This window comes from Girardinichthys multiradiatus, chromosome 3 (assembly GCF_021462225.1).
Source record: "Girardinichthys multiradiatus isolate DD_20200921_A chromosome 3, DD_fGirMul_XY1, whole genome shotgun sequence".
Taxonomy (NCBI): Eukaryota; Metazoa; Chordata; class Actinopteri; order Cyprinodontiformes; family Goodeidae; genus Girardinichthys; species Girardinichthys multiradiatus.
The window spans coordinates 25,650,471-25,722,559 of record NC_061796.1 but is presented as its reverse complement, the minus strand read 5'-3'; the positions used below and the strand labels follow the sequence as shown (position 1 = coordinate 25,722,559).

Below are 72,089 nucleotides of genomic sequence, written 5' to 3'. Positions count from 1 at the left end.
AAGACCCCGAGATACTTAAACCCCTCCACTTGAGGCAGGAACTCCCCTCCAACCTGAAGAGGACAAGCCACCCTTTTCGAGTACCATGGCTTCGGACTTGGAGGAGCTGATCTTCATCCCAGCCGCTTCACACTCGGCTGCGAACCGCCACAGCGCATGCTGTAGGTCTTGGCTAGAGGGGGCCAGCAGGACCACGTCATCCGCAAAAAGAAGAGACGAAATCCACTGGTCCCCAAACCAGACCCCCTCCGGCCCTTGGCTGCGTCTAGAAATCCTGTCCATAACTTTTATGGACAGGACCGGTGACAAAGGGCAGCCCTGCCAGAGTCCAACATGCACCGGGAACAGGTCCGACTTAGTCAATGGTCAATGCGGACCAAACTCCTGCTCCGCTCGTACAGGGACCGGATGGCCCCTAATAAAGGGCCCCCGATTCCATACTCCTGGAGCACCCCCCACAGGGCATCATGAGGGACACAGTCGAATGCCTTCTCCAGGTCCACAAAACACATGTGAACCGGTTGGGCAAACTCCCATGAACCCTCGAGCACCCTGTGGAGGGTATAGAGCTGGTCCAGTGTTCCACGGCCGGGACGAAAACCACACTGCTCCTCCTGAAGCTGAGGTTCGACTATCGGTCGGACTCTCCTCTCTAATACCCTGGCGTAGGCCTTACCAGGGAGGCTGAGGAGTGTGATCCCGCTGTAGTTGGAACACACCCTCCGGTCCCCCTTCTTATGAAGGGGGACCACCACCCCAGTCTGCCAGTCCAGAGGCACTGTACCCGACCGCCACGCAATGTTGAAGAGGCGTGTCAACCATGATAGCCCTACAACATCCAGAGACTTGAGGTACTCAGGGCGGATCTCATCCACCCCCGAAGCCTTGCCACTGCGGAGCTTTTTAACAACCTCGGTGACTTCAGCCTGGGTGATGAAAGAGTCCAACCCCGAGTCCCCAGTCTCTGTTTCCACCACGGAATGCGTGATGGCAGGATTGAGGAGATCCGCAAAGTACTCCTTCCACCGCCCGATAATGTCCTCAGTCGAGGTCAGCAGTCTCCCGCCCCCACTATAAACAGTGTTGGCGAAGCACTGCTTCCCCCTCCTGAGGCGCCGGACGGTTTTCCAGAATCGCTTCGAGGCCAACCGGTAGTCCTTCTCCATGGCCTCACCGAACTCCTCCCAGGCCCAAGTTTTTGCCTCTGCCACAGCCCGGACCGCAGCACGCTTGGCCTCACGGTACCCGTCAGCCGCCTCAGGAGTCCCACAAGCCAACCACAGCCGATAGGACTGCTTCTAAATCTAAAAATCTATCAACACAGTCACTGTTATTAAGATTTAACGGTGGACAAGCCCCTTGTTGGAAGACTAGAAAAGTACATGTAGTAGTATAAACGTACATCTATTTCTTATTAAACATTGTTTGCAGACTCTTAACATAGAATAAAACCTGTTTTGAAACAGCTGCATATGAAGTAATCCAGATGAACACCTATTAGTTATTTCATTCAAGGCATTGAACAGTTACAGGTGTTAAAATCTGAAGGTTTAAAATATACAAAATAAATAATTAAAATCCATGATACTGTTTTGTACATTTTAAGAACTTTTTATTGTGATATGAGGAGAAGTGACCAGAGGTTTTGCCCCCTAATAGAATTGTACCTCTCAATCCCATTGGGGGAGTGTCATGATCCTTGAATGTTTAGGTTTTGGTTTTCATTCGTATTTCGGTTTTGGTCATTCCTTAATTGTCAAAAAAAGAAAGGTAGGCAGAACTCAAAGTTCTAAGACAAAAAACGTCAGGGCTTTTTTAAGTTTAACACTTCAGATTAACCACTTAAGTTTTGCTTTTTAGTTTGCCAAACTTTGATTTCTATCTTTTTGTAACTATATCAACAGATATTTTAAATTTTACGCTGTAAGATCTTTGAATCCCGCAGCAGGCAGCAGGCTGCACACACCAGTGGCACCCAGGAAGCATTCTGTAGTTATGGGCCTTGCTCAGGGACCTAGAGTGATAGTCTGAGTTTCAAACCAATGACCATTGTGGCCTCTCCAGAGTGCAAATGCCCTGCTCTCTAACCACTAGTCCACCATTATGAATCCTTACTACCGGTAACTTAACAATGAGTCGTAGTAACTTGAATGAATAGAAAGCTTTTTTGTCATTGCACAGAAAGTACAACACAATTTTGTTTGGTGGCATTTCTTGAGCAGTATTTTTATTGTTATTTAACATTACAACAACCCTTAACCTCTAACTCAAAAACCAACTCCAAATGTTGGTTTTTCTCGCATTTCAGAACAAAAGTACAAAAATTAGCAGAACTTTCACCATGTTGCAAAGACCTACAACTTAGAGATATAAGTACTAACAACTCACTAAATAATGTTAAAGATTATGACTACCTTGGTTTGAAAATTTGGTTCAGGTTTTCATAACTGAAAATAGTGTTTCATCCCAAAAAAAGGAAGTTGTAAAAGACTGCAGTGTTGTCATATAGGTTTATTCAATTAGGTTTAGTTTTTTACTTTACTCTTGTGTTCTGTTCTCTGTGGATTTTAGTTTATATTCTAAATCAGTGCTAGTTGTTTCTCCTCTTGATTTGTAGATTTGTTGAATTCTTTTGTGTCTATTTTAGTTCCCTGTGCTTATTATTTATCTTCCTTCAGTTCCCTTACTTGGCAATCTCCTCTCCCAGCTGTTCCACATTCCCCTGATTAGCTCTGATTAGCTGTTTATTATTTATCTAAATCTCAGATCAAAATAATGAATAGATGTAAATGATAACATCATTATAACTAATATTTTGTTAGATTATTTTTGCATTTTTGTCTTAAATAAAGGCAGTTAGATTTTGTAAAACGTTCATGTTTTAAGCATTAATAGTTTTATACTGAGAGATCATAGTATTAACACAAAAATGTGTGAGAAAAATTGAGAGACAACGAGCTCTAGATTTTCAGACAGTACTTCCAAGGCCTTGTGGAATAGGTACATATTGGTATCCATCTGTTTCCCTCTCAGACTGAAAGAAGTGAAGGGTTCTTGGTATTCCATTGTTGCAGATAGACTTGTGTGCATGACTGCCAAAATGATTACAAAGTCCAGCCTTCAGAGATAACACTGTGCATGGGCAAAACTGATTGAGCCAGAAAGGGATTGATAACAATGGATTTCCTCACAAATATGAAAAAGTCTGAAACCCAGACCAAAGATGCATGCATGAAACATGCAGGATCTGTTCTGAACTGATTTGATCCAGTTAGTTGTTTTGATTAGCAAGAAAACTTCCAGAAAATAGCAATAGAGTGGCAAGTTCTTCTCTTTGAACCTTGGCTGTGTTGAGAGGAGTGTGATGTCTGTCTTTCATGTCACTGCATTGCTCCAGTAATGGAAAGGTGATCCATCCAAAATGCATGCTACCTCTTGGCCATTTGACCACTGCACAAAGTCACCAGCCATTTCTCCCCACAACCACAATGGAAAATGGATTGATGGAAGTAACTCCCAACACAAATTTGCTTTTTGTACAACAGTATTTTTACAGCAAGAAAAAAGCCAAAGGCCCATAAACGTACACACCCAGACACGAGTAACCAACACCACTGGATTGGACACAAAAGCATATTATACTGAACCATGCTGTTAACATTGTCGTAATTACTTTTTAATAAAAAAAAATAAAAAAAAGAAGTACATTTCCAATTAGTTTGATCTTTGCCTGCACAAAGTTACAACAATTAATATATATTTACCAATTAGAGACATGGTGCTACTCCATCCTGTCTTCTCCATTCCCCATCCCTCTTCTCCATTACTGTCATCTTCCTTTCTACCTCCTCTCTGCTCCATACTATATTTATGGATTTTTGAGTTCTTCTCCTTAGAACAGGTTCTAGATCAGGGGTCTACAACTCCAGTCCCCAGAGAACTACTGTCCTGCAGCTTTTAGATGCAACACACCTAAATCAAATGAATGACTCATTACCAGCCCTCTGCCAAACGTGATGGTATGCTGAAGAGCTAATTCAATCATTGCTGTGTTGGAGCTGGGATGTATTGGGCAGGGCAGTAGTTCTCGAGGATTGTAGTTGGAGACCCTTATTCTAGATTTTATTCCCGCTGGCTAAAAGTGGCATTAATTAAAAAATTTATATATTAAATAAATAACTATATTTATTTATGTATTTTAAAGGCCTAAAATTACTACACATTTAAATTATTAAATGGAAAATCAAATTAAAATGTTAATCTATCATATGGTTAAATAATAAATACATATTTAATTCTTTTCATAAATGTTTTCATAAATTTGTTCATAATGACTTACTGGTTTACAGTAAATTATGAAGTCATTTAAACTGCTTCTGTGTCTCTCTAAATGAACTGTAACATCTGATTGGTTAACTTGCACAGTAGCTCAGCTGCCAATTAATAAATTCATGATGTGCTGCACAAGGTTTTCATGGTTTTGCAGTTTTTGTTAGATTTTATTTTTATTTAGTTTTGACTAGACATTATCAATTCTATTTTAGTTTTAATTAGTTTTTAGCATTTGTTTGATAGTTTAGTTTTCATATTGTTTTCTGAAATCAAATGTTTTCTTTCCTCTCCTCCTTTTTCTAACTCTTCTGCTCTTTCCCTCCTCTTAGCTTTACTCTTCTATTAATCTATTTTCCTTCTCTCTCTCCTCATCTTAAAATTTTTTTCTGCTCTTTCACTCTTTTTTGCTAACAGTCTTTCTAGTTCCCCCTCTCTCCTCTTCTGTCAGATGTTCACAATTCTAAAACAGACATAATATAATCACAATCCTCTCCACAAACATTAGAACATATAACATACTCAAAAATGACAATTTAACAAAAAAAATTTTTTTTTTTTTTCAGATACCCTTTAGTGGGTGGTTATTTTTAAACGAGACATTGGGATAACCCTAATATAATCCTAGAAATATGAACTTTTCCTTAATTATTTAACTATTTTCCTCAGTTGCTAAAATACCAAAATTGCTATATATGGCAAAAAAAACCAAAAAACTATTTTTACTTGGACAGAAGAAATGCACATTTAACCAGGTGATTATCTCGCCCTCCTCATCATTCTCAGTTCATGCAGTTCTAGTCTCATTCACTTTCCGTAAACTAGATTCATACTAATGCATGAGACACACAAACCAAAACTTAGCACATTATCTCTATAAATTCTGTAAATTTTAGTTAGTTTTGAGAACACTCATTAGAGTTTCAGAGTTAGTTTCCCTTGTTTTGCAATGTCTCATTTTTATTTTTAGTTTAGTAACGAAAATGTTTCCATTAACAATAACCTTGGTGCTGCAGGACCATGAAATTAAATACTATTAAACTATTTACCAATAACTTCACCATAGGTTTAGAAGCTGGATGGTGGTGCTATTGGTCCACCATCCAGCGTCTCGGGGGGGTACACCACCAACACTGTTTACAGTGGGGAGGGTGTGCTGTTGACCTCAGCACGGGACGTTGTTGGTCGGTGGGCAGAGTACTTTGAAGACCTCCTCAATCCCACCGGCATGTCTTCCGCTGAGGAAGCAGAGCCTGGGGACCTTGGGGCAGTCTTTACAATCTCTGGTGCTGAGGTCACCGAGGTGATTAAAAAGCTCCTCGGTGGTAAGGCCCCAGGGAAGGACCCCGGGGACGGACCCTCCTCCTGGAGAGGAGAGTCCGTCGGATAGTCGACCATTGGATTCAGGAAGAACAGTGTGGTTTTCGTCCTGGCCGTGGAACACTGAACTAGTTCTACCCCCTTAGCAGGGTCCTGGAGGGTGCATGTGAGTTCGCCCAACCAATCTACATGTGCTTTGTGGACTTGGAGTAGGCGTTCGACCGTGTCCCTCAGGGAATCCTGTGGGGGGCACTCCGGGAGTATGGGGTACCAGGCCCTTTGATACGGGCTGTTAGGTCCCTGTGCGACTGGTGTCAGAGCTTGGTCCACATTGCCGGCAGTAAGTCAAATTTGTTTCCGATGAGGGATGGACTCCGCCAAGGTTGCCTTTTGTCACAGATTCTGTTCATAACTTTTATGGACAGAATTTCTAGGCGCAGCCAAGGTGTTGAGGGGATCCGTTTTGATGGCCGTAGGATTGTGTCTCTGCTTTTTGCAGATAATGTGGTCCTATTAGCACCATCAGCTCGCGATCTACAGCTCTCACTGGAGCAGTTCGCAGCCGAGTGTGAAGCGGCTGGTATGGGAATTGGTGCCTCCAAGTCCGAGGCCATGGTCTTGAGCCGAAAAGGGTAGAGTGCCTTCTCCGGGTCGGAGCTGCTGCCCCCACGACCCGACCCCAGATAAGCGGAAGACAATGGATGGATAAAAATAAAAAATAAATTTATATTCTAAATTAAGATAAATTAATTTATTTGACACATTTTCACCTGTATAATATTAGCCCCTTTTTAATTTAGCAAATTGTGGCATTTATGGCCTTCCATAACTCACATAACTCAGGCCTAATTCTGGTGTGACATTTTTAGATTGGAACTCCAAATGCCACACAGAATACCGTCCCTTTACAGAAGTATTGTTTCTTGACCTTGAGCCTCTGTTTAGATCAGTATCCTTTTATTGAGGGGTCACTAACCTCCAGCTGCTGGTAAAAACAGCAAAATATGCAGCCTGAAATTGTCCTCCCTTACTGAGTCAAGAACCTGCTCCCTCACTTTGGTATTAAGAGAAAGAAGCTTCTCCTCGCAGTTACTGTGAATGTTACCTGGGCAACAGACCACTAGCCTACAGTTCACTCTCTCACTGTCACCTGCAGACTACAGCACCAGTTAGGTAAAGTTAGTCTGGCGATGAGCATTAATGGCTGACCTATTTCTTTTCTTGCTCTAGATTGATGTTACTACTCGGCACGCCCTCACAGCTACACACCAACTTTAAGCATTTCGAACAATTTACTTTTTACTGTAGCAGGGGTGTTCTTGACCACTACTCCAAGGACGATTAGGAAAAAAAAATGTATAAAAATGGTTTTATGCAACTTAAATAGTATGACATTGACAGGTTTTATAGGATTTAAGATATATGTAGTTCCAAGGTGTTGCTAATCAAGTGCACATAATTACTTTACCTTCAAAATTATGACTACTTCTAAAAAAGCAGTAATTTTTGACAGCTTGCTGTTCTTGAGAATTCAGGTGTGAGTTAACACGTGAAAACAATGTAAAGATTCAAAGCACTATATTTAAAAAAAAACAAAAAAAAACAAATCAGCACAAACACATCATACCAGCTGTTAAACATGACGGCGGAAGGCTGGGCACCTTGTAGCCATTAGGTCCACCAAGAGTGTCTTTGTGTACCAAAGTAAGACTATCTGTCTGGCAGCTAAAGCTGGACGAAAATAGTGTCACAGATTAATACAATGGTACAAAACACAGCAGCAAATCTTCTTCAGAATAGCTGAAATCTAAAAGAATCACGATGTTGCAATGGCCCAAATTAAAGTCCAGACCTGAACCTGATTGAAATGCTGCAGTGGCACCTTAGCTGTACAAAAAACTGTACAAAAACAAATGAATACCGCTGAAGGTGGCCTTATGAGCTTGTGAATCATGATATGGTGTACTTAGTAATGGTCACATAAGTCATAAATGATTCTGAATATCTTTTAGGTCTATGTTGCATGGAACGTCTTGATCTTTTACCATTCTCACCCAATTTCTGCACCAAAGGAAGAAAAGCTCTTCAGTGACTGGCAGGCTCTGCCCTCCCACCCAACTAATGGGCTCTCAGTTGTTTTTGTCCTGCTGAGAGTTTCTCTGTGGGGTTGCTCATGTCACTCTAATACTGACAAGTCCATTTGCTCAATGCTCCTCCTCCTCTTTCTCCTGACCCGCCATGATGAACAGTGGTTGTCACGGCAGTTAGGTTGCACTGACAACCCTTGGTCTCATGAGACCTATGCGGACACATTCTTGGCCTTTAGATGTTGTTTGACTGATGAAGCTTGCAGTGCATGTCATTAATACACAAGATAAATTGTTGCAATGCCTAAAAACGATCAGCCAATTTGCTGGTAAAAAAAACTGCTTAAACATGGTGAGGGGGCATTACAAAGGATAATGTCCTGTTTAGCTTAAATAATTTAGGGTAATAATGATTTCAGAACTCTACGATTTAACTGAAAATAGCAAGGTTAAACACAGTGTGTTTTAAAAGCCTTTACTTATGGCTTAAAAATATTTGCTTTGTAAAAATATAGATATGCTACAGTGGTCTTAGTAGAAAAAACAGTCTCCTTGCCATTCTGCATGTTAAAGTATATTTTGCTTTTTTTATTCTGGCTTGTAGCATCTAAATGCATGTGAGTTAGCTGTAATTACATACCTAGATATTATAAAGTAAGTTTTTTCTTTGCTGCAATGAAGTCAAAGTAGAACTTCTTTTGTTTCATCTGGATTTTTTTTTTGGTTTGTTTTTATGTACACGGAGGGCTAAAGAAATGGACTCAGAAATCAGATAAAGCATCAGATAGTTTTACCTTCTACTCATGACAATGAAAGACAACATCTGTGCAGCTACCTAAATATATATCAGTCAGGGAGAATTAGAAGTGTCAGTTTAGTACTAAGCACACATAGCATAAGCTGAGGTACATTGTTCAGCTATCTTTTGTTACTTTTGTTATAAATGATATAATCAGTTGAGGAAACAGATTTACAGATTTAAATATAATGCTTAAGACAAGATAATGGTGTTTAATACATGGACAAACAAATTATAATTAGAAATTGTCATATAGTTGTTTTTGAACCCAACCCCAGCAGCCCCACTGGGCAAGTCGGTACTCCTTGGCCAGTGTTTGAAAAAGGATCCAAAGAGTCCCCTCACCGTGGCAAATGAGGTGCGTGACTCATCAGACCATACGCAGGATTACCTAGTAATGATCTGGCAAATGGTTTTGAAATTGTAATTATCAGCCCCTCAGATGGGTCTACCAACAGGGAGGGGGAGGGGTGGGTGACAACAAAGAGACTAAAAGTAAGGCAAGAAAAATAAATGGAAGACAAGACAGACTTCACACACTTAGTAAGAAAGCAACAACATGGGAGCCTTCCAAGAACAACAAACATACTCACAAATGAAAAGTTGTTTATGTCACATGATTTGCAGGGAACTTGTTGCTAAAAATCTCTAAATGATCATAAAAAACAGTGCTAATAGTTTCTCTGTGTTTATGAGAAACAGGTCTAATAGTGAGCTCACCACCTGTTCTTATGTTTCAAACTGTGGAAGCCAGCAAACACTCAAAATCAAGAAATAAAATCAACCATGAAGTTTATCTTGATATTTTGCTACCATCTGGAGGAGGCAGCGAGGAAGGTCACATGAACTGAAGCAAAGCTGTGTACAGAGGAGTGGTCCTTCAAACAAAATGAGAGCAAAAACAAGACTCTTTAATCCCTCTGAAAGTGGTTGAACACGCTATTTGATCATGAGGTGTTCTTAGTTTGTCACACACAGCCTCTGTACTTTGGGTTTATCTTTTTAAATAAAGGATGATAGGGTAAAAGCTTTTAAGAAATTTATTCTAATAGACGCAACATGGTCAAATAGCTCGTCCCACCGGAAGGTTTCTTTTTGATTTTATCAGCGTCTTATATTCCTGTAAATAACCAGTCTGCTCCAGGTTATGGAGATTTGGAGGCATTCATTAATGTACTGCCACTGTCACCTAGCATGCTGTGTTGCAAAGCCAGACTTTGGTTGCATGTGTGCAAAGGTTACTGTTCCAGAAGCCTTTTGGTTCATTCTGGTGAAACTGTACAAACTTTACTTTTTCTTTTTACAGAAAAAAAAAATCTTTCATCCTGCTTCTCCAGAGTTTTTCTAATTCTCATGTCATGAACTTTAATATTTAACATGCTAAGTCAGGCCTGTAGAATCTATGATGAAGCTCTTGGGTGTTTTGCAATATCTCTGATCATTGCATGGATCGACTGACCTTGAGGTGGATTTCCTAACATGTCCACTCCTGGGAAGATTGGCAGTTGTCCTAAAAGCTTTCCACTTGCTTTTATTTTCTGTTGTTGTAGGTTTAATAAGTGTTTAGAAATGGCCTTGAAACCCTTCCATGATATATGCGGAACAAGAAATTGCTTCCCTGAGGTCATTGCTGATGTCTTCTCCCTTTTGCTTTGTGGGGGGTGAGCAACTTAGTTATCCAAACAACGCATTATCTAGAAATAATGGCAAACTGGAATCTGTTGTGAGTTTTTGATATATACACTGCTCAAAAAAATAAAGGGAACACTTAAACAACATAATATATCTCCAAGTAAATAAACTTCTGTGAAATCAAACTGTCCACTTAGGAAGCAACACTGATTGACAATCAATTTCACATGATGTTGTTCAAATGGAATAGACAAGAGGGGGAAATCTTTGGTGATTAGCACGACACTCATTAAAGGAGTGGTTCTGCAGGTGGGGACCACAGACCACTTCTCAGTACCTATGCTTTCTGGCTGATGTTTTGGTCACTTTTGAATGTTGGTGGTGCTTTCACACTTGTGGTAGCATGAGACGGACTCTACAACCCACACAAGTGGCTCAGGTAGTGCAGCTCATCCAGGATGGCACATCAATGCAAGCTGTGGCAAGAAGGTTTGCTGTGTCTGTCAGCGTAGTGTCCAGAGCCTGGAGGCGCTATTAGGAGATAGGCCAGTACACCAGGAGATGTGGAGGAGGCCGTAGGAGGACAACAACCCAGCAGCAGGACCGCTACCTCCGCCTTTGTGCAAGGAGGAACAGGAGGAGCACTGCCAGAGCCCTGCAAAATTACCTCCAACAGGCCACAAATGTGCATGTGTCTGCACAAACTGTTAGAAATCGACTCCATGAGGATGGTATGAGGGCCCGACGTCCACAAATGTGGGTTGTGCTCACAGCCCAACACCATGCAGGACGCTTGGCATTTGCCAGAGAACACCAGGATTGGCAAATTCGCTACTGGCGCCCTGTGCTCTTCACAGATGAAAGCAGATTCACACTGAGCACATGTGACAGACGTGACAGAGTCTGGAGACACCGTGGAGAGCGATCTGCTGCCTGCAACATCCTTCAGCATGGCCGGTTTGGCAGTGGGTCAGTAATGGTGTGGGGTGACATTTCTTTGGAGGGCCGCCAGAGGTAGCCTGACTGCCATTAGGTACAGAGATGAGATCCTCAGACCCCTTGTGAGACCATATGCTGGTGAGGTTGGCCCTGGGTTCCTCCTAATGCAGGACAATACTAGACCTCATGTGGCTGGAGTGTGTCAGCAGTTCCTGCAAGATGAAGACATTGAAGCTATGGACCGGCCCGCCCGTTCCCCAGACCTGAATCCGATTGAGCACATCTGGCAACATCATGTCTCGCTCCATCCACCAACGTCACGTTGCACCACAGACTGTCCAGGAGTTGGTGGATGCTTTAGTCCAGGTCTGGGAGGAGATCCCTCAGGAGACCATCCACCGTCTCATCAGGAGCATGACCAGGCGTTGTAGGGAGGTCATACAGACACGTGGAGGCCACACACAATACTGAGCCTCATTTTGACTTGTTTTAAGGGCATTACATCAAAGTTGGATCAGCCTGTAGTGTGTTTTTCCACTTTAATTTTGTGTGTGACTCCAAATCCAGGCCTCCATTGGTTAATAAATTTGATTTCCATTGATGATTTTTGTGTGATTTTGTTGTCAGCACATTCAACTTTGTACAGAACAAAGTATTCAATGAGAATATTTCATTCATTCAGATCTAGGATATGTTATTTGAGTGTTCCCTGTATTTTTTTGAGCAATGTATATATATTTGTATGCTCAAAGATCTAATGGTTTTAATTTTGTCATGGTTCATAAAACAAAAAAGCTGACAGCATATAATAAATATACTTTATTATATTAGATGCTTTTGTGATGTGCATACTGGTTTACTATAATTGTTGACCAATGCTTTCACTGTAGCAACTTTTCAAAGAATTTCCCTGAGAAGGTTTTTTTTTTTGTATTCAAAGCTGTTTTCTTTTCTTTTGATAAATATAATCTAATTTCGGGCTGCATATTGTTGCTTTTGTTATGACCGTTGCCTTGCAGCAAGAAGGTCCTGGGTTTAAATCTTGTGTAGGGGTCTTTCAGCAGGGAGTTTGCATGTTCTCCCTGTGGATTCCTGGGTCCTCTCTGGGTACCTGATTTCCTACCACAGTCCATAGACATAAATGTTAGGTTAACTGGTCACTTTAAATTCTCCACAGGTCTGAGTATGCAGAAATACTCAGACCTGTGAGTATTTCTTTCATCTGGATTGCACTTATGGATTCTAATAATAAGCATAAGAATCCAGAGTGTTACCTTGTAATAGACAGGTGATCTGTCCAGGCTGTATTCCACCCCCTGCCTATTGATTGCCGGAAATAAGCACCTGCTCTCACAATACTGTACAGATAAAGTAAGTTTAGAAAGTGTATGGATGGATAATCTTTTTCCCCAAGTGAAAACTCGCATCTCTGGGAAAAGAAAATTTGAAAAAATATGGTAATATATATCCAGTAAAGCTAGCTAATTTTAAATGGCAAAACTTATTCAGTTACACACAGTACAAGTTCTGACCTTTATTTTGAAGAGGACATCTGTCCAGGAATCCTCTTAGCAGCTTAACCTTTCTAAAGTAAAGTCTGCGAGTGCCATGTAAGTCAGAGGTTTTTAAATTTCAGCGTGAATCAGCACAGCAGATACTATGATTCCACAATGGCAAAGGCAAACCAAAGAGATTCCGAGGAGGATGAGGAAGATTACAACGAGACTGCACCCTCTTATTTAAGCAGTTTACTTTCAGGTGAGTTCGTGGCAGGTTTTTATGCCATCTAGTGTTGTTACGTAGCATGGACAAACAGTGAAATAAATGAAGAAAGTGCTAGTACAATAACTCCTTCTGTTTATTACAACAGATCCTCCACCTGTAGGACACACACACATTTATCACACACACATATATATAGTTTTAATATTGAATGATGAATATTGTGTAATATATTGCATTTGAGCAAGAACTGTCGGAAGTTGTTGACAAGGAGGTGACGTCAGAGTAGGCGCTACTTGTAGTCTTTTAAATTGGAACGGAAGCTATAAAACAGAAGATATTAAACCGTAATTAAACCTCGCCTATCGAGTAACAACTGAATTTGTGAGCTAATTAGTACTTCGTTCGAGTAGAAATGTATCCCGATGTTGCTTAATGTGACCGTTTCTCTTTGGTTCTCGTGAATGAGGCCGTCTGAACGTCATTTTAGCCTAGCCTAGCTTAGCCTTGAAGCATCAGTGTTAAAGGGATGTTTTACAACAAGGAAGCTGTTTGGAGCAGTTACAGAACGCTGCCTGTGTGACCGCAGGACCCACACTCCTGTGTGTCTGTGCTAAACTGCTGCTGGCTGAACAGGTTTTCTACGAAACTGGAGCTGCATCCGAAGGGTTCACAACATGTTGAACATCCCGAGCCAGTCGTTCCCAGCACCCAGCTCCCAGCAGAGGGTCTCCCCGTCAGGACAGTCCGGGAGGAACAAGGTAACACTGGAACCACAAGGAACCCAGCCGTTATACAACCAACAGATCCGAGACTGCTATGTAACCAGCATCAATGTCACTGTGGGTGCAGAACCTAGAAAAAAAACAAAAAAAAACAATGTATTGTTTTAATTTTTTGTAACACCAACAACCAGCAAATGTATACATTTAGAGCTAGTGATATTTTGCCTTAAATCGTTAAAGTATTCCGCCTCATTTCTTTGGAAGCAGCCCCCCTGTTTACATCCCTCTGTGTGACAGGTGGCCCTGAAGCCCGGCCATAGTCTGATGGACTGGGTCCGGTTTGCCAAAAGTGGAAAAGACCTGACAGGGCTCAGAGGGCGGCTTATTGAAGTGACCCAAGATGAGTTGCAGAAGCATAACAAAAGGGATGACTGTTGGACCTGCATACGAGGTGAGTTCTAAGGAGCTGTTTGCAGCTAACTCTGGAATAAAAAAGCTCTGTCAGACACTGGTTGAACACAGTGGGATTCAGAGGCACAGTGCTGACTCCTGTCCTGGTTGTGCCTCCCATGTTTGAAATGTCTCTTACCATTATGTTTCCATAACACAGCTAAAACCTTCCTGCATAACAAATTCAGAGGATCAGATGTACTTTTTGTAGTTGCCAGAGAGAAGCAGGAAGCAACACCAGTTCAGAGTCGTGCATAATTAATATTGCACTTGACTTAAATAAAATTTGACCTGATACAAACTAAAAAACTCTTTTTGCTCAAAAACTGCACTACTCAAAAAAAGTATTCAAAATAGTTTCTGTTCCAAAAGAGCTGCCTGACGGATTCTGGACTTTGTTTCTGCAGTTTCTAAAGCTGGAGAAAAACAGGTTGATTACTGCTGCTCCACCAACCCTATTCAATGGCTTTTAGATGTCTTGTCTTGGCCCTGACAAGAACCACTGTTCTATTCAGTACTGAACTGAAAAAAGATACGGATTGTTTTCCTGAGAAATCATTAACTTGGTGATATTCCTGCTGCTCTATAATTTGGTCTGTTTTGTGCGCAACATCAGGGCCTTACCTCCAGCTCAGCAGTGGTTGACAAGAAGACCTTTTTACTTAATGAAAATGTAAAATTGCATCCAGTAACAGGACATGCATGCCTAAGCTTTGCCAGGAATTATTTGTGTATATTTGTACACTGTGAGTGTTACACCCTTCATCCCAACGCACACGCAATATGGAACGCATCATAAATTATACATGTACTTAATTTATGTGACTTGTTGTTTCACAAAATGTGTTTCATTTCTTCACATTTGGTCCCATCACTTTGAGGAGGATTTTTCGCTGTAGCTTTGACTGATTCATCTACAAAAGTAACTTGTTTAAAAGGATAACTTCCTGAACAGGCCGGTGGACTGTTTTATCTGTACGTCAACAAACAAAGTACTCCATATTTAAATATCCTACCCTGGTAGTACCCAGACAGCATGATGCTATTCTTACCTATGAACTGTTGTAAAAGAAAATGCTCTTTGTTGCCCAATACCTGCAGAGGGCGTTGCAGCATAACGTAGATGAAAACGTTTCTCTGCATGTATTTTCAGGCATGGTTTACAATGTGACCCCCTACATGGACTACCACCCAGGTGGAGAAGAGGAGCTGATGAAGGCAGCCGGAATAGATGGCACTGACTTCTTTGACCAGGTATCCGTGGTCATAATGAAAGTAAAGCTCAGTCATTTTCTGTTTTCCACTGTGGAGGTTCATTCAGTTAGTTTTCAGTGTTAGTATTCATTTATCTCTATCTTCTTTCACATCAGCACATTTGATTATGATTTTACTTTCATTTTAACATTACTTTAAAACTGTTTGTTTCTAATATGGGTGCACACATTTGGTAAATATGTTATGTATGTTTAGATCATTAACTCTCTATTATCTCTCAATTCTAAATGATTGAAAACATTTAGCTTTGTTCTTTTTTTGGAGTTTTAACAGTTGTGTTGTAGTTATAATGTATTGGCTTGAATTAGTTCCCTGGATGTATTTATTGTTTGTTTTAGTGTCCCCTCCCCCCTTCTTGTTTCTTCTAGACTAACCTTTGTGTGTTCATTGTTAGGAGAGTTTTTCTGTTTGTTGCCTTTAATTACGTTTGTCTTAGTTGACATTTCATTTTGGGCTCTTTTTCTAGATTCTTGAGCTATTTCATTTTCTGTGAACAGTTGTTAATTATTTTTTGGGAAGAATTAAAAAGCTAATATATATTTATTTCATATTTGCTGCGTGGTCCCTGACATCCACAATTGTTCAAGCAGTTTATTATTCTATTTCTATGTCAAGATACATATTTTAGATCTATGTCAGAGATTACCCTGATGAAGGCCACCATATGAAGCATGTTGGTCTGTTGGTTAAGTTAGTTTTTCAGTACTTCCTCTGCTGTTGGAGATTTTACCTCAACAGGTCATTGTCCCTCTCCATGCACCTTGGAAGTAGGTGAAGTTGGGCCAGGTATCTTTGGATATATATACAGGTCCTTCTCAAAATATTAGCATATTGTGATAAAGTTCATTATTTTCCATAATGTCATGATGAAAATTTAACATTCATATATTTTAGATTCATTGCACATTAACTGAAATATTTCAGGTCTTTTATTGTCTTAATACGGATGATTTTGGCATACAGCTCATGAAAACCCAAAATTCCTATCTCACAAAATTAGCATATTTCATCCGACCAATAAAAGAAAAGTGTTTTTAATACAAAAAACGTCAACCTTCAAATAATCATGTACAGTTATGCACTCAATACTTGGTCGGGAATCCTTTGGCAGAAATGACTGCTTCAATGCGGCGTGGCATGGAGGCAATCAGCCTGTGGCACTGCTGAGGTCTTATGGAGGCCCAGGATGCTTCGATAGCGGCCTTTAGCTCATCCAGAGTGTTGGGTCTTGAGTCTCTCAACGTTCTCTTCACAATATCCCACAGATTCTCTATGGGGTTCAGGTCAGGAGAGTTGGCAGGCCAATTGAGCACAGTGATACCATGGTCAGTAAACCATTTACCAGTGGTTTTGGCACTGTGAGCAGGTGCCAGGTCGTGCTGAAAAATGAAATCTTCATCTCCATAAAGCTTTTCAGCAGATGGAAGCATGAAGTGCTCCAAAATCTCCTGATAGCTAGCTGCATTGACCCTGCCCTTGATAAAACACAGTGGACCAACACCAGCAGCTGACACAGCACCCCAGACCATCACTGACTGTGGGTACTTGACACTGGACTTCTGGCATTTTGGTCAGGCGCTTCTGCCGCTGTTTCTGGTTCAAAAGTGGCTTGACCTGGGGAATGCGGCACCTGTAGCCCATTTCCTGCACACGCCTGTGCACGGTGGCTCTGGATGTTTCTACTCCAGACTCAGTCCACTGCTTCCGCAGGTCCCCCAAGGTCTGGAATCGGCCCTTCTCCACAATCTTCCTCAGGGTCCGGTCACCTCTTCTCGTTGTGCAGCGTTTTCTGCCACACTTTTTCCTTCCCACAGACTTCCCACTGAGGTGCCTTGATACAGCACTCTGGGAACAGCCTATTCGTTCAGAAATGTCTTTCTGTGTCTTACCCTCTTGCTTGAGGGTGTCAATAGTGGCCTTCTGGACAGCAGTCAGGTCGGCAGTCTTACCCATGATTGGGCTTTTGAGTGATGAACCAGGCTGGGAGTTTTAAAGGCCTCAGGAATCTTTTACAGGTGTTTAGAGTTAACTCGTTGATTCAGATGATTAGGTTCATAGCTCGTTTAGAGACCCTTTTAATTATATGCTAATTTTGTGAGATATGAATTTTGGGTTTTCATGAGTTGTATGCCAAAATCATCCGTATTAAGACAATAAAAGACCTGAAATATTTCAGTTAGTGTGCAATGAATCTAAAATATATGAATGTTAAATTTTCATCATTACATTATGGAAAATAATTAACTTTATCACAATATGCTAATATTTTGAGAAGGACTTGTATACGAGTCATTCTTTACCCTGTCTGGTGACAGGCATGTATTTTGTAATGCATTACATAAAATGCAGCTAAATCAATCTTTTAACCCACAGACTTTGTATTCAAACCGTTCAAATAATAGAAATACCAGAACTAGTTTCTGGATGATGTAAAGACTTCTGACCCTGGTCCCTAACATAGCATATGGAGTCCTTGTTTATTGACGTCATGCTACAGTACAGCTTATTCATTGCTGTTCCCCGAACTGTAAGCATCAAAGAAAACCTGAATAACGTGGGATTTCCAAATCATGTCTGTCTAGATTGTTTCAGATACACATCATCAAATCTACACAAAGTCCAAACTTTAGCATTGTGCTTATGGACACGTTTTTCGTCTGATGTTATGCTTTAAGCATTTTCTCAGCTTGGTGTGGCGGTGTATCTTGCAGGTCCATCGCTGGGTAAACTATGAGTCCATGTTAAAAGAGTGCCTCGTTGGACGAATGGCTACTAAAGCTGCCACACCTGGTAAAGGTAAAAAACACAAGTTTGTATTTCTACTCATATTAGGACTTTATATTGACTTCCATTTTTTTAGTAACTGTACTTATCCCTAACCCTAGGCCTGGGAGAAAAGTTAGACCTGTTACAACGAATAAGCCTTTAATGTAAATGTGACTTTAGATGAGTTAGAGATACAACCTTTTATTCATCCAGATAGTCTCCTGTCCACAACCAAAATCAAATAGATTAACAACTAACAACAAATCATTTAAAGCCCTTAAAAATAAATACGACTCTGACTGAACAGAAAAATAAAATAATTAAACATAAGATCTCTTTCTTCAAAGACTTAGTTAATGACTTGACTTGAGATAATCAGATGATTTATGTCTGTCTCACAGAAACCTGGCTGCAGCAAGAGGATTATTTTAGTACAACCAAAGCAAGAGCTGTGTCCCTATACAACCTCAGTTCTAGTTCCACGTTGGGACGTTATGTAAACGTAAATAAAAACAGAATGCAAGGATTTGTAAATCCTGTTCAATCTACATCCAATTGAATACAAAGACCAGATATTTAATTTCCACACAGATAAACTTTGTTTTTTCACTCATTTTGAATCTAATGCTTGGAACAAATTCCAATAAAAGCTCGTTCCACTCAATCGGATAAAGAGCCCCATACAACCCTACAACAACAACTTACATTTAAAAAGATTTAATAAACCTTAAATCCTGTCGTTCATCTGATTCATATGTTATTTCTGTTTCTTCTTCTCAGCCATCATCCCACCTCCATCACTAACAGGCCTCGCTCCACCCGCTGCAGGGCCTCCTCCACCAAACAAGGACTCTCGGCCTCGGTATAAAAAACAGTATATGTGTAAAGTCATGCAGTTAAAGAGTCGTGACCGTCTGCTGTTGTTTTAGGTATGACTGGTTTCAAACTGATGCGACTGTTCATCTGGTTGTTTATGCCAAAAGAAAGGTAATGAATCTTTTCCTCACACCATCACATGTAGATGCAGAGGAACTCCAAATATTGACTGAGTACTTATAGTATTGGTGTAAGCTGGGCATTAGAAGCCAGCTGCACAGCTAATATTATTAGCTAATATCAATAGCTGATTAATCATGCCCGTGAATGCCATGTTCTTTCTCTCAGATCCCCAGCTCAGGATGTGTGACTGTGGACCTCAAAGCGGGAATTCTTCGGATGGAAGTTCTGCTTGGGAAACTATCCTACATGATGCACTTATGTGAGAAGATTTACTGCTACTTCTTATTTTTGCTTTTGCAGCTACAGGATTAAAACCCATTTATCACGCTCTCCTGTCTTGTCTTCTAATTACATTAAAATAATTGAATGTATTCTTGAATATAGTTTAAGAGCTTGTTAGTGAAGTTTAAAGTCTGGTATATATATAAACTGAAACCACAAGCTGATTGATTAAACTAATATATCATATTAGTTTTTGTTCTTTGGTAATTTCCACTTTTTATTTAGAAGGTTCAGTTAGTAAAAGGCAAACTTGCAAAAGAAAAAAGTACTCCAATATAAAACATTGGTCTTAGAGATGACTTGTTGCAGATTGAATGAATGGAAACTTTTGTGCATTCCATCCATCCATCCATCCATCCATCCATCCATCCATCCATCCATCCATCCATCCATCCATCCATCCATCCATCCATCCATCCATCCATCCATCCATTCATGCATTCATTCATTCATTCATTCATTCATTGTTTTTACCTGCTCTGGGTGGTGACTATCTTTAGCCTAAAAGGATTTAAAAAGTGTTTCCTGTCTGATCTGCCTCACAGTGATTTCAATTAACTATCAGTACTTTTCCACATACAGGGGTTGGACAATGAAACTGAAACACTTGGTTTTAAACCACAATAATTTATTAGTATGGTGTAAGGCCTCCTTTTGCAGCCAATACAGCATCAATTCATCTTGGGAATGACATATACAAGTCCTGCACAGTGGTCAGAGGGATTTTAAGCCATTCTTCTTGCAGGATAGTGGCCAGGTCACTACGTGATACTGGTGGAGGAAAACGTTTCCTGACTCGCTCCATCCCCATGCTTCACTCTGGGCATGCAACAGTCTGGGTGGTACGCTTCTTTGGGGCTTCTCCACACCGTAATTCTCCCGGATGTGGGGAAAACAGTAAAGGTGGACTCATCAGAGAACAATACATGTTTCACATTGTCCACAGCCCAAGATTTGCGCTCCTTGCACCATTGAAACCGACGTTTGGCATTGGCATGAGTGACCAAAGGTTTGACTATAGCAGCCTGGCCGTGTATATTCACCCTGTGGAGCTCCTGACAAACAGTTCTGGTGGAAACAGGAGAGTTGAGGTGAACATTTAATTCTGCCGTGATTTGGGCAGCCGTGGTTTTATGTTTTTTGGATACCATCCGGGTTAGCACCCGAACATCCCTTTCAGACAGCTTCCTCTTGCGTCCACAGTTAATCCTGTTGGATGTGGTTCGTCCTTCTTGGTGGTATGCTGACATTACCCTGGATACCGTGGCTCTTGATACATCACATAGACTTGCTGTCTTGGTCACAGATGCGCCAGCAAGACGTGCACCAACAATTTGTCCTCTTTTGAACTCTGGAATGTCACCCATAATGTTGTGTGCATTTCAATATTTTGAGCAAAACTGTGCTCTTACCCTGCTAATTGAACCTTCACACTCTGCTCTTACTGGTACAATGTGCAATCAATGAAGACTGGCTACCAGGCTGGTCCAATTTAGCCATGAAACCTCCCACACTAAAATGACAGGTGTTTCAGTTTCATTGTCCAACCCCTGTATGATGGACATTCATGGCCAAATGATTAACAGTGACACAAATGTTGTGGTTTCAGTATTGTTTGCATCTTCAATATTTTTAGGTTTTTGTGACTTGTTTTTGTAGCATACTGAACAAGAATGACTAACAACTCTTCCCCCATTTTTCCCCTGTAAATATTAGTTCTCCCATTTTGTGTGTGTGTGTGTTTTATCATTGTTAGGTTTGTTAATATTCAGAGAGAACACCAACCATTAACAGCAGAGCCTACATCTGCATACTCAGTCTGGTTTATTTACAACAGGAGGCTGAATCAGGCTTTTATGGGTCAAGTCTGGACTCTAGTCAGGTGTTTAAACTGATATTGGCTTTAATGAGTTGAGCAAGATGAACAATAATAAAACTATTCATCACACGTAGGAAAACAGGTAGAGTCAGGGGGATATATTTTTTGCTTCATATTTATTGTTACATGTGTCATTATATATATTCAGTTGGCAGCGATAATCCATATAGAAAATATTAAAGGCTTTAACTGAGTCAGTGGAACCAAGTTTTCTGCTAATATTTTTATTTGAATGAAAAATGTTCATTGTGTACTATTAGTAAAGAGTTTAATTTGTTAAATGAGTTTATGCACTTTCAGGTCTTGCGGATGAAGTTGAGGAAAACGTTTCTGGTAAGAAAGTGTTTTAACACCTGATGGTCTTGATTCTGCTCATCAGTTTGGTTATCTTTTTCAGAGCTTTTGGTTGAGGAGAAAATCAAATATTTAAATATATATTTTTTTATGATTCCAAGGCTGAATAACTAACTGTCTTAGCTAGGTTACCTCAGATTATTCATCCAGGTTTGTGTAGTTAAGTCAGCTCTGTGTGAGGCCTTTCACACACTCTACATACAACAGAACGTAAATGACCAGTTCCTTTTGACTGAACCATGCAGAAGATTTTGGGTGTTTTCCTAGTTTGTTTCAGAATCAGAATCAGAAAAGCTTTATTGCCAAGTACGTTTTTGGATATACAAGGAATTTGTTTTGGCGTAGTCGGTGCAATACAATACAGATTAAACAGTATAAACATATCTACAATATCATATAAATATATGTGCACAGTTTTAAGTGAGTGAGAGTAAATATAGAGCAGTATAGGATGCAAGAGCGGTACAACAGTGCAGGTGATCATTGTGCAAGTATGGCAGTGCAAGTAAAGCAGGAGTCCAAGCTGAGCGTTAATGTAACGCATAGAGTTACAGGTTACAGGTGTCCTGTCAGCAAAAAAAAGGGCGGGGGGAGGGAGAGTGTCAGGGTGGTTTCCGGGCTTTGTTAACAAGGCTGGTGGCAGATGGGAAAAAACTGTTCTTGTGGCGTGAGGTTTTGGTCCGGATGGACTGCAGCCTCCTGCCAGAGGGGAGAGTCTCAAAGAGTCTGTGACCGGGGTGGGAGGGATCAGCCAGAATCTTCCCTGCCCGCTTCAGGGTCCTGGAGGTGTACAGTTCCTGGAGCGACAGTAGACTGCAGCCAATCACCTTCTCAGCAGACCGAATGACACGCTGCAGCCTGCCCTTATCCTTGGCTGTAGCAGCGGCGTACCAGATGGTGTTTAAAATATATATGTTGCCTAAATGTGACTGAATGGCTTGTTCCTAATCTTAAACTGCTTATCACCAACAGTTCACACTGCTTCCTCCGTGGGGAAGATCCAGCTCACCATACACAAACAAACTAAAGGAAAATGGACAAGTCTTGGTCAGCCGCTGGAATTTCATAACACATTTCTATGCAAAAAAGACAGAGGTGAGCTTTAGGATTACCACAGGACGGAGCTTTGAACCCTGATATCCTCTGTTTTATGTTACTTTAATGCCAGGATGAACAGTGAACCCAGCAGGGATCCTAATAATCTTTGCCTTGCATTAGACACATTTCTAATCCAAAATTAGTCAGCTGAGGACCTGAAGATCACATTTGTGTTCTCACTCTTTCTGTTAGGGCTCTTCTATCGTGATTGTACACTGGTGTCTAAAACGGAGGTGAATCATAACACCCATGTTTTTAGACTGCAGTTTCCACGAGGGACTGTCATGCATGTGCCTGTTGGAAAACACGTCTACCTCAAAGCCCTCATTGAAGGTAACTCACAACACAATCTGAGTGTTGTCCATGTTTAAACCTCAGAATGTGGAATATTCCACCAAGCTTTTTGGTTTGAGTCAGCTAACTGTAGCAGGAATGATGTGAGACTGTTTCTTACTCTGCACATCTTCTGCTTCGCTGAGACAAGCTGAGAATCATCCTATAAATGAGGATACATTTAAGACACTGTCCTATTCAGATGTTCTCTACTGAGCACAGTGCTTGTTCAACATTGGTAGCAAAAATTTCAGATTTTTTAAAATTCAGTTCAATTCTGTTTTATTTCTGTAACAGCAGTTAACAAACATCAAGGCAATTTACGAGACAAAGAGGTCCAATTCCTCCCCATTCATTCAGTTTATTCCAGTTACATTCCAGACAACTTTCGTTTTTGTTCGTGCAGAACATCTAAAAAGGCTTCAGCCACACAAAATATTTGTATCGAAACGTTTAGCAACGTCTGAATTATAATTAGCCAAGTAAACATTTGGATAATTCTCTTCTAGCTCAGAAATTCATTATTTTTAATTTTCAATAGAAAAAACAATTAATGAAATAACAAAAATAAGGTACAGGTTTAGTTAAAATATTTGTGAGTTTGTTAAATGTTTTTCTATCCAGGTACTGAGATAGTGAGGCCATACACTCCAGTGGATCAGAATCTGGTTGCAGTTTCCCCATCGTCTTCACACAAGTCAGACCTCCACCTCATGATTAAAGTCTACCCTGACGGAGTTTTCAGCCCATATCTCAACAGCTTGCAGATCGGTAGGTCCCAGCCAGATCCAGCAATAAGGCCATGTGTGTTGGTGTGTGTCTGACCTCTAGTTAAGTATTTTTACATGTGAGGACATCTCAGGCCTGCCTTGAAAGCAAACATTAAATCAACACTTTGAACACTTTCTCTTCAGAGACAGACTTATTTAGAAAATCACATCTTCGTACGTTATTAAACGGATGCTTTGACAAGGAAAGTCTGTAAGCCATCTTATATTCATCACTGCATGTTTTTATGCTGCTGAAAGTGTGTGTACATTTGCGTTCAGTCTCATGTGCCATTCCTCATGCAGCTCTACCTCTGGTCTCGATGTGTTTGAGGAACTGTTCTGACCTTGAAGTAAATCAGTTTCTGTTTACAAGCAGACCTACTGTGTTCTGTTCCCAGATTGCTTCAGTACTCAGCGTTAGCTCAGTCTAATAAAAATCGGATGTTTTCACTGTTACCTAATTCTCTGATACGGATCTGTTTGTCCTTTAGGTTCTGTTTTAGACTTTGTTTTAAATACATTTGCAAACTATGTTTTCACTCTTCTCATTTTATCATCAACAAGCGACCATCATTGGGAAGCGTTCCTGTTCTTGGAACAGAATGTTATTGTCAAATTTTATATTTTGATGCTGTTTGATATCTTCTTTCTGTCATGTCACAGTTTGACTTTGAGTTGTATTTTTAATGTGATTTCTAATATTCAAGGTGAAAATATTTCCATCAGTGGTCCAGATGGTACTTTCAGTCTCCGCCCTCTTCGTGATGTCACACACCTCTACCTGTTGGCAGCAGGGACAGGATTCACGCCAATGGCCCGTCTCATCAGCCTGGCTCTAAGAGAAATTGACACCATCAGGTGGGAACTATCAGTTAACTTTTTTTGTTCAAAGTACAAGGTTTGTTTATTAACTATAGTGTTAATGCATGAAAACGCAAGGGCTATCTAACAGCAAATGGACCGACGTGAGGTTTTGCTCGAAAGCATAGCGACATCCAGGGTTTTCCAGCCTTGGTAAAGTCAGTCTAGTATTTAACTAAAGAAATGATTTTCTGATGATGCAGGGAGTTGTTCTCAGCAGGAGCACATTAATTCAAACCCCCTGTTTAAAACTAGCAGCCTGGACAAACAGCCACCATGTCCCTGTAGAAAATAGATTGCTTTCTAAAAGCTGTTCTGCTTCCTCTGACTTCATGTTGAACTCTTTATTGATGCTGAGAGAAGCTAACTGAGTCTTTGTTCCTTCAGCTCTATGATATGGTGGGTTTACAAAAAGATCAGACTCTAGAGCTTCTGATCAGCCAGTCACCCATCAGAACCGGTCAAGTTTAAAATCGGCATATTACAAACAAAACTGATTTTCTTTGCTGCATCTTCAGAATAGAATTTCCTGCTTATACTTTAATTATTAGACCTTTTTATTTATTAACCTTTTATTACAGAAATAATTATTGTTGTGTATTTAATTTATAAGTGATCCCTTAAATCTATGTGTTCACAGCAGAACAAAGTTGCTTTTTTTCAACAAACGGGAAGAGGACATTCTGTGGCACTGCCGACTGGATGATCTGGCAGCTAATGACGAACGGTAAAGCAGTGATGCGTTGCTGTAAAATGTTCTCCTGGATGGGTACTTATGATTGTGGAAAGTGGAAGAAATTCTCTAAAAAGAGAGAAGAAGTAAAGGTTTCACTGGATGCGAAAATACACACTCGGTTTTGACATCAGGTTAATGTAGTGTCCAAACAAAGTGATTGAAAGCTGCCCCACCATGTTGGCAGTTTATTATACATTTTGATGTCAGGAATCAAATGTCTAACAGACTTCTCTTCAAAGTGTGAAAAATGCACCCAGTTGACTTATTCTGCTATTTGGTAACTGGCACTAGCTTTCCACCTACACATAAGTGTGTGTGTGTGTGTGTGTGTGTGAGAGAGGAGGGAGAATCTGACTACTAAGTACACAGTATTTGAAACTTGATTCTCCTTGTAACTGAGCTAGAAAGCAGCTATTTTCCCGTGTTTTTCATCAGCAGCTCCAGGTCTTTGTACAGTCACAGTGTGCTCTGTCAGGTTTCAGGTGGAGTACGTCCTGTCTGAGCCTCCTGGCAGCTGGACTGGCAGGAAGGGTCGGGTGGATGAGACCATGCTGAGAGAGTTCCTCATCAGGCCAGATGGTTCCAGATGTTACGTTTGTGTGTGTGGTCCTTCTGCCTTCACTGAACAAACAACGGGGTACGGAATAATTTAAAACATTTTATTATTGTTATTAGGGTTGCTCAGTGTGATCCAAATAGGAGCATAATTATTAAAGTCACAGTCAAAGCTTAGGCTTTTTTCCTTGTGTTCCTGTGGTACCAAAGTGAAAACAGTTCATATGTTTTCAGGTGTTTGCAGGTCACTGCTGTCACAGCTCCACCAACACAAACCGCTCTTAAAAACATTCCTATTATGAAATAGGCCTCTTCAGGACACCAGTTACATAAAGTGTCTGTTTCTTATCACAGTAACTGCATTTATCATAACTTCAAATCTAGTGATTTTAATTGATGCTCTCATGGAACCGTGGAGAAAAAGTAAAAATAAGTTCCTACAATACAGCCAGTTTTAGGGGTTTTCAAACATTATTAATCAGAATTTATCACTACAATAATTAAAATTCTTATCATAAGAATATGTTCACAATAATGATAAACAATGCGATAACAGCTCACCCCTTTTATCAAATAATTTTTGTCACATTCGTCCCCAGGGATGAGTATACAGGTGTGCTAAATAATATGCTAAATACATGTATTAACATTGAGCTGGACTATATTTGCACTGAGTGGTTCTACCTTCTTGTTCATTTATCAGACTGTTAAAGCAGCTTGGCTTCAGTGAAGAGGAATGCCACGCCTTCCAGGGCTGACGAGCTCCACCACCCATAGGAGAAGGTGTGACTGAGATGGAAGAACAACAACTGTTTTCATTTAACAAGTCATGTTTGTGAGACAATTCACAGAAAGCATATATTTCTATGCACCAAGGAAATAAGGATGCTGACTGCATCTAGCACTCCACCACAGGCAGTGAGAGCTTCTAAAGGCAATAATTCAGCTATGGTGCAGTGGGAACCTGGGAACCTGTCAGTGATGGAGCACACTTAAATGAATGGGACTTTGTGAAGGTTACTGCAATAAAAGTATGATTTACAGTAAGAAAAATACTCCTGTTTATTTCTTCACAGCTGATGATTTTCACCAGATCTTCACGTGACAAATATTAGTCCTTTGGTCGTTTTGTGCAATCAGTATTCTGTCTTTAAACCGCAGAGTTGTTAATTATGGTAAGTTTTAGTTTTAAGAAACTAAATTTATGTTCTTTTAATGTAAGAGGTCTTTGAGACAACACGAAAAGAAAAGCAGCATTTTTATTTTGCAGGAGTTGTAATACAGATACTGTTTTTCTGCAGAGACTCATTCATCCAAAGATGATGAAAGGTTTTGAAAGTCACAATGGGGAGATTTTTTCCCATGGATCAAATCATTCTGCTGGCACTGCAATGTTGCTAAATAGATTTGATGGAGATATTCTGGAGTCTGTAGTGTCAAATGAAGGGCATTGGATTATACTAGTTGTGAAGTTGGATAATTTACTATTTATTGGTAATGTTTACGGACCAAATAATACAACTCAGGCAAAAATGTTTTTTACGATTTCTCTCTAAAACTTAATGTTTTGAAAGCGAAATATAGTAAATCTATTATCATCATAGGTGGGGATTTTAATGATGTTTCAGATGATATTGTGGACCGACACCCTCCAAGATTTACATCAACATCATGTTTCAAACCTACTGTATTCTTGAGTACAAAATATGAACCCTCATGTTTTACAATATACATGGACAAATTCTAGCAGGAGCTCCCAATCACGAATAGATCTTTGGTTTATGTCAACACAGGGAATACAATACGTCACAGAGATTTCTCATTCTCATGCTCCATTAATGGATCATAAAGTCTTAAACTAAAAGGACTTTAGGAGCAATCCAGTATTAGAGGCTATTAAAAACTTAATAATCTGATGGAAGACTGGAAATTTAAGAAAAGTGCCTCTTTACTGGTTAATGTTTTTTAATGAAAAGGAGATGGATCTTTTTTTAATTCAAAACTCAGGGAAACGGCAATGAATCGTAAAGAAATAAAAAAAAAACAGGATTCTAACAAAGTGAACATTATGCTAATTAAATTTGGAGCCCCTAATATCTAAGCAGAATTTATCTGAAATTGAACAGAAAATTCTGAACAATCTAAAAGAACTTGACAAAATTTATGTGAATTTAGCTAAAGGAGCGTTCATAAGATCTAAAGCTAAATGGCTAGAAAAGGGGGAGAAAAACTAGTTTTTTTGCTTTGGAAACAAGGAACAGAAAAAGGAATAATATTGCAGCTCTTAACATAAATAGTATAATAAGCTCAGATCCTAATACTATCTCCGATTTTATTACCTTGTTTTACAGCAATTTATATTCCTAAATCTTTAGTCAAGCAGAGTGTGAGTCATTTATGGATCACATTAAAAAGCACACACCTCTGATATCAGAACCCTTTAAAGGCACCTGTGAGGCGGAACGTTTATGTTTGGAAATCACAGAAGCTTTGCGTTCAAAGAACCTAGGAAAGTCACCTGGAAGTGACGGACTTTCTATTGAGTTTTATCTTTGTTTTTGGGAATTAATTGGGGACCATCTCTGTTAAATGTTGAAGGATTGTATACAAAAGCAAGAAATGACAACGACCATAAGGCAGGGTCTAATTACTTTAATACCTAAAGCAGACAAGGACCCTTTAAAAATAGAAAATTGGAGGCTAGTCTCAAAATTCTGGAACAGGTTTATGCAAAGTGACTGAAAAAGAATTTAGGAGAGATGATAAGTAAAAACCAAAGTGGATTTATGCCCAAACGTCATAGTAGCTCTAATGTTAGATTGGTTTTGGATGTGATTAATTACTCAAATTTTATAGATTCCAGTGCATTGATGATTTTCTTGATTTTACAAGGCTTTTGATTCAATTGAGTACTCGTTTATTATACAAACACTACAAATTCTTGGTATTGGAGAGTCACTTATGAAGATTATTAAAATGCTTTATAATGATATAAGCAGCTCGATTATTTTGTAAGCTAGAATGTATTGGAGGTTTCCCATGTTAAGAGGTGTACGACAGGGCTGCCTTATTTGTTGTTTTCTATTTTTGATCGTTACTGAACTGTAATTTTATATTCATGGTTTAACAATTTTTGATAAGGAAGTTAAGATTTCTCAACTGGCAGATGACACTGTCTTGTTTCTTAAGAGACAAACCACAAATATTAGATGCGCTAGAAGCAACTCAGACATTTTCAGAAGCCTCAGGTCTTGAACTAAATGTTGACAAAAGCGAAATTTTATGCCTATATTAAACTGATGAACGCCAAATGTTTAATATTCCAGTCAAGCAAAGGGTTAAATATTTAGGAATTCATATAGCAAAATATCTCTTAGACAAACCAATTAACCTTAGGCCTCTTTTTGAGAGTTATGCTCTAAATGAACTGAATATATCTAAGGAACTAAAAGGTTTATGGAAATAGTTTTGGTATCACAATAAAGGTAACAGTGCCTTAGAGAATATTTCAGAGGTCTAACAATAATAAAGTTACTGAGTGAGAGTAAATTAATATAGCACAGCAGAAAGTTTTTAAAAATTCACCTTCGCTTAAAAGAAGCTTTATAATCTGAGTATTATTTTGAAGTATGTAGTTGCAATCCAAAACATCTAGCAAACCACATTACAGGATCTGTACATTATCTGTACTAACATTAATGCAAAAGAAATGCATGAAAGCTTTAGAGAGGTATTAGTTCATAAAAGTCCAGGCAAATATTCGAAATTAGCAATTTTTACACATTTGTTCTACATATGTGCATTTCAAATTTATGGTTTTTTCTTTGTTTTTTCTCAGGTTCTATTTTTTCCGCACTTATATCTCACCATAGATTAGCAATTAAACTAATATTTGTTTTGGGGGAGCTTTCATCTGGTGGCGTTGCCTTCTTTCCCAATCCCTCGGTCTTGGGAAGTGGAAAGGAGTAATTGTTCCACTCAAACAATGCCAGTACAGCTCTTTAACAGCCGTCTTCCCCTTGAATGTCTTTGGTTTTCAAATGCAGGGTACACACGAAGGTGTGAGCTTTTATGGTCAAGTTTTCCCTGTGGATAGTGACGACTCACTGTTGCCTTAACTCCTTATCATCAGGAAAATGGAAAAATTAAGTACTCTATTGTACCTACTAGCTACCGGGCTCAATGGCGCACAACAGAACTCAGTTGTTGTACCAGTAGCTCGCAGGTGTTTTAACTTTTGTCTTTTCATGGTGTAGCTCTAGCAGCTACCAGCCAAAATAATAGGGAGCGGAGGGCAACTGGAAGTGATTGACGTGTGTTCAATTTAAACAGAAGTACGTCACCACTACTCCTGGTATATATATACACTATTTGTACTGCAGTAGAACGGAGCCGTGCATGGTTCTGAACTGCACACCTGGGAAGTGGATCATTCGTGAAGCTAATATTTAAACAGATTCCAATAGCTTATGTGCTAGTATATTATATGTTGCTTATGTTGCGGGAAGTTTACTACCGTACTTTACTGCTGCTTTACTAACCTTTTTAAAGGGAACATATGCAAAAAAAACTTTAGCCCTTAAATACATTTTGTTGTGTACTTTCTTGATTTCTGGTATTTTTAGATATATCTCCTAACAGATTGACTAAAGGCTTTTTTCTCTCTACTTTGAACTGCTCTGCTGTGTACTTTTTACACTATTAGACATGCTCAACCATTCCTGACTGACCACAATAACTACGTATCTTCTAGTAATAATCTTTAATGTCAGTGAGTTGTGTTAATTCAGACAAGAGAAAATGTTTGTTCAGTTAAGATAACATTACACATAACATTAACACCCATTTACTTTACCTGATTCTTATGTCCAGTCTGCGGGCGGGAGGCGGTGTACACTCTGGACAGGTCGTCAATCCATCGCAGGGCAACACAGACACACAGGATAAAGAACCACGCTCACACCCATTTCTACCTAAGGGCAATTGAGGGGGACCAAATAACCTAGGTCATGTTTTTGGACTGTGGGAGGAAGCCGGAGTACCCGGAGAGAACCCACGCTTGCACAGGGAGAACATGCAAACTCCAGAAAGAGGGGAGTTGAACCCAGGACCTTCTTGCTGCAAGGCAACAGTGCTACCAACAGTGCCACCGTGCAGCCCTCCATCAGTCTTTTATCTGTTAAGTAGTTAGCATATACTACTGCTAAAAAAATAAATGTAGACAGGCCAAGAAGCTTTATTAATATCAATATTTTATCTTTTTAATTTTCTTGCAGTTCTGATTCAACATTTCTATTTTTAGCTGTAAAAATGTAATGCTTGAATTTAATTTCATTTAATTTAGGAGATTTACCCAAAGAGCAGAGCAGAAATGATCAGAACAAACATCGGATGAGTTCAAACAGTGTTATATACCAAGTAGGAATTTGGTTATCAAAATTTAAATGTTTGTCAAAATAATTCTTCTAAAGTTCTTGTATCATTTTAATCTGGTAATATTTCATCACTGAAATTAACAAAAAGCAAAAACAAAAATAAATGTTAGGCCAAAAATTTGTTGATTAAAGCAGGCTGTGAATATTGTTTTCAAAGCAGTCTTTGGTAGCCTTCACATTAGTCACTTGAACTCTTGTTTTGAGGTTAAACACCAAACCCAGTTTGCTGAGTCAAACCCATAACCATAAACATAACCTTAACCATAACCCATAAATTAACCTAGGCCATCAGTCCATATTTGACCTGAAACTGGGTTGGCAAAATAGCCAGATTTGTTTTGTTTTTTTAACCAAGCAGTTTCTAGAGTGTAGCCCACCAACCCAAGTTTAAACATTCTGTATTAAACACTCCACAGTGTACTTAAATACCATTTATAAATTAGATGTTTATTATTTCTTAAATAAATAATAATTTAGGTACAAAAACCTATGGACAGAACAGCTGAAATGTTTGTCTGTTATGGGCACTTAGTCAATCCACTGATTTGAGAACAAGTCACAGTGTCCTTTCTATATGCTATCTAATAGCACATAGAGTGGTACAGTGGTCTCAGGATGACTGCAGAGGCAATCAGCCAGGCACATCTGCACAATGAGGTAAGTTAGAACTAACTGTTCTGGAGGAGGTGGGCTGTAATCACAGGTTCAGGGGTAGGGAGGACCACTCCCTGTTTTTGGAGATGTCTCAGGATGTCCAGTATGGAGTCCAGCTCTGAGCGGAAAGCATCCAGCTCTCTGCTCTTGTCCAGAGCCAGCCGTCGCCATTTCTCAACTTCTGGATGCAGATCAGCTGCTGACATCTGAAACGTCTCAGCAACAACCTTCAGAGACAGAGAAGCCGATTATCTCAGCGCTACACAGATATCATACAGTCACAGGAAAAAGAACAATTATCATATCTAAACATTTCCTTATCTGGGTATCTGTATCCAGTTGAATGTCTATAATCATCATGATAACTGTGGTGCTGTTATTCTTCTGCTTTTTGCATTAGAAATGACAAAAACAAAGGAGCAGTACTGTCTGGGTGCCTTATAACATATAACATTGTCTTTCAGGTCTGTTGCATATCATAACAGCTTAGAGCCCCAACAGAGAAACAATTCACCGAACTGGTTAAAAGAAAGGTAGACAAACACTGTCTGTCTTGTCTTGTCTCTACATTTTTAAATGTATAACATATTAGAACATAGCACAAAGATTGTTTAACTTTGTTCAGGCTAAGAGGCTCACAACACTGTACTTTATATCTGAGGCTGTAAATTACAATGGAGAAAAGAGATTCTGGGACAAAAGAGAAAGGTATTTCAACGAGGCATCTTGCCAATATTTTCTGCAAACACTCCAAGCAGTCAGCAGCAAAGTTTGAAGTGAACCTTTAGTTTTCCATTAGCATGAAATAAAACTGTCCAGGGTACCTGCTGCAGCTCCTTCTCTCTGTGCTCGTGTCTGAGCTCCATGTTAACGATCTTCCTCTCCAGACTGCACAGAAGTTTCACCTCAGAACTCTGAGCTTCTTTGGCTTCCTTCAGCTCTTGCAGCAGTCCGGTTAGCTAAACATGAGCAGAAACCCAGTGTTAGCAACACAGAGCAAAGTGCCAAACAAAGAAATGAAAACCTGATGTGGGTTGGCATTAACACAACAGTATGAGTTAGTGGCTAATACAGTGTACGAAGGAGCACAGAACGTTTGTTTGGGTAAGATGGGTTTTCTGTATAGGCATTTGTATCATCTCCTTATTAAAGATGAACACACTTTAGTCTGCATCCTTAACACGAAGTTGTTTTCAACATGTTGAAAAGTAAAAAAAAAACTAACTGAACTAAACAGCTGAACTTTAGATGCTATATGAATTATACATTAAGAAGAAAACAAATGTGGTTTATTAGAACTTTACTGAGTAAAGAACAGAGCAGACAGATCGGGAATAAGGATGTGTAGAAGTTATTAAGTAATTATTATGTTATTAAACAATATTCTAACGTTTAAGCATCACACAGAGCTCTGTGCTATCCATCATCTGAATATGGAAAGAGGATAGAACAACTGCAGCCCTACCAAGACAAGACCATCCTCCTAAACTGAATTAATCAACGGAGCAGCCAAGAGGCCCTTGATAACTCTGGAGCAGCTGCACATATTATAACACCTGAGGTGGGAGAGGGACAGCTATAATCTATGCACTCCACAAATCCAGGCTTTATGGAAGAGTTGCAAATAGAAAACCATTCATAAAATGGAAAACAAAAAACAAAAACAAAAGAAGTCCTACGTCCAGGAGGGGCAAACTTGTGGAAGTGGGTGCCCTGGTCAGATGAGACAAAAGTTAAAGTTTTTGGACTACATGCAATGTGCTATGTGTGGTGGAAAACTAACACTGCACACCACTACGAACACACCCTCCCCGCAATGAAACATGGTGGTGGCAGCATCATGCTGTTGAGCTGCATCTCTTTAGCAGTGACAGAGAGGCTGGTCAGAAGAGATAGAAAAATGGATGAAGCTAAATGAGTCAATCCTGGAAGAACGCCTGTTAGAAGCTGCAAAGGACCTGAGACTGGGGTGAAGGTTCACCTTCCAGCAGAACAATGACCCTAAACATGCAGCCAAAGCTACAATGGAATAGTTCAGATCAAAGCATATTCATGTGTTAAAATGGCATAGTCAAAGTCCAGACTGTGATCCAAATTATGTTTGGCGGGACTTGAAAGCTGATGTTCACACTCCATGCAAATTGACTCAGCATTAGTAATTTTGCAAATAAAAATGAGCAAAAAACATAAGTGCAGATGTGCAAAACTGGTAGAGATTTACCCCCAATGCCTTGCAGCTGTACCTGCTGCAAAAGGTGGTTCTATAGGTGTTAAATCAGGGGGCTGAATACAAATATACAGCACACTATTAAGATTATATTTGTAAAGAATTCTAAAAAAACATGTATGATTTTATTCCTCTTCACATTTAGGTGCTACGTTATGTTGCTCTGTCACAAAAAATCCAAATAATATACATTGAAGTTTGTAGCTGTAATGTGAGAAACTGTGAAAATGTTAGTGAGGTATAAATACTTTTATTTTATTCTGCTTAAAAACTTACTGAGGAGCACGTCAGATGTTAATTAGTAAAACTGGTAGAATCTCTGCAGTAAGAAAGCTGCTAACCTGCTTCTGCAAAGCTTCTTCTCTGCTCCTGGAGATGGAGAGTGCCTCGTTACATTTCTGCAGTTCCTTTAGCTGCTGTTGCATGTGTTTCATCGCCATCTGCAAGAAGACGTAGATCTGAAACAATGAAATCTATTTGTGCTTTCCTGCTGACACCAGGCTGGTTGCTCAGTGAACCCATACCTCCTGAGTGTTGAGCTTATTGCTCAGTTCTGCCACCTTGGATGATGAGTGCTCCAGGGCATGAGTGGCACGCAGGCTGTCCAGCACCCTGAGGTGTTCTGCCTTCACAGAAGACAGCTGCTCTGCTAAGTGTTCTTTCACCCTGTAGCGTCATATTCCAGTCTGTTGTTTAATCACATTCACGCTGTAAACAAAGTGTCAGGAACTTGGTACAGATGTACATACCTGCAGAGCTCCTCCTTTGCTTGAACAGCATTGGCCTTTAGTTCTTCTGTTTCCTGCTCATTCTGCAGCTGAAGCAACTCCACGCGCTGCCTTAGAGCCTCGTTCTCCTGCAGCACCTCTGAGATGTGGCTTCCTATTAGAAGGTGGGAGAATGTAGAGAGGAACACATGATCAGTGTTCTTGGTAAAAACTACCTAATGAGCTCTCCATTTTCCTTGCTTCATTAAAGCAACGCATCCTTTCAGTGAAACTAAGGGGCCAAACCCAACTCCTGAAAGACACCTCTACCAAACTCTACTTTATACCCAATGCAGACAAGGACGGGCCGTTTCCATGGCACCTTCCAAAACCAGACTCATCAATTTAATTTTCAGACAGAGAGGCATAATTTATCACTCCGGAGAACACGTCTTCAATGCTCCAGAGAAGTCCAAACCCATTCCAAGAAGCAATCTATGCATGGTTCTTATCCTGATTTGAAGACAACAGTGTAGAGGTCTGTAGCTATTGGCTTTGCAGAAAGCTGGTGCTTTATGTGGTTCACTATGTGAATTTTTTTTGTGTTGTGGCTGAGTTGTTATTCCCAGTAGTTTCTACTTTGTTAGGATTAGACGTATTGTATAGCTGGCATGCTATCATGGTAACACCCTGGAATTCACGGAGCTCCTAGATTTTCGACACCTGTGGCCATGGAAGTGTTTCCACCCCTGCTGTTATCTGCACAGCTTTTCTTTTCATCTAAATAGTCTGTTGTGGTTTTTTATGCGCACATATACCTGTACATTTGGTACATTTTGTAAAGGATCCAACTCAGCTGTACGTGTCATTTAATTGGGCTATGTTACTTTTAATAACTATGCTTTATTTTTTTCTTATGCTGTAAATTTGCCATTGAAGTACAGTCTCTTATTCTTATATTTTGGTTTTAATATTTCTATTCTATTCTCTTCTATCCTATTCTATTCTAGCCCTCTGACTCTGCTGCTCTACCGTGTCTCTCTCCCCTAGATGAAGCTACTACTGGTTCTAATGCCATTAGCCTGCATACATAGAAAGTAGTCCTGGACCAGCGCTGTTGTGTTTGTCTGTGTCTCTTCCTGTTGTCTCAGTCGGTTACAGTAGATGGTTGAAACTGTTGCCATGTTTGTTCAGGATGTAAAGTCAACTTGATGCAACTGGCTGGGCTTTCTTGGATAGAGAACGTTTTACCAACTACCATTACATAATCACCTGGCTTGTACTGTACTATAAATAGGGCTGTACTGGACTGCATGGATTTAGATTTGGATGTGAGTATACTTGGGTTGTAGTGGAGCAGTCTGGTGCCACACTGATAGAAATAAAAGTTACTTGGACATTTCACACCTTCTCCCAATATTATGAAGTGAAGCAGAGGAAAGATGAGGACAGGCAGACCTGTGAAGACAGTAGGCTGGTAAGTCTTCTCATACTGGGCTGCAGGAAACGTTTCTCCCTCTAGATTTGTTTCTGTTGCGGCAGCAGAGCACTGAGGTTTACTCTGCCCTGCTCGTGGTTTGCTCTCTGCTGAATGGGTTTCTGATCGTTGGTGGGATGTAGACAGCATGCTCCTCCGCTCTTTCTGTAGTCTCTCTACAGTCCGGCTCAGCTCCTGAATGGTTCTAGTCTTGGTGGCGAGGTCCTGGTTTAGTCGCTCTAGCCGGGCACCAAACGCAGCCTCAGCTTGGCGCTGGTGTCGCCCTGGACTTGCTTGAGCCTGGATAGGGAAGAGTTTTATATTCATATATATAGTGATTGCAAAAGTATTCACTCCCTTTTCACACATTTTATCACATTACAGCTGCAAACTCTGATCTATATGTTTTATGTGATAGGCCAACATAAAGTAGCACATTATTTTGAAGTGGAAAGAAATTCATACACTTTCACATTTTTTTACTAAAAAATCTGAAAAGTGTGGCATGTCTTTTTTTGCCCCCTTTACTCTGATACTATTAAAAACAGTAAGAAGCTCCCTAATTAGTAAATAATATCCACCTTTGTGTAGTTTAATCTGAATATAAATGTTTCTGGTTTGTTGGAGAACATCAGAGAACATACAGCATCATGAAGACCAAGGAACACAGCAGACAGGTTAGGGAGAACGTTCTGGAGAGGTTTAAAGCAGGGTTAGCTTCTAAAACGACATTCCAAGCTTTAAACACCTCGCGGAGCTCTGTTCAATCCATCATCTGAACATGGAGACAGCAGGGACCAACTGCACTGTGGAGGAGCTCCAGAGCTCAGGTAGGAGTAGAAAAACGATTAGTTTTGCACTCCATGCATCTGGCCTTTAATATGAAAAGGAAGCCATAAAAAGTCTTCTGAGATTTGAGGGAAACAGCAAAGAGGTGGAAGAAGGTGCTCTTGTTACATGAGAGCAAAAGGAAACATTCTGGCCAACATTTCAAATGCTGGTAGAGACAACCGTAAAAAAGGATGAAAAAAGTATTTTTGAATTGAATTGAACTGAAGAGTGAATACAACTGCATGCCACACTTTCAATTTGTATCTGTTAAAATTAAAGAAATAATGGGTCATTTTTCTTCCACTTCACAATCATACAATACACTGAAGTTTGTAGTTATGACCAAGTTTGCTAGTTGCAAGATACTTATGATATTATTTGCTTAATTATACGCTGCCTAATGTGCAGCATCATGCCTGACAGCTATTCTCTGGCTTCATAGAAGCTATCAGTGAATTTGCACTAACCTTGTTTTTGAGCTGCTGCTGGAGAGACTCTATTTGGTCCTGAAGACATTTGTCTTTGTCCTTGACTCGCTGCAGCTCTTCCTCTAGAATCTGACATTTAGACATCCATGAGTTTAAGCCAGCTGCTGCTGCTTCAGTCGGCTGTCTTTGTTCCAGCTGCTGCTCCAGCTCAGATATCTGTTGCTCATAGCGTAGCTACAGTACACAACACACAGAAACAATGAATGGTCAGAGAAAAAGATCTTTCCACATGTCCCTGGTTTTCCTTTCCTGACACTTTCCCACATATTAACGGAGTCTAACTTGTGATTGCTCGTTAAATGGAACAAACCAATAAGAATCTAAAAGTGACAAGGTAAGCTATGGATGTCGGCATCCAGTTGTGGAAACCTTGATCCTGTGGAACTGTTGTTCCATGGCCCGCAGGGTCCGCTTGGCCTCTTCATCGTGACTCTCCAGTTCAGACTCCAGACGCTGAATACGGCGCTCCAGCAGAACATTGATCTGGCTAGGTGGGGACGTCCTGGAAGAGGCAGCATTCTCCTCATCAGCAGCTGTGGCTGCAGCATAAATCAGAGCTGGCAGCGAGTTTGGGTTCCTGCTTCTCAGAATATGTTCCAGTTCCTTCACCTGGTAAATGAAAGAGAGCTTAGAAATATTGCAGAGGCTGTTTGAAAATCTATCTGATGTGTTTAGTGATACGGAGAAACCTGTCTCTGGAGGTCTTGCATTCTCTTTGTGTCAGCAGATCTGTCTCTGGCCTTCCTCTGCTGCTCGCTGTTTCTTTTGCCCACTTGCTGCTTTAGTTTTTCCACCTGGAACAGAACCAAGCTGCTAGTTGCTCCATAGAATGTTTGCTAGACTGTAATTGACGTTCATAAGTCGAGCTGTAGTTGTTAGAACAGAGCTGTTTTTAGCCTCCACAGTTGGAGCTTTTACTGACATGAAGATAAAAGATGTGAAAACGTCAGAAGTTCCCATCCATTAATCACAGGCATGAATATGATCTTAATTTTATGCTTTTAATGAATCATTTGAGTTCTTTCAGTTCTTTTTCCACGGTGGAATGAATAAACATGAATGAAAGTCACAACGCAGGAGTTTGAACTCACTCTGTTTTCTCCTCTAATCCACACAGGGTCCAAATTATACCTTGCAGGTTCTACTAGCTGAAGCTTGTGTCTTAACTTGACAAGGCCAAAAATAATAACTTCTGCTTAGTGGTCATGCTTGGAGAAGGCAAAATCTCCCCAAAATCAGAATGAAAAACACAGTCTCTTTCTCCAGGATGGCAAGAGTAAACCTGACAGAATGGGCCAACACAATCAGCTTTCTCTCCAGACAATCTTAGGGAACCGGTGATCAGCTGGTCCCATAGATGGCATTCTCTTGTCGAAGTCAGGGGGCTGACATGTCTCTAGCATTTTCATTAGAAAAAGCTCCGCCTCCCAGAAGTCCAGTTCACCTCAGCAAGATTAGCAAATCAGCAGCCAACAGACAGACCGGATCTGAGTTGAGTTCTAAAGCCACGTTATCCAACCTTATCAAAATGGTAGACGTGTCTTACACAGAATCGAAGGAAACATCCAATGAAAGCTTTAGGCAATAAATAATGGCAAAGGAAAGTTGTCAGAGCAATAAATGATTAAGGCAGCGGTATTTAAAAAGAATATTCCAGTTAACAAACACCATCATTTACTGAGTAATTAATGCTTTAACTTTTCATGAAAGTCATGTCAAGTTTATTTATATAGCGCTTTTCAGCAACAAGGCACTCAAAGCGCTGTACACGAGGTAAAACATTACGATGAAACAGAATCAAACACAGAAAAACAAATCAAATGACATTAATAATCCTTAGGGGTTAACTGGTAAGAGCTGGTTCTTATCCAATCTTTCTAATAGAGATAATTAGCTCATTAAGTCCTCTGTGGTAAGGAATTCACCCTGTGCCAGAAGAAAAATGATAATATTAATCATTGAGGTCGCTGGTATGAGGCAGCTGTGGTCCCGTCATTCAAATAGTAACAGTCATGGACGCTCACTGAAGTCTAAGTAGAGAAGCTGGGTCACTGGTAGGTCCAAACTTTTTAAATACTTATAATGTTTGGCTTTCACTGGTATGAAATTGTTGTAATACAATCCTTCTAATAAATCTAAAAATCTCTGGTCATTGGTGTAAAAACAGCTGTAGTCAAATGTTCAAATATTAATATTTGGCTTTTGCTGGTAATCCTTCTGAAAAATCTGAAAATCTATGAAAAGTGATGAAATCACACATTTAGGTAAAGTAAGATAGGAGGAAGAAAAAAATCATATTTCAGACTCTATTCTGCAAAGAATAGAGTCTGAAATATTACAAAAAACCTCAGCAGGTAAGCAACACACACATAAGTAAAGATACAGCAAGGGTACGGTGGAAATGTAAGTCTGAGTGTGTTTGCAAGAATTAGACTGTCAACACTGATAGAAGCGCCATTGTCCTTGAGAAGAGAGGTGGAAGTTTATCAATCAGCCGCATAGTCCTTTCAGCACACAGCTGGTAGGGGAGTACTGGGGAAGAGCGTCGTGTTAATATAACATCAAGGAGATATTTTGTCGATAGCCAGTTAGCAGAAGTTGCCAAGGCCACATTGGGGAGCCACATTTAGAAAAACAATAAATGTTCTGGTTCAGGCAGTTGTGAATTTCCAACCACCATAAGATTTTTACAGGTATGTCTCAATTGCGAATTCAAATAGCCAAATGTCTGGTATTTTCCGCAGATCTGGAGAGTACAACTTCTCCAAGAGTATATCCTTTAACCTCTGAGTCCAACCGCTGCCAGGCTGCAATTCTGTTCAAGAATCGTGTCCAGCTTGTGATTCTGCTCTCTTAACATTTCAGTCTGAGTGTTGATCGCTCTACAGACTCCATCCAACATCGCAGGCAGCTTTGGAAAGCTTTGAACAGCCGCCCACATTTTGCAAATCACTCGATAAGCCAGGTAGCCACCAACTCCAAAAAGCAGAAATCCTGTTATCAAACGTCCAAATATGTACACGTTTTCTACGTCCGCGACCGACATCGTAGTCAGGCACACAATCTTCCACTGCTGCCAAGAATCCATTGTGTATCCAGAGAAGAGGGTCTCATTTACCCTGTCTTCCTGTTGAAAAAATTTGATCAATTACGTTGAGAGTCCAGCTGAACAAATCCATAATTTACAAGTTTGGAGGATATGCAAAGCGAGGCTCAGAGAAAATACAAAAAGCTGAAGCAGGGATCAGCAGGGAGGGAGGGACAGAAAATGCGTGTGTCTTCCACCGAGAGCAAGAGAAAAAAAGAGGTTGATTCCACAATTTAAATGTATCAGCTAACTAGTAGGAATAATCTTCATAGTTTCAGTCTGAGTCTATAAGAAAAAAATCAAAGTTATTCTGTTGAAAAACCTAATATACTGCAGGTGACACTTTGCATGGCATGATAGGGCAATAATGCTACATCTTGGGGGTCCCTCTATGCTTCTATACAAGAAGGGACAGAGATGAAGATGCTGCATATCTTCTATAAGTCTGTTGTGGAACGTGTGATCTCTTCTACCATCATCTGCTGGGGAAGCAGCATCAGAGCCAGGGACTTAAAAAAGCTCAACAAGCTGATAAAGAAGTCTGGCTCTGTTCTGGGGACTCCTCTGGAACCTCTGGAGATCATTGCGCAAAGAAGGATTCTTCATAAAATGAAGAACATTATGGAGAACCCTGAACATCCTCTTCATGAGACTGTCCTACAACAACAGTGTCTTCAGTCAGAGGCTTCTTCAGATCTGCTGTAAGACGGACCTCTACAAGAGATCCTTCCTGCCCACAGCCATCAGCATCTACAACGGCTTTTTGAGGAAACCTGCATAATATTAGCTACAACATTTCATTTCTCTTTGAGATGAATAAAGTAGTTTTGAAATGAATTGAATGGAATGCAACAGATGTGTCACCACTTTGTTGAGGTCAGATAATAGAGCCAAACTGTGGCTCAGATTAAAAGAACCAAGTCAGGATTTTCAGGAGCAACTCAGGAACCACCAGAGCTCAAACCGGCTGTGAACATGTCCACGGTGAATAGAAGCTTACATGAACATCTACTGAAAGGGTGCTGACAAAGAAAGACGTAAAAGAACAAAATGTCTTGTTTTTGTAATGGCTGGAGGAGGCTAACATTAAGCTTCTGGAATGTCCTTCCCAAAACCCTGACCTCAACCTGAAACTATCTTTTAAAACCAGAGCCTGTGCCACGAACCAAGCAGTTTAAATGAACTCTGCCATTCCTGAGAGGTCAAATATCCAGCCAGACCTCCACCAGAAACCTGTTAATGGCAACAATGAAGACATTCCTTCGGGTTGTACGTTATGTAATTCTTCCACACTTTTGTTTTTTTTAAAATTAACATCATGTTAAAAAGAATCCCCACCTGCTCCTTGAGTTGGAGTATCTCAGCTGTTGCTGCCTTCAACCTGCCAGCATCTCTATCCAGCAGCTCCTGGTTCTCAGCAAACCACTGCAGCTTCTTCTTTAGAGCTGCCACTTCCTCCCTGTGCTGGTCCTCCAGAACTAGCAGCTCAAACGTCTTATCTCCTGACACACAATAAACCATTAGTCTGTCTGGATGTATTTACAGTGCTGTGTGTTAATCTCCAGACGTACGGTAACAGTAGTGGAAAGCACTGGGATGATTTTAGTGACGTTGCACCAACAGCTTATAGGGATGCTGATATTCATCATCTATACAAGCCTAAGACTGAGGAAGCCCATGTCCATGTTAAACAGTGAGGAACTCTCAGCTCTCCATCATGACTGACATAAAACACTACCTGAGGTGGAGATGACCTGGGCTTTTCCCACGTCTCGCTCCTTTTTAATCAACTGCAGCTCAACCTCCAGAGACTGCTTTTCTTGCTTTCGCCTGTGGTTTTCCTCAGACAGCTCAGCCTCGTTCCTCTGCACACATAAACATATTAACAGTAGGAAGGGCGCTTCACTACAGAAACGCTTCAGCCACAGTGTTACAAACCTGAAGGACGCTGATTTGAGCCAACAAATCAGAGATGCGTTTTGTGTGATCCATCGAGCACATGTTGCCCACAAGTCTTTTTTTTCTCAGCTGCTCCCTGATGAAGATGGAGGTCAGCAACATTTAAGTGACTAGAAACATTTAACAGAAGTAAAAGATGAGTGCTGATGAACAAAGTCACCTTGTAAAAACCAGCTCGTTCAGGAGACTCTGGTTCTCGTTAAACATGGCCTCCTCGTTGGCTTTACTCTTGGCCTGCTGAGCCTTCATCTGTAGACACAGCTTCTCATTCTCCTGTATAACACATTTGGTTTTACTGCCCAGAGAGAACACAGGCAGCGCACCGCAAAGCAAAAACGCTGCATACAAAAGAACCAGCCCGGCTTTAGAGGCAAACGGAGTCCAAACCAGTTCCCAGTTGATTCAGTAACTGTTTGCTCGCCTATGTGTCGGGTTAATTATAATCAATCAATCAAGTTTTATTTGTATGGCACATTAAAAGAGTCACGACTGAGCCAAAGTGCTTTCCATTCGTGCAAGAATAAAAACACAAACTAGAGACAAAATAAAGATAAATAAATAAAAAATATTTGACAACGTTAGTAAAATCATGCACAAATAAAAAATAGAAGTGTGACAGTGCTGTTATGTGCTAAAGCAGTTTTAAACAAAAATGTCTTTAGCTTAGTTTTAAACAATGAAAAATCATTGATGCTCCGCTGTTCAAATGGTAAGGACCAGCTCTGGACCAGCTACAGCAAACGAGCCGTCACCTCACAGTTTGGACTTTGACCTGGAAACCTTCAGATGTTGGTCAGCAGACCAAAAATGAAGCCCTGTGTGAAACCAGGGTTCCTACTAATCTTCCCTTTTAGAATTTGATCAGTTTTCTTAGTTTTTCTATCAGTTTCTTGCTATAAAGCTTTCACCCAGATGGGTGTGATATCTTTCTTTCCCCAGAAATGCCTTCTTATTGGCCAGTGTGGTAAAGGGCATTTCACTGTTGTTGTGGCAGCTGGACAAACTTTGACCAATTAGAATATGTTGTAGTCTGGAGTGTATTAACCTAGATGAAATACAGATCGCTACAGGTCTGAGTCAATGATGTGTTCATTTCACATAATGTCTTGAATGTCATTTAAACAGAACCCAGTTCAAGAAGCTTGTTTCCAGTTTAAAAGCCAGAAGTAAAAGAATCTGGAGGCCTAAAAAACAGTACAGTTCTTTTTAAGATGAGCGTGTCTTTATCTGTTGCAAGTCAAATACCAAAGTGGGTCAGTCAGTCAAGCTCATGTTTTAAAGTTTTCACCTGAATATAAATGAATGTTTTTATGTTGTTTTATGTTCAGGTGACAGGTTTTCCAGAAATTGAGATTTTTATCTTTGAGATCATGGATTAAGATACTGTATGAGATTTATCCAGACGAGTTAGTATAAACATTTCTGGCTTTTTTGGCTTCTAATGTCCTTTCTAATGTTTTTGTTACCTTTGTTCTCTCTGCTGTTTTAAACAGCAGACTCTTCAGGATGTAGGAGTTATGGAGAAGTTATTCATGGATGTAACCGTAAAGCTTTTAGTTCTTATTGGCATTCATGGCTGTGTATGATCATGTCAAACAGCTCACTAGCTTGTAATGTGTAAGCTCAGAATAGTTAGTATAGGCAGCTGAAACTAGAACAACTTGTTGAATTCATGCTTAGAGGTCTTTCAGACAGACTAATTAAAGAAAATCAACCAAGCCTGGTGTTTCCTGGTTTACCCTAAAAGCTCTTCCCTAAATAAACCATTTCATTTAACATTCAACCAATGTAAGGCCCTACTGAGAACAGAAGCAGACTGTTTTACTAAAAGTCACAGCAGAAACAAATAATAGACACATTTCCCCCAAGAATGTTTTAGAATGCTCCAAATGAAAAAAAGAGAAACAGCTTTTCATTGATTTCTAACTGATTCGGGTGATAAATCAGTTCATTCATGCTGCTGAAGCCAAAAATAAAACAAGAACAACATGAAGCAGAGGGCTGGTTGACTGAACACTTATATTAGCCTTAGAGGAACATTGGAGAGGGAATAAAATAAAGTAGAATCAAGCTCAGGTTGAAGACAGATATTATGAATGATAGACATATTAAAAAGAAATGGATAAATAGACAAACCTGCTGATAACCTTTGATGAGCATCTCCTGCTCTTTCATTTCTTTATCAATTTGCTGAAATGTCTCATCAGTGTCTGGACCTGCAGCCTCCACCAGCCTCCTCTTCTGACTGGCTTCCTCTGCACTCCGCAGCTAGAGGGATGATCAAAGTTAACTTTGTTTAGGAAAACATGCGTATTTAACTGAAATACCAACTGAGATTTCACACTGTTTATTGCACGTTGCATTAATATCTGGAATTAAAATTTATTTCTAAAAAGGATCAGCTGATAAGCACAATATACCTACTATTTAACAAGGTAAAGCTGGAAGAGAAACAGCAGAAATCTGTACATACTGGCACACATTCACTGGGTTTTCAGAGAGAATTTCTTGGAATCTTTTATGCTGCACAGCTGAAATGCTGCTTCAGTATTATGCTTAAGCTTGATATCAATGGAAAGATCTGTCAAAGCTGCAGTTCTGTGATGAAACACTATTTCTACAGTTCGAACAAACACATTTCCTTCACCATGTTTCATGTTGTGGGAGCTTTTTTGTGCCTTAGATAATTATGCTTTCATTGTTCTCTTTTAGCCTTTTTGATTAAAAAACAGAAAAGCCTGTGCTCCCTTTAAAATCAGAAGTGCCCTCCATGATTTTAGACAGGAGAATGAACAGCACTGTATGTCCTCTAAAGCAGAATTTATGTGAGTAAATATCAAACATCACAGAATGCTTCTATGTTAGACTGCTGGAGCAGCAGGAAGTGATGCAAGCAGCTCCTGGTAATGACAGTGTTGCACGATTAAGCTGCAACATGATTAAGTTGCTCATGATCAAGCAAACCCATCCCCGTCCGCCGCCTCTCCCTGCGGGCTGCCTCTCTCCAGGAGCTGGGTTCTAGAACCCACACTGTGTGAGATATTCTAGCTTATATTTGTTCAAACTAGAAAATAAAAACACTAGCTGACCAACATGCTTCCAGTAGCTTTCTAGAAAACATTTCAGTATCATTTCAATGACTAAAAGCTGCAACATTTTGGATTTCTTTTGAATTTGAAAGCAACTATACAAGAACCTAAGATGCGATTTTCCTTTGGTGAAATGAGTGTAAAACAGGTGCTTTCACACCTGCGGGCAGGGTTGTCTTGAAAACTGTGAGCTGGGGAAGGTCTGGGGCACGTTATGCAGAATGATTTCATTTTATCAGGAGCTGAAAGCATTGTTCAGTATTTTTCTGACCGTGACACAACCTCAGTATAACTACATTGTAAAAATCCAACGAAATTAAAATGATGCACGTTGTAGAGTTGAATGTGACAGATCATTGTCTGGTACAATGAGTGTGACCACACACACAAACAGATAGGTAAAAGGTACCACTGACAGAAGAGAAAGGTCTTCAGTATGCTTATGATGACAACAGATGGTCCTTATTACAAGATCAACCTCAACTAAGTTGATGCAGAGTCCTTGTGCAACTCAGTTGCAAAGCAGGACTACAAAGAAAGAAGATTGAAAACAAAGAAGCTGATATGACTCATGTTGTAATTACTCATAATAGTAATTAAAACACTGTACCAATGGACTCTCAGGCTGCCTTTACAGCACTGTAGTGAGACTCAAGCTATTCCTTCAATGTCACTGTGCTCAGATAATGCCCCTTCATGCAGGGAAACATACAGGGTCGGAACGAAGTCATTTTCTAATGAAGGTGTGTTTTTATAGCCCACATTAGTACTGGATGCTCTTGCATGTGTGTTTTGTACCTTGCTCTGGAGCACGTAGTTTTGTTGTCTCAGTGAATTGACCTCCTCTACTTCATCCTTCATCATCTGCAGTTCCTTTTCCTTCTGAGCCAGCTGGACTCTTAACGCTTCCATCACAGAACCCTCCCTGATTGTCTGAAAGTCACAACACCAACTCCATAAACATTTTCAGCTGTACTACCATCCCCAGCTTTTAAAAGTTCTTCTTTACACTCCATATCTTAATTGCAAAAGTGTATTTTTTTATTAGTTTGTGGTGAAGTTGTCATCTTACTTTGACCTGAGGAGGCGGTTGAGTATATTTGCTGTCCTGAGAACATCTGACCTCCTGCACAGCATCGTTGAGGCTGCTGGTGTCTATCTGTTGTTGGAGGACAGCCACCAGGGACTGAACAGATGCCACCAGCTCACTGCTGACCCTCAGACCTGACTCTGCTGACCAGACAGAATACATATTCATCCTGCACATACACAGCTAACAGTATCATAAAAGAACAAACACCTTCCACTAGAAAATTTAATCATTGTGATGTTTGCGTATTTGTGTGTTAGGGACAACATTAACCTGCTGCACCACCGTCATCTTGTTCTTGTTTTTTTGTGGATTTGGTTTTTGAGGGGGGGGCTCTGGGTGTGGCAGCAGCTTTGCTCGCCCTCAGTGACCTTAAATTCCCAGCTGCCATCCCATTCTCTGCCTTGCCTCTAGAGGGAGCCAGAGTAGGCTTTCTTTCAGAAGACCTGGAAGAATGAAATACAGAGGAGCCCCTGGACGTCTGTGGGGAAAGTATGCATAAACAAGTTACATTTAAATACACGTGTGATGCAAACAAACTCTATAGGCTGCTTCTATGTTATTGGCATCATGCTGAGTGTGAGACGCAGCCTTCCTCACCAGTTGTTTCTTTACATTACAAGTTTGAGAAGAATGTTTATTCTGCTCCTGCAGCAGTCGTTCCACATCCATCCTGATACTGGAGGTCACGTAAAGGTGGGGAGGTTCTGGAGATTTGTGGCTTGTTGACCTTATCACTCCTTTTAATCCTACAGCAGTACCAGTGTTTTCAGGCTGCTTCAGTTCCAACTCTGAAGGAGTCACAACGGAGAAAGTCCTCTTCAGAGACTGGGATTCATGGAGCTCTGCATCACTGAAATCAGATGTTCAGTTACTGATAGATCCTAGCAGGAAACAGACATTACTGCTAATATAATTTAAAAAAAGACAGTAAATAATGATGTTCACTGACTGGTTCCTACAGAACTGCTTAAAATAATGTGTTTTATAACATGCTGTGCTGCTTCTATTACTATTAATTGATCTTTCAATGAAATGAAAGCTAAAACCCTGATAAAATTGTCCGTAATTGTTTTTATATCACATTGCTGTTTACCATCATGTTCCAAGATTCTATTAGAATATTTGTATATTTACATAAATATGGGCCTGATCTTCAAAGATCCTAAATTGCTGGTGCTAATTTGCATGTTCTAAAAATAAATTGCACGTGCAATAAGTGGGCGTGTTGCGTGCGATTTTCAAAGATCGCGCATGCAGTGGATAACAGGTGCAAAGCAGGTGCAGACTGTACTAATTAAATGGGGAAAGTGTGTGTGTTACTGGCTGGAACAAGAGGAAAAGCAAACAGATCCTCTGCTGTGTTGCTAGAAATATGCAGGGATTGTTTTGCTGCATGACTGCATAACTGTCCTGCAAAGAAGTTAACTCAAACATTTATGTACATAATTGAATGATTTTACTGGATTCATTTTGTTTGTTTTGCCAATATTTTAAAGATATACAATGTGTTTGATTGTTTGAATTGTTTTTTGGTGACACAAAATAATTTTTTTTCCCTACATAACCAAAACCCTCCCCTGGCATATGTTCACATTTAAACAACATAATCAAACTGATCCAGCTCCGATTGCCCCGCAATGACACAACGTTGCTGTCAATAATGCAATGAGTTTGGTTTAGTGACAGTGTTAAAGCATACACTGTCTTTGCCATCATATGGAAATGCCGCCTTTAAATGATGATTTTTCACCTGCTAAGAAATGATTTTAGCATCCAGTTTGCAAATGAAGGATTTAATCTGCCTTATAACGTCTTCGTTTCTTTCCTATTAATTATATTATCAACATCAAAGCACAGTGCGTCTTTTGCATGATGTGCGATTACAGGGTTAGGGTTAACTGGCTGTGCGCGCTTGATCAGTTATGTTCGTATTTGCCATGATTTTTGTGGGCGTTCAGCATATGATCACTGACAGCGATGTTAGGCTGGAATGATCAAGACGCAAGAAAAGAGGAGTTTTTATATCATGGCTTTTGTTTGTGATTGGCTCCAAATCAGAGCTTAGATAATCTTCTATTGTCCTCTATTTTTATTTTTACCAACCCAAATCTGTTGACGCATGTACAGAAGATTCTCTTTCCCTGTCATTCTATCTATGCCTCCTTCTGGCCAAAGTGACAACAGACATTTTTGCGTCCCTGTTAGAACCTGAATTTCAAATGTGTTAAATTCACACGCAAAAATTGCGCCCGCAAACCGTTTCAGGTTTTGAAAATCACATTGTGGGTGGTAAGGGATAACATTTACATATCCTCCTACCATGAATTTGCGCGTTTGGGTCATTATCATGTATTTTTGCATATTCATGAAGGCAGACACGCTAAAATGTCAGTTCCGCTGACTTTGCACACACAATCTGTTTACCACCTAGTTTGTAGATCAGCTTTGCTGATGCAAACAGGTTTGCGTGCAGTTTTGTACATGCAAACCATTTGAAGATCAGGCCCAATATGTATATCTAGATTTTTTAAATGTTTGATTATCTACACCTAAGATGGTTTGTGCAATTTAATAACATCTAAATGTCCCATGAAGCAATGGTGCTGGTGACGCTTAACAATTTTATTATTAGCATCACCAAGGATGTAAATACATATGCATTATATCTCTTTCTTGTAGTGAGGTAACCTTGTCTAGGACTTGAAGGGAGAATTCCATGGATCTAACCTGACTGGCTGCAGAGAGAAGCCTCTAATGTGGTTGTTTTCTGGTCGGATGGGCCTCATCAGCTCCTCTGCAGTGGGCAAGTCTAAAGACATCCAAAAAATGAAAACATGAAGTAATCAGAGTTGGGATTTGTAAACATCTCCTTAATCCAGAAAATCAACTTCTGATTAAATCTGAAACGACTGAATTTTGCAGAAAATGCTAATTAAAAAAACAATATGTGGATTTTTATTTTAGTGCTGAATGTATGAGGCTAAAATGTCCGATTAAACAACCTTATTTTAATTGTAAATTTGCTTTTAAAGAATGTAACAAATTTCAGCACACATGTCCAATATCCCAATTATTGATCAGTCATTTTATAGAGCTGCTAACTACAATCTGACTACATACAAAAGATTTAGATGTTCTTTAAATGTTCTCGCCTCAGTGACAATAATTAAAATCCAGTCAGGAAAGCATTTTTTTGTTGTTGTTGTTAACAAACTAAATTAAAACGCAATTTGTTCATTCCTCCAGCTGTTCAGCTTGGAAGTGCCTGTCAGGAATACTTTAACGTGATTTAAGCTGAATTCTTTCAGTGCCAAGATGACCCTCCTACATCCTGACCTACAGATGTAAAATATTTTGCTTGTCTTATTCTGTCTGTGAGAAAATAAAGCTGATAGCCCACCCAGGTGGAATCCCTGCTTCACAGAAGTAACACAGCATCTGACCTGACTCATTGGTAGAAGCAGGCTGCAGAGACTGCTGAGGAGGAGAAGGTGGAGAAACTGGCCTGTTGGTCCTCCATCTGTCCTCCAGAGAGAAATAATGATGACCATCTGAATCCTCCACAGAGTGAATCTGTCTGTATGCCTCCTGAAGAGCCTCCACCTCTGACCCTCCGCTCTGTGCATACAACTGGCCTGCACAGAAAATCCATGTCCACACCTGTCCTGTTAAACTAACATATGACTCATAATCCTAGAAAATGAAGTGTCTCAGAATAAAATTACAAGGTTTGTATTTTCCCATATTCTGCAGAGGGTAAATGCACAAAGCCCTTAAATGTATCTTAGCTTCCCAACTAATTTAGTGTGCTGCAGGAAATTCATTTAATCAAGAAAATCTGAAACAGCATTTACTCCATGTTAATGTTGTTTGACTCCAGAAATTAAGATGTGACCTTTGATTGACCAGTCACACTGCCAGGGATTGCAGAGCAATCACTAGTCAATAGCATAAAAACAATGAACAAGCTGCTGGAAACAGACTGGACACCATCATTACCAACCAAGCATGTCTGAAACATCTTTGGATGTTTCAGACATTTTGAAATAGAATTTATTATACTTTTTAGAACATGAAAACATTTTTTTTTAGATAGATGACATGCTTGTGTGGCATTACCTCTGTCCAGTGACCCAGCTGTGTCCTTCGCTCTGTGCTCTCCACCAGTGTCATCCAAAGAGTCATAGAGAGAAACTGAGAGATATTTGAGTGAAATAACCACAAACACATGTTGGGTGGTATACAGGTCCTTCTCAATAAATTAGCATATTGTGATGAAGTTCATTATTTTCCATAATGTCATAATGAAAATTTAACATTCACATATTTTAGATTCATTGCACACTAACTGAAATATTTCAGGTCTTTTATTGTCTTAATACGGATGATTTTGGCATACAGCTCATGAAAACCCAAAATTCCTATCTCACAAAAATTGCATATTTCATCCGACCAATAAAAGAAAAGTGTTTTTAATACAAAAAACGTCAACCTTCAAATAATCATGTACAGTTATGCACTCAATAATTGGTCCGGAATCCTTTTGCAGAAATGACTGCTTCAATGCGGCGTGGCATGGAGGCAATCAGCCTGTGGCACTGCTGAGGTCTTATGGAGGCCCAGGATGCTTCGATAGCGGCCTTTAGCTCATCCAGAGTGTTGGGTCTTGAGTCTCTCAACGTTCTCTTCACAATATCCCACAGATTCTCTATGGGGTTCAGGTCAGGAGAGTTGGCAGGCCAATTGAGCACAGTGATACCATGGTCAGTAAACCATTTACCAGTGGTTTTGGCACTGTGAGCAGGTGCCAGGTCGTGCTGAAAAATGAAATCTTCATCTCCATAAAGCTTTTCAGCAGATGGAAGCATGAAGTGCTCCCAAATCTCCTGATAGCTAGCTGCATTGACCCTGCCCTTGATAAAACACAGTGGACCAACACCAGCAGCTGACACGGCACCCCAGACCATCACTGACTGTGGGTACTTGACACTGGACTTTGGCATTTTGGCATTTCCTTCTCCCCAGTCTTCCTCCAGACTCTGGCACCTTGATTTCCGAATGACATGCAGAATTTGTTTTCATCTGAAAAAAGTACTTTGGACCACTGAGCAACAGTCCAGTGCTGCTTCTCTGTAGCCCAGGTCAGGCGCTTCTGCCGCTGTTTCTGGTTCAAAAGTGGCTTGACCTGGGGAATGCGGCACCTGTAGCCCATTTCCTGCACACGCCTGTGCACGGTGGCTCTGGATGTTTCTACTCCAGACTCAGTCCACTGCTTCCGCAGGTCCCCCAAGGTCTGGAATCGGCCCTTCTCCACAATCTTCCTCAGGGTCCGGTCACCTCTTCTCGTTGTGCAGCGTTTTCTGCCACACTTTTTCCTTCCCACAGACTTCCCACTGAGGTGCCTTGATACAGCACTCTGGGAACAGCCTATTCGTTCAGAAATTTCTTTCTGTGTCTTACCCTCTTGCTTGAGGGTGTCAATAGTGGCCTTCTGGACAGCAGTCAGGTCGGCAGTCTTACCCATGATTGGGGTTTTGAGTGATGAACCAGGCTGGGAGTTTTAAAGGCCTCAGGAATCTTTTGCAGGTGTTTAGAGTTAACTCGTTGATTCAGATGATTAGGTTCATAGCTCGTTTAGAGACCCTTTTAATGATATGCTAATTTTGTGAGACAGGAATTTTGGGTTTTCATGAGCTGTATGCCAAAATCATCCGTATTAAGACATTAAAAGACCTGAAATATTTCAGTTAGTGTGCAATGAATCTAAAATATATGAATGTTAAATTTTCATCATGAAATTATGGAAAATAATGAACTTTATCACAATATGCTAATTTTTTGAGAAGGACTTGTATGTTGCTCAAAATAATAAAACACCTCTGGTGCCAGGTCTGGACCAGTCTTATTAAGAGTTTCTATGTGTCCTATTATGTCTGTTACATTGAGCTACCTACCCTGGCTCCAAAGATTCAAGAAACTTATCTACAAAAGAATTTCATAAGAGGAGGCATTCTTCATGATCATGAAGAGGGGTGTATCCATTTCTGCTGCACAGTGTAGAGCGCAGGTAAAGACGTGATTATGTGTCCTGTTATATTTCATACAGTTTTAGTCCTAGAAATGGACCAGACGCATGAGTTCAGTAAAATACTAATATTCTTACCTCTCGCAAGAATTGGGGACGTTTTAGAGTTCTGTGAAAAAGAAAAAATGGGGATTAGCAAACTGAAAAGATGTTCACTAAATAAACACACCCTAACACAGCCTGATTTAGAACTGTACAACTCCCAGAACCTGTTGTTGGTCTGTTCCAGCGAACCACTTGGACACGTTTCCACAACCAGTTTTGAACTATTACAGCTTATTGCTGGGCAATAAAACAATGGGGATATTTTTTTAAGGAAAATAAAATAACAATAATAAAAGTGGACTTCAAACTTCAGGACAGCAGACAGCCTACAGGGCTGTATGTAGGGACACCATTATTTCAACATTCTTACTGAGAAGATCAAAGTAAAGCAGAGTCTGACCCACTGGGTTGAAATACTGGATTTACATTATTTTATGCTTGTACTGAAATATATTTGCAGCAAATGGGTTTGTACACCAATGTGGTAATTGAGAAAAGATAATGTTCCATAATGCTTCAGCGTGTTGTGTGTTTATTTTATGACAACTGTAAAAACAAAATGTCTTTAGTTTTTAATAATGTGTAATTTCTTCTTTCAGTTGGTGTTGAAACAGTTAAACATGCTAAACTATATGGAGATAATTATCAAAACCTTGCATAACTATTTCAGCCAAACAACTTTCATCTGTTGAGTTTTTCTGTTACAATCCAAGTGTTTTGCCTATTACAGTTACATTCACAGTGAAAGAGACACTGCAGTGGCTGTTTCAGCTCCCTGCCGGTCTGTGTCATGTGATCTGCTCTGCCAGATGAAATGTTAGTTGAAAAAATGTACAATAATCAAATCAAATGCAGAGTTTCTGAAAAAAAAACAAGAGATTTGTCTCTGAGTTTTGACCTGACGTGGTTAACCAGAACCACACTCTTACGAGCCCGAGTCTTAGCAACTCACATCCAATAAGAATTTCTCTCTATGACGTCACATAAGGAAGCTGTTTGTTTGAGGTGTATCAACCAGGTGAAGCTCTGGTAGAGGGAAAATATCTGTCAAGGAAAACTGAATCATCACTGGTGCATCTGAAAGTGTTACAGTGATGAAATGTAGTGTAATATATGCAAGCATCTGCATGAATATAAAGTTATTATCCTTGACAAATGATTGGGTTAGGGTCAAATGCCTAATGTTAAAGGCGATGGATCAGTATCGGGAACAAAACATGCAGAGAAGGCCATCCTTGCTGCTCAGACTTACTGAGATAGTCCTGATCATCCAACCTATTCTGTTCACACTAACAGATCATACGTGAACAATGGTGAAAGCTGTGTGAGATTTGCATTAGCTTAGCTGTGTTTCCCAATATTACATGTGTTGTTAGAGTCCTTAGACCCTTTATATAAACGGATGGAGATAACTGATCATTTTTGTCCTAACGGTGACAGAGCGAAAACGTTTGAATGAAAACCATGTGTTTTAGTTCAGTGCTTTAACATGTTAAAAACAGAGACTCAAGAGAGAAAATAATCTGATCAAAATAAAATAGTTAGACAGTGAATCTCCACACCTCCTCCAGTGGCTCTTTTATGCTGTCCTCATCTTCAAAATCATCACTGTAGTGTGGGAAGCTGGCATGGGCTGCGAGAAAAGAGATCTGATAAAAACACAAAGAAGCTCAACCAGGATTGTTTCTCGGTATGCTGCTCCTACCTGGAGACTCTCCCACAGCTTCTACTGCTCCAGTTTTACTCTGCTCCACTGCTGTAACATCCTCTTCCCTAGAAGGAAACTGTTTTTCTCATTCCATAAAGTCACAATCCTGACCATACCTTCCAGATGGGTAAACTAGTTTAATGTTCTTAAGTTAGCATTTATATAAAATCAGTTAATTATAACAATGTATGCTATGTGGGCGATGTTTACATGTAGAACAAAATGAGTTTTGCTAAGCCTAACTAATGCCCCTAATAAGAATTCAAACCCCCAAGAGAAGATGTGTCAGCTGCTGACCTGAGGTCAGTGGCAACAGTAGAATGGGTTAAATCCAACTCTCTGTTCAGCTTGGAATAATCTATAGCTGATGAAGCTTCAGCCTCTATCTGGGCAAAGAACATGGCTTTCTCCTCTTCTTCCTCCAGAGTGTCCAGGCCCATACTGGTCATGTTCCCAGCTGATGTCAGCACTGATTCTGCACAAAAACAGAAACTATTATATTTATGGAGAAACTGAGCTAGAACTACACAAGAAGACCCAGGTATAGGACTGACTCTGTAGAACTGTCATTCCAACAGCTTGCAGAACTACAGGTCCTTCTCAAAATATTAGCATATTGTGATAAAGTTCATTATTTTCCATAATGTCATGATGAAAATTTAACATTCATATATTTTAGATTCATTGCACACTAACTGAAATATTTCAGGTCTTTTATTGTCTTAATACGGATGATTTTGGCATACAGCTCATGAAAACCCAAAATTCCTATCTCACAAAATTAGCATATTTCATCCGACCAATAAAAGAAAAGTGTGTTTAATACAAAAAAACGTCAACCTTCAAATAATCATGTACAGTTATGCACTCAATACTTGGTCGGGAATCCTTTTGCCGAAATGACTGCTTCAATGCGGCGTGGCATGGAGGCAATCAGCCTGTGGCACTGCTGAGGTCTTATGGAGGCCCAGGATGCTTCGATAGCGGCCTTTAGCTCATCCAGAGTGTTGGGTCTTGAGTCTCTCAACGTTCTCTTCACAATATCCCACAGATTCTCTATGGGGTTCAGGTCAGGAGAGTTGGCAGGCCAATTGAGCACAGTGATACCATGGTCAGTAAACCATTTACCAGTGGTTTTGGCACTGTGAGCAGGTGCCAGGTCGTGCTGAAAAATGAAATCTTCATCTCCATAAAGCTTTTCAGCAGATGGAAGCATGATGTGCTCCAAAATCTCCTGATAGCTAGCTGCATTGACCCTGCCCTTGATAAAACACAGTGGACCAACACCAGCAGCTGACACGGCACTCTAGACCATCACTGACTGTGGGTACTTGACACTGGACTTCTGGCATTTTGGCATTTCCTTCTCCCCAGTCTTCCTCCAGACTCTGGCACCTTGATTTCCGAATGACATGCAGAATTTGCTTTCATCTGAAAAAAGTACTTTGGACCACTGAGCAACAGTCCAGTGCTGCTTCTCTGTAGCTCAGGTCAGGCGCTTCTGCCGCTGTTTCTGGTTCAAAAGTGGCTTGACCTGGGGAATGCGGCACCTGTAGCCCATTTCCTGCACACGCCTGTGCACGGTGGCTTTGGATGTTTCTACTCCAGACTCAGTCCACTGCTTCCGCAGGTCCCCCAAGGTCTGGAATCGGCCCTTCTCCACAATCTTCCTCAGGGTCCGGTCACCTCTTCTCGTTGTGCAGCGTTTTCTGCCACACTTTTTCCTTCCCACAGACTTCCCACTGAGGTGCCTTGATACAGCACTCTGGGAACAGCCTATTCGTTCAGAAATTTATTTCTGTGTCTTACCCTCTTGCTTGAGGGTGTCAATAGTGGCCTTCTGGACAGCAGTCAGGTCGGCAGTCTTACCCATGATTGGGGTTTTGAGTGATGAACCAGGCTGGGAGTTTTAAAGGCCTCAGGAATCTTTTGCAGGTGTTTAGAGTTAACTCGTTGATTCAGATGATTAGGTTCATAGCTCGTTTAGAGACCCTTTTAATGATATGCTAATTTTGTGAGATAGGAATTTTGGGTTTTCATGAGCTGTATGCCAAAATCATCCATATTAAGACAATAAAAGACCTAAAATATTTCAGTTAGTGTGCAATGAATCTAAAATATATGAATGTTAAATTTTCATCATTACATTATGGAAAATAATTAACTTTATCACAATATGCTAATATTTTGAGAAGGACCTGTACTTTTGGTAGCAAGAACCTGAAGGAGCTCTAGTCTGTATGGCTTTATCAGTATATGACATGTAGAGGAACGCTGAGCCCTCTTGTTTACTGTATTGTTTTCAGTTCATTTCAGTATTTAAAACACAACTTTTCAATCCAGTCAGGTATTTAACTAGGCCATCGCAACACTTTGATTCTTTTTCAGGGGAACCAGAGTTTTTTCCTGCTAATCATTTCAAACAAGCCATACATGTTCAGTCTTTTTTGTTCTCATGAACCTTAACATAAAGCACACTGGGACCTTCAGAGTCTGAGATCCAGATTTCTTTGTTTGCTTGTTTTTCTGTAACTTCTCTGAACATTAGATATATGCTTTGGGACCATTGGAATGGTCACCCCTGGGAAGAAGTGGGTTAAAGGTTAGGTGTTTTCCATTAATCTTTCTTACTGTAGAATTCTAAACTTGCCCTATAGCTGTTCCCTGATAACTGATCCTGAGCCTGGCTCTGCTTGAGGCTTCTTCCTTGGGCAGCTTTTCCTTTCCACTGTCGCCACATGTACTTCTTCCAAGTCAAAAGGTTAATGCACTTGGCTGGGCTTCCTTAGCATCCTTGGCATTTTAAAATCAATTTGACTGCATTATATTATAACTATGATATAACTGGAATCTATGGAGGGAATCTGACCAGTGCTACTGAGTGGTACTACTGATGTAGAAGCACTCTGTAGCGCCAGTGAGGGAGAGGTTGTTATAGAGGATGACTTAACTTAACAGGCCAAGCACTTAAAAGACAGCAACAGTGTTAACTATACTGTTCCTAATTAGTGCTTGGAGAACACCCCCTCCCTCCTCCCCCTTCTTTTTTTATGCACTCACACTCTTCCTCGGAGTTGCCTCTGGTGCCTCTTAGCCCAGAACCTCCTACGTTTTCATCCTCTTCTTGAATAGACTGAGAGCCCCTCAAGGACTTTCTTAAAGACTTTCTAGATCCTGTAAGAGCTGGATATTCCGAAATATCATAGAAAACATCATGAGTCTTTTGTTAGTTACCGCCTGCCATGTAGGGTACACCAGTACATATAAACTGATCACAAGCACCTTCCATGTGCTACATTACAAAGACTTAAGACTGACTCTTCACAATAGTGTCATATGCTTAACATGGACACATTCACTGAGATTTTCCTGAATAAATTAGCAGCAGGTGATCATTTGTATAAATTGCCACAATGACCTGCTCATTGTTAAGGGTTTATTACAGTTATTTTAGCCAATTACTGAGAGACCAAGAAGCACAAAGAATAAATCAATCTTGTAAGATGAGTGTAAAGAAAAGAAGATGAAAACACAAGATGAGACGAGCTCGGTAGATACTAGTTTACTAGTGAAAAACAAAGCAACTGTCTGGAGTCAGATTACCATTAATGTGCTCCTGGGAAGCATCATCAGTGTCTTTAGCTTCATCAGGACTCCTCTCTGCCACCTTCTGGAGGTTTTCATGAGTGCGACTGCTTTGACTTTCTGATGAAGCTCCGTCTCTTTCCAAACTTTGGGAAATATCCAAAGTCTTCGCGTTGGTAATCATGTCAGATTGGATGTGTGTATCCGGAGCCTTGCAGCGAGGTTTGGGAACAGGCTTATGGTGAGACTCACCGCTGACAGCTTCAGACAGCACCAAGAAAGACAGAAAGGTAGAGGATGTTTGTGATGCATGAAAGTAATCCAAGGCCCCGTTCACACTGCAGGCAAATGTGGCCCAAATCTGATTTTCTGGGGGTCAAGTGATCAGGTCAGGCTGTTTAAAGCAAGTTGGAACGCTCAGATCTGGCCCGTATCTGACTTTTCAATTTACATTTGATCCACATTCATATGTGGTCCTGAATCCAATGACTCGTATCTGATCTTTTGGAATGTGACTCCAGTGGGAATGACCAAGGCGGATTAGATGTGACCTTGACGTCACTTTCTATTGCATTCATCACAACTTTGCGCCGCCCAGCAGGAAACGGTAGCAGTAAGCAAAACAGACGGGGGGCTAGAATAGAACTGCACAGTGGAGAGACAGCGAGACGTTAGAGCTTGTTAATCAACAGAGATAAAACTTTATCCAAGCCTAATTGAAAGGCTCATAGGAACTGTTTGATCATTGAGACCTGCAGTGGGAACGTAGCCCAACAGTCTGAATGTGTCATCTAAATACCACAGAGCTTTGTTTCTGGTCTCTAGTTATTACAGCTGAAAGCATCCATAAACAGGGCTTGCTAAAGTATTCAAACCTCACGAACTTTTCCACATTTTGTGACATCATAGCCACAGACTTCAATGTGTAATAATGGGCTTTTATGTGATTATGTGACCAACACAAAGTAAAACCCTTTGTGAAATAGAGAGAAAATAATAAATGTTGCTTACATTTTTTAAAACGAAAAAATCTGGCATGTGATCTTAATTAGTACTCCGCCTATCTGATACCCCGAAATAAAATGCAGTGCATTCAAGTGCCTTCAGAAGTTACCAAAACAACTAATAGATTGTTGTTAGAGAATATTAGTGAAGAAAAATGATCATGGAGCACAGAAGACAGGTCAGGGAGAAAGGTGTGGAGAAGATGAAAGCAGGATTAGGTTCTAAGACGATAAGCTTTTGAACATCTCACAGAGCTCTGTTTGTTCTCTCACAGAACAAACCTGGAAGAACAGGAAAAAAACATTGTGTCTAATATTACAGTCGCATGTTCCATTTCTCACCAAATCGAATGATGCCATGGTGTCAGAGTGCCCTCATTAAACCCAGACACATTTATTATTTCCTATTTTACTTTGCCTTTTGTCAACTTGATCTCACCCTTCTTGGTCTCAGTCGGGGCCTTTCTGGCTTTAATAAACCTTTGTTTGGATGAGTGTGCTGTGAAAAGTGGAAAGGAGAAGAAGAGAAAAGACAAAGGTAAAGTGTTACAAACAGGAAATATGAAATACAGCGATGTCAAAAGGAAACACATGCTTCTAACAGATTTGCCCATTAAGCAAATGTCTGATCATTCAGATTGTGGATGTGTGTTTTATTCCTCAGTACAATAAAAACAATTCATTTTCACTCAGAAATGTAAAAGGAATCAAGTGCTGGTTTCCACTCCACTGCATGCTTGGTTTATGGGAATAAATAAGAAAGTATTTACTCTTTTTTCTTTCACTATAGGTCTGCAACCTATGGCCCTGGAGCCACATGTGGCTGTTTGGGCCCTTTGCGTGATAAAGAAAGTGATAAAGAACTGAGCAGGATTTTTAGACTATAAAGGTAATAAAAAGGGCAGTTCTTACCTGGATAGTTCTGTCAGATTCTCAAACAAATAACAATAAATCATTTCTTCTTGTCAGCAAACTGCAGGTTTTTTTCTTCATCTTCCATAATGTTTCCAAAATGTTTTAATTGTCCTCTTGTAAAGATTTGATGTTGAAATTGAACATAATGTTTTCTTTCATTTAAACAAAAACACCATTTTAAATAGTAGGTGTTCAGAAAATCAAATAACCTATATTTCTTCAAAAGGTTATATAGGTTTTGCAGCTCCAGACAAATGTTTTCAAGCAAAACTGTTCTTTGGAGAATACAGGTCCTTCTCAAAATATTAGCATGTTGTGATAAAGTTCATTATTTTCCATGATGTAATGATGAAAATTTAACATTCATATATTTTAGATTCATTGCACACTAACTGAAATATTTCAGGTCTTTTATTGTCTTAATACGGATGATTTTGGCATACAGCTCATGAAAACCCAAAATTCCTATCTCACAAAATTAGCATATCATTAAAAGGGTCTCTAAATGAGCTATGAACCTAATCATCTGAATCAACGAGTTAACTCTAAACACCTGCAAAAGATTCGTGAGGCCTTTAAAACTCCCAGCCTGGTTCATCACTCAAAACCCCAATCATGGGTAAGACTGCCGACCTGACTGCTGTCCAGAAGGCCACTATTGACACAGGGTCAATACAGCTAGCTATCAGGAGATTTTGGAGCACTTCATGCTTCCATCTGCTGAAAAGCTTTATGGAGATGAAGATTTCATTTTTCAGCACGACCTGGCACCTGCTCACAGTGCCAAAACCACTGGTAAATGGTTTACTGACCATGGTATCACTGTGCTCAATTGGCCTGCCAACTCTCCTGACCTGAACCCCATAGAGAATCTGTGGGATATTGTGAAGAGAACATTGAGAGACTCAAGACCCAACACTCTGGATGAGCTAAAGGCTTCTATCGAAGCATCCTGGGCCTCCATAAGACCTCAGCAGTGCCACAGGCTGATTGCCTCCATGCCACGCCGCATTGAAGCAGTCATTTCTGCCAAAGGATTCCCGACCAAGTATTGAGTGCATAACTGTACATGATTATTTGAAGGTTGATGTTTTTTGTATTAAAAACACCTGTCTTTTATTGGTCGGATGAAATATGCTAATTCTGTGAGATAGGAATTTTGGGTTTTCATGAGCTGTATGCCAAAATCATCCGTATTAAGACAATAAAAGACCTGAAATATTTCAGTTAGTGTGCAATGAATCTAAAATATACGAATGTTAAATTTTCATCATAACATTATGGAAAATAATGAACTTTATCACAATATGCTAATATTTTGAGAAGGACCTGTAAAGTATGCCAATACCTGTTTTCACAAACAGAGTTAAGGTTTCACAAATCCCCAACTTTGCAGCTGGGGGCATGTGACCAATACTGCAGAACTGCTGAGTGGTCAGAATGACTAGAACAGTGCTATATATGTTCAATCCATTTACTTTTTATGCCTGTCTGAAACAGAAGCTGCTGTTTCTCATCATGCCAGGTTAGCATATTGAAAAACGAGTGTTACACAAGTATTAGCACGAGGAAACGAAGCAAATCTTGTGGAACATTGGGTCCTGTCTTTAAAGTTTGTGTGTCAGGTTTCATGCGCAATCTGTTTGAATAGTGCATGTGTTGGGATAAAGGGTGTGAAGTAAACAGTGTTCAACTGGTTTAGGACAGGGTATGTTACTTTGGAGGTAAAGTCACCATCTTATAAAGATCAATTGACAATTTGGGTAATAAACTCTAATCCTCTTTGAGCGTCCCCATGTGGTGAGGTAACTATTAGCCGAATAAATGAGACTGTAGCACCTTTTGACAGTTTCACTTTTATATTCAAGCATCTGGCATGCTGAGTAGGTGAATCTTCAGACATAGTGCAGACTGTCTGCACAGAGAGAGAATTTGCATAGTGTTGAGAAATTACCTAGTCACTGGGTAATTCCTGTTATGTGTCCTTTGAGCTACTGGCTGAATTTATAGAATACAGAATACTATCCTGTATACAATCATATGCACAACTTGCCAACAGAACAAATAAATAAAGAGAAAAATAAGAATGCAAATTAAGCCTTACAACTGCTTTGACAGGAAAAGGTCAACGCCTGTGCTAAACATGAATTCTGAAGGTGTGCGTGTGGCTGCTATACACAGATTCTTTTATGCAAAGTTTGACAGAGGAAACTCTTTTTCATGCATTTTCCACAATGTTAGCAGATCCTCTTAGGTTACAGTCCCACACCAAGAGTCCTTTAGATAGGCTTACCTCCACTGCTGTGTTCATGATCTTGCCACCATGACACTGTTGGCTTCTGACTGGATTTCTGGCTGTTGGTTTTAAGCTGCTTGTCAGGACTGCTTAGTTCCACAGAGTCATCTGAAACAGACTGTTAGACGCTGGTTCAAACCAAAGCCTGAAAACATGACATGATGATTCTCACACTCACTACCATAAATGTTAGTCATGTGACAAGATTCCAAACCAGCACCAAGAAAACAAAAAGGCAAAGAAGTCTGAAGAAGAAAATCTATGAGGTTATTCATCTATTTTACTTTAGCTTATGGTTTGACTGGAAACCTTGTAGGGCGGCACAATAAATAACAAATATATTGTTATCGCAACATCATTTGCTGTTTATAACCATTTTTTTTATTCTGTGTTCAACAGATTAAAGAAAACACTAAAAGCAATTTTTCCACCTGTTAAGTATGTAATCAAATGGGTGATTTATATAATGTCAACAGAAAAATATCTCATATTTCAGAGATCTGACTAAATTCCATTGGAATGCAACGAAGTATTGCGAACGTGAGAGGGGAAGCAGAAGCTTTTTATTCATTTTAATGTGTTCATGATTGCTTGGAGCCAAAATCAAATTTGAAATATAATTAGGTCAATAGCACAGACTCAACAGAATGATTATTATTCTAGAGCTGTGGATTTACGTATGTAAGACTGGTATAATTTAGGGGTGCACCGATTGATCGGCCGGGCAATCGATCGGCTCCAATTTCCTTAATTATGGGAGATCTGTGATCAGTTGATACTTACATGTAAATCCGATCTTATCCACCAATCTTATCTACTTGTCTGACCAAATGTGCAATAGTTTTTTATTGTTTCTTTTTAAACGTGAAAAATGGAAGACTGAAGGAATTGCAATGCTCTAAAGATTTCATTTATATTTAAGAGCACTGCCTCATGTGCAGTTAAAACAAGTTTGTATTGTTTCATAGCTTTTGTTCAATGTTTTTGAATAAAATAAGATTGGAACTTCGAAGATGAATTGTGACCTTATAAAACCTGACAGTGTCAGTTATAAAAAAAAATGGTATTGGCCAAAATCGGAATCGGCAGGTCAGGCTTTTTAAAGATTGGTAATCCGTGATCAGCCAGAAAACTGCAATCGATGCACCCCTAGTAAATCTCAAATGTCAATTTCTGAACAGTTCATCAGCTGTCTGTCGGCTTTTTTAAAGTGCAGTACCTCCTTTAGAAACTTCTCAAACTCAGCATCCAGCTCCTCCTTAGTCCGCCTGTAAGACATCGTATTGACTCCCGGTAATGGTGCTTCAGTTCTGTACTGAAACTGAAAAAGGATTCCATTAAGTCTAAATCAATAAGCAAAGTCATATTACTAAGATAATATAGCAAAATCTAAATATTTATCTGCAATAAATTTCTGTTTGAGTTATTTATTACTTACTTGTGTACTAAATAAATAAGTATATTGTTTCAATTCATTATCAATAGAAACATAATAAAGAACAATACAGATGAAAAATGACTGAAGTGCTTCGTTTAAAACCGAGCAGCATCCTGGTACTGTTAAAGACGAGTTGTTGTAAATTATGCTGCAATTCATCCTCACACTATACTATGTTTCTCATTTTAGAAAAACACAGCAAAAACAATGACAGGCTTCATAATGGGAAAGACATTATGCACACAACTTTTTGGTTTCACTGAATTTATTTGACAAACATTTATTTATTTTTTATTATTCGTTATTATTGTAACAGAACACTCAAGCAGCAACTTGTTTTCTGAGTGCTTATTTGCTCTGTCAGTCCAAATATTCTATTTTGGAATAAAGAGGTGAAAATGAAAAACGTTTTTTTTGTTCGATTCATCGATTAATCGGAATAATAATCGACTGATTCATCAATCATTAAAATAATCATTAGTTGCAGCCCTAGTTGTCATACTTCAAAATTCTTCTCACGAAAAGGAAAGATATGATAAATGGCCATCCTTAGAAATAACCAAAACAAATGTTGGTCTTCTAAAAGTTTTTATGGCAAGTTATAAATCAAACTCATGTAATCTGCTTATTTCATCACTGTACAATAGACTTACGGAGTTAAATGGAGAGGACACAACTTATATAAAGGAAAAATTGGTAAATGAAGGAAAAATTACTATATAATTGGAGTTATGGGGAAATTTTAACAAATAACAATGGAAAAGTACGTCTGCCCTTTCCTGGAGAGAATTCAGATTGAAGAATCTTATAAGATTCTTTAAAACATCTCAATAGCAGAGCTTTACTAATAAAAATGTGTCGTGCTGAACGCCTGTGGCCAAGAGAGGACAAACTACTACCATCTGAGCTGCAGGACTGTTGACAAAGTATCAAAGACAACAATTCTATTTTGCTTTGAAGCACAGTTTTTGGGAAAAAGGCCCGACACGGCTCATGACTGGGAGAGTAAGTATATGTATATGTTTAATATTCTCCTGATAAGGAGTAAAAGAGAAGATGGTTAACAACAGAAATCCCTACAGCTTATAAATGGATTCATGTGATTCATGATGGAGAAGTTAACCTATGTTTTGAGACTTGAATATGAAAAGTTTAATGACTGCTGGAACTCTTGGACTGAATATGTCTTATCTTTGGATCTGATTTCATAATTTAAACAACATACATCTCTAGCCAAACTGCCCCAATGTCCTAGATTTGCTTTTTCTTTGTCTTGTTTTTTTCTTCTCTTTTTATGCAATTTCCAGGTTAAAGAAGTGCATATTAAAAGGCATACATATTTCCATACAAAGGCTGTTATTTTCATGTATTTATTTACCAACTTTCCATAACCAATATGCCCAATTATACTGTACTAATGCTCCCCCTATTTAATTTATTTTTTTTATTACTATTCTTCTTTCTTTATTTGATGTATTTTATTTTATTATTAGTACATAGAAAACAAGATTTAAAATAAATAAAGTAATTTCTAAAAAATGGAAAGTATGCATCGGTGGAATGTAAAATAATTTGTACTGCCAATGTTCCAAATTAAAATTTTGAATTAAAAGAAGTTAATTCAAATATAATTTAATTTTTTTCAACAAGGTATGTTCAGTGAGTCTGTGGCTACCATTTTTGGGCTGTTTGCTTGATTGTTGATTATTACTAGATCCAGCTTCCCTCAGAAACATTTTATTTGATATGGCTGGTCTTTCTAGGCTAATGTCCATCTTTCATCAATTTGATTTATTCCTGCTAACAACATAGAACAGGCTTCTTGCTAAAGTATTGGTCCAATAAAACTGTATTTAGATTACATGAAGAGTATAATTTTTAACCATATATCTATATACTAAAAATCCACTGTTTTGATACATCAACACATGCTAAATCAGCCCATTAAAGGTCCTGGTTTTATCTCAAATGGGAAATAACTTCTATCTTAATTTCAAGTATTTTTTAGCCGAAGTCTTTTAGAAATCTTGCTAACAAACCTAAGTCATTCCACTCTAAAAGCTTAACCCAATAAACAGTCAACCAATAATCCAACTGTTGCTTTAAATCAACCCAGACTTGAATCATTTGACCTAGTTCAGGGTTAGCTAATTCACCCAATTATGCTACTTCAACTCAGATGTTTTTAAAGTGTATGCATACGCTAAAGGTTTATAGCTGACTGCCTACGTCTAAAACCTTTAGGCCTGTCTTCTCCAACCAGATTACTCAATGAAAGCCGTTACGTATTTTATTGAATATCCATTCCAATTTAATATGTATGATTTGTATCAGTTGTAAACCACTGGTAACGGGGGGATCTGTTCCACTTTAAAATGGAACTCCTCTCACTCTGAATCATATCTGCTCAGTCATCCAGTATTTATTTTTCATGTTTTAACAGAAAAGAGAGAGAACGGTTAATTACTCGCTGTTGTTCAGATGACTTGCTGCAGCTAACAGGCTAACCAGCAGCAGTTCAGGTCATATCAGGAGCTGCTTCGCCAGAGAAGTTAGCAAAGCTTTCAGCGTGAATGTAGTCCTCTTTAGTTAGGGACCATCTCTCACTGCTGGGTTAGAACTACTCACTCAGAACTGGGCTCTTTAATGACAGCTCCTCAGCTCAGGAACAGCTGAAACATCTTCGCTGTTGCGTAGCACTGATGTCTCTGTTGTTGTTTTGAGCGTCAATTCCCGCGACACTAACCGCCTGACGACGCATCTCTAATTGGCTACAAAAAAAAAAACGTCAAGATTAATCTTAACCAATGAACATTAAGAGTTATTGGAACGTGAGGGGTGGCCTGCACGTACGCTTTCAGTTACTGGTGGGCGGTGGACCATTGCACTTCACACAGTTTAGTTACTAAACATGTAATCTGTGAAATCTGCGAAAACACAGGAGCACTTTTAGAAGGGTCCGTGCATATTTGATTATTGAATCTTGTCATTACAATCCAGAGATGAAAAGCAAAAAACAAGACGTTATTTTGGTTTTGTTTTAATGTGAAACTAAAATAAGCGCCGTTTTTCTTTTTCCCTGTCAATTTAAATGTAGTTTCATTTCCATTCCATATTAAAAGTATTAACAAAATAAAATCTGGGTGCGAAAAACGAAAATTCTTCTTTTTTTTTTTTTCCCCATACTCCTGGACCTTATTCTCCCACCAACATTTAGAATGGCTCTACCCTCTACTGACGCGCGGTGGTTCATTTAGGGACCGTCAATAAGTTTCCGAACCAAACACTCTTGGGAAATAAAAATAAACAAATTCCTTGTATTGTGACCAACTGAAACAAAACCAATGGTAAATCATGCTACTAGATTACATAAATGAGGCACACTCATTTTCATTCCATTTTAAGTCTTTTCTGTATTTTTAGGATTTTGTTGGGTCAGAAATTAGCGTTTTTCTTCAATACCTTCCAGGTCACATGACCCACTGACACAAAATCTGCCTGAAATTACAAAAATACTTTAAACAAAAATTACGTAACATCTAAAAACAGACAAAAGAACTGCAGTTTAAAATAAAAGCATTACAAACACACAATCTATCGGCACAATGCAAAACAATATCCTTTGTTAATTGGCAGGATCATGACACGGCCTTGGTGGTAACACCTGTTGCAGCAGTCGCAGGCAATCTGAAAATGATCAAATTTAAACGGTGAAATTAAAACAATTGGGAAAATGTTCTTATTGTTTTTCATTTGATTTTTCTGCTATTTACTCTGTTTTTTCCCCAACATAAAGTATATTCTAAACTAGCTGTAGATGTTGCTAGGTCCATGTATGAGGATAGTTCAGTATGACAACATCTTTGTGAAATGCATAAGATGAAACAAATTTCTAGGCCCACATGAAACTGCATTTTATTACGACGTTATGACTGTATTGTATAAACACAGTGAAATGACTGAACTGGATTGTATGTTCATTTATTTTAGTAAGATTTGTTCTTGTCCTCTAAAAGTACTTTCAGACCCTTTTTCAATGCTAACATAGGAATTGCTTGAATTCAGTTTTGACTGCTTTAAATAATTTTCTTACCCACAGAAGTTTCTCAGTGTCCTTACTCCCGCAATGACTACAGAGGTTCTCCAATGACTCTACAGCAAAACATAACACAACCTTTAGTCATTTTCTAGACCTTACAGATCTGTGTATGTTTTTCTCCGAAGGCTACCATTTTGTCATCTCCCACAGTCTAATTCTCCATCCCCATATTTCTTTAAATATTATTTTAATAAACAAAGGCAGCTGATGAGACACCATTGAGAATTAGTCATCCAGAAGGTTGGTTTTATTTAGCAGATCATTCTTTAAAACATTATTTTATTTAAATAATATTTTATCTGATCTTGCATTGTGTATGGTTGTCTAAAGGTGATGATCATCTGCTGGGGAAGCAGCATCAGAGCCAGGGACTTAAAAAAACTCAACAAGCTGATAAAAAAGGCTGGCTCTGTTCTGGGGACTCCTCTGGAACCTCTGGAGATCATTGTGGAAAGAAGGATTCTTCATAAAATGAAGAACATTATGGAGAACCCTGAGCATCCTCTTCATGAGACTGTCCTACAACAACAGAGTGTCTTCAGTCAGAGGCTTCTTCAGATCTGCTGTAAGACGGAGCGCTACAGGAGATCCTTCCTGCCCAGAGCCATCAGCATCTACAACGGCTTTTTGAGGAAACCTTCATAATATGAGCTATAACAACATTTAATTTCCCTTTGGGATTAATAAAGTATTTTTGAATTGAATTGAATTGAATGATAAAGGTGCTGATTATTGCCTAAGTTAGTTCTAAGACTAACTTAACTTCATTTCCAGATTCTTCAAGATAATCCTTGGTTCTCAAACATAAATATTGCAAGGTAATGTTGCATCACTCTTTTGGTCATGATTTTCAACCATCTTTAATCAACTTGTTTATATTGTACATAGCCTATTAGTCTTCCCTATTTTTTAATTCTGCTTGGTAGTTTAGTTGGATTGTTTTAGCATAGTAAAGAGTTTGTTGATTGAAATATGTTTGATTTTGAGTTGACCTATTTTTGTTAATAAATTCTTGTATTTTAAGAAATTGTGTGAATTCGTTCCATGTGTGTGTGCAAAGTTTTGCTGTTCAATAATGTCAGAGTTTGGCTCATCCATTTTGACTTTGTCCTAATACCACCACCGTATTGGGCTGGTATTCACAGTACAACCCTTAACAGACCGAAATATTATTAGATAAAATATTAAAATATTAATATTAAATATTAAATAATATATTCATTTTCATAATCACAACACCATGAACGGCAGCTGTGGTTGATGGAAAGTTCAGTTCTTGTCGTCTAATACGCACTCTGCAAACTGTAAAAACACAGAAATTCAGCTATAAAAAGAGCAACAGGGTAGAGATCTTGACCAAAAAACATTAATAGTTGACATAGTATTATACTGTTTCTCTTGCACTTTCTCAAGAGAAAGCAGCGAATGCTAAACACCCCTAATTCAATTTGGAAAGTGAAGTACTTTTCATGAGACATTGCACATGTATTTCATACTCATAATGATATTTATGTCATTGACATTTATATTCTACTTTAGAAGTAACTTATGAAATTAAAAAGGCATTCCTCTAGTCCACAGTTGAATTCACACACAAGCTTGGTGAACTTAATGTTTCTTTCATTGTTTCATTGATTCATTCAATAGGGGTTATACCTATCCCTTTTGAAACATTGAAGACCCCTTTTCTAAACCCTTTACATCCCCTTAGAGGTAAAATCATGATATTTAGTCTTTTGCACAAAATCTGATTAAAAATGCAGTCACAACTTCGAAAACAGTAAGGTTCTGTAAAACCTTTTTTTAAACAGAACTTGAAAATATGATTTTCATTAACACCTACGTTCTAAAAAGTTACACATATTTTATACACAATATAAATAATCTTAGTCAAGTAAACATTTCTTTTAGAGCAAACACACCACAAGACACACTGTCTTGTTGGACGGCATGTGGAACAGTGTTGCATTTCCATCTTAACACCTTCATTTCTTTCCTCCTCATAAATGCTCTTGGTGAGTGGATAAAATGTTAAAATAGCATTTCACTGATGAAATAATGACATTTTTGATCATAAACAAATTTTGCTTGTTTTTCTCACCTCGTTGCCACCAAGCAGCTTTTCACTTCTCTATGGGACTCTCCTACTGGGTCAAGAAAGAGGGTCCTTTTTTCGAGTGTATAAATGACCTTACGATTTAAAGTTAAAGCCCAACTCCGTATTTGTCTTTACACTTCTTGTCAGTAGTATTAGTTTTAATTTTATTTGTGTTATGCCTATGTGGACAGCAATTCTGTTTCAAACCACAGATGTATTTATTGATCTTTAGTTCATATAATGAAAGTAATTTTGAATATAACACAATTACACAGACAGACAGTCTTGCCTTAAAATTAACAACACACAGAAATAATCCTAGTTAGGCATTGGCCTTCTTACCACTAGCATCCAGTCGGGTCTTTTATTCAATTCAATTCAATTCAGTTTATTTATATAGCGCCAATTCACAACACATGTTGTCTCAAGGCACTTCACAACAGTCAGGTAAATACATTCCAATTAATCCTAACCATTGAACAGTGCAGTCAGAGTTAGTTATAACAACATTTAATTTCCTTTTGGGATTAATAAAGTATTTTTGAATTGAATTGAATTGAATGTAAAACAAAAGGCCCAACGGACCTTGTCATTGCTTCATGGACGCATGCAAAGTTGATCTCACACTTTTAATTTGGGTGGGCTTGATCACTAACTCTTCAGAGGGTCCAAAATCTAAAAATACTAAATGCTTTGAGCAGGTTTATACATATCTATGGAAATAGAGGAGAACCAATGGCCTGGGAGGGTTCTGTGGTTGCCATGGTACCACTTTAGGTGCATTATTTAGATTTGAAAACAAACACAATTCCACATGTCAATTTTCTCACATGTCCCTGCATTCTTTTCTTTAAAGATCTGGCTATTGTGGAATTTTTTTATCCAGAACAATACGCTGGAAAAAACAAACTTCCAACAAGAGAATTTGAGATTTAAGTACGTCAAACGTTACCATTGCTTTCTGTGTTTTACTGGTAGAATTTTCATCTGCCCTTAAGTTCCTTAAGGATTAACGTAAACCACAATGACATGATCTCTGCCCGCGCCTGTGGTCACATGGTACAGACAGAACAGTGTAAAAAAACATACAGCCATCAATAATTACAGTTTTTCTCCCATAACAACCTCGTATGCATATATCAGGGTTCGTAAGGTTGCTCAAAATACTTGAACATGCTTGAATTTTAACAAGGTGTTTTCAAGGTTCTGTAGGTGCTTGATTTCTGTATAAAGTCATTGAAAGTGCTTTCTATTTTAACTGCACAGTTTTGTAAGAAAGAGCACTCTAACAGTTTGATTAAAAACCTCAATTTGATACTTTTATGTTAAAGGCACAAAATACAGAGTTGATCATTTTGCCTTTAATGAAGTCTCAGAAAGCCTCACTGCCACTCAGAATGGATTTGCTCCTTTTCGTAATACTTGTTAGTCGAGCATGTCTCTGGTGAGTAAAAGAAACCAGAAGGTTGCTGTTTTAATGGCCGATGGCTCCAAAACACTAGATACAAAACATGTTTAAAATGAGGAGCAAAATTGCAAGTAGCTCATTGCAACATATGCAAGAAGGACCTGCAGCTTTTCACGATGGGAGAGCCTGCGCTCTTGAGTCATAGAAAAGGTAGCCATGTTATTGGAAGAGGATCTCAAAATTAAGCTAGCTTACAACTTTGCAGGTAAATTGCAAATAATTTGTTTGAAGGATGAATCAAGTTAGGGATTCATGTAATCTACTGTACTTTGAAATGTGCAACAACAAAACATTTTTATTGAAAACGCTAGTAAAGGTGGTTAGCTAATGGTTTAATTATGCAGAAAGAAGCTGTGGCTTGGCTATGTTCTATCATGTGTGCTGTGCCT

General features: G+C 39.4%; 2 protein-coding genes across 7 annotated transcripts; one reads left to right on the top strand and one right to left on the bottom strand.

The window, feature by feature from the left end:
• The first annotated feature begins 12,710 nt into the window (after positions 1-12,710).
• Positions 12,711-26,966, top strand: LOC124866303 (cytochrome b5 reductase 4). 6 transcript variants are annotated; one of them, XM_047362023.1, is made up of 17 exons: positions 12,712-12,864; positions 13,465-13,670; positions 13,851-14,004; positions 15,157-15,257; positions 17,990-18,074; positions 18,825-18,906; positions 18,974-19,031; positions 19,209-19,302; positions 21,505-21,537; positions 22,531-22,653; positions 22,849-22,989; positions 23,614-23,760; positions 24,467-24,617; positions 25,261-25,347; positions 25,832-25,993; positions 26,615-26,694; positions 26,788-26,966. In XM_047362023.1, the coding sequence occupies exons 1-16, from the start codon at positions 12,777-12,779 to the stop codon at positions 26,667-26,669; spliced, it is 1,767 nt and encodes a 588-aa protein (XP_047217979.1). In that variant the 5' UTR covers positions 12,712-12,776; the 3' UTR covers positions 26,670-26,694; positions 26,788-26,966. The 6 variants fall into 6 exon arrangements, with proteins under 6 accessions (XP_047217981.1, XP_047217979.1, XP_047217980.1 ...); XM_047362025.1 differs by having other exon boundaries at positions 12,711-12,864; positions 19,028-19,031; positions 26,615-26,966; XM_047362024.1 differs by having other exon boundaries at positions 25,264-25,347; positions 26,615-26,966.
• A 4,806-nt stretch (positions 26,967-31,772) lies between these two features.
• Positions 31,773-66,812, bottom strand: cep162 (centrosomal protein 162). The gene is made up of 30 exons (XM_047361340.1): positions 66,664-66,812; positions 63,817-63,918; positions 62,595-62,715; positions 59,826-59,885; positions 58,401-58,643; positions 55,095-55,272; positions 54,795-54,862; positions 54,652-54,722; positions 53,123-53,153; positions 51,079-51,153; positions 50,403-50,594; positions 49,687-49,768; positions 47,557-47,773; positions 47,230-47,437; positions 46,939-47,099; positions 46,665-46,799; positions 44,914-45,045; positions 42,938-43,050; positions 42,757-42,853; positions 42,557-42,683; positions 42,157-42,320; positions 38,420-38,524; positions 38,100-38,339; positions 37,710-37,904; positions 36,393-36,711; positions 34,977-35,109; positions 34,752-34,893; positions 34,569-34,667; positions 32,825-32,959; positions 31,773-32,227 (listed from the first exon to the last, which is right to left on the bottom strand). Exons 2-30 carry the CDS (start codon positions 63,874-63,876, stop codon positions 32,015-32,017), a joined length of 4,116 nt encoding a protein of 1,371 aa, XP_047217296.1. The 5' UTR covers positions 63,877-63,918; positions 66,664-66,812; the 3' UTR covers positions 31,773-32,014.
• Between the last annotated feature and the right edge of the window lie 5,277 nt (positions 66,813-72,089).

Excerpts from the sequence above, each read along its gene's own strand:
- LOC124866303 (XM_047362023.1), top strand. The coding sequence starts at position 12,777 with ATGGCAAAGGCAAACCAAAGAGATTCCGAGGAGGATGAGGAAGATTAC. Across the intron at positions 18,075-18,824 it reads AGCTGCCACACCTGGTAAAG|CCATCATCCCACCTCCATCA; the intron begins GTAAAAAACACA and ends TCTTCTTCTCAG. Across the intron at positions 19,032-19,208 it reads TTGTTTATGCCAAAAGAAAG|ATCCCCAGCTCAGGATGTGT; the intron begins GTAATGAATCTT and ends TCTTTCTCTCAG.
- cep162 (XM_047361340.1), bottom strand. The coding sequence starts at position 63,876 with ATGTCTTACAGGCGGACTAAGGAGGAGCTGGATGCTGAGTTTGAGAAG. Across the intron at positions 62,716-63,816 it reads TTGAGAAGTTTCTAAAGGAG|TCTGTTTCAGATGACTCTGT; the intron begins GTACTGCACTTT and ends AGCGTCTAACAG. Across the intron at positions 37,905-38,099 it reads AACAGTTCCACAGGATCAAG|CTACGCTATGAGCAACAGAT; the intron begins GTTTCCACAACT and ends TGTGTACTGTAG.